Genomic DNA, 70,159 nt, shown 5'->3' on the forward strand with positions numbered 1-70,159 from the left:
AGATGTGGAGACATTATCTGGTTGGAAGGAGTTTGAGGTACATACGGATCAGCGAAGTTTGAAATTCTTGTTGGAACAGAAGGAGGTCAATATGGAGTATCAACGGTGGTTGGTTCATCTTTTGGGATTTAACTTTGAGATATTTTACAAGCCGGGGTGTGAGAATAAGGATGCGGATGGGCTTTCTCTGAGCATGTGTTGCTTGGACGTTTCTGCGAGTACTTTGTTGCTCTCTTTGACGACTCCTACAGCGTTACAGCTCCAGGATTTGTATAAAGAAATTGACGCTGATCCAGAGTTACAGAATATGATCAAAAGGGTCTTGGATCGTTCTTTGATCAACAATAAGTATCAAGTGATTGAGGGTCGTCTTTGGTACAAGAGGAGGCTGATGATACCTAAGACATCGACTTTCATTCCGTTACTATTGCATGAGGCGCATGATAGTTTGGGTGGTGGTCATTCTGGAGTTCTGAAGACTCTTAAACGAGTGCAACGTTCATTCTATTGGGAAGGCATAACACGGTCAGTGCAGTGTTATGTGCAAGAGTGTGTTGTTTGTCAGACACATAAGTCATCAACACTATCTCCTGCTGGTCTTCTTCAACCTCTTCCCTTACCAAGACGTGTGAGGGATGAGATTGCAATGGATTTTATCGAGGGCTTGCCTACTTCACAGGGGGTGAATGTGGTGCTCGTGGTGATTGATAGGCTAAGCAAATATGCTCATTTTCTTAGTCTTCGTCATCCTTTCACTACGGTGGAAGTGGCAAACTGCTTTGTGGAGGGTATTGTTCGACTGCACGGGTTCCCTAGTAGCATTGTGTCGGATAGGGATCACATTTTCCTGAGTTCGTTTTGGAAGGAGGCTTTCCGTTTGGCAGGTACGCAGCTCAAGTACAGCACGGCTTTCCATCCTCAAACTGATGGTCAGTCTGAAGTGTTGAACCGTTGTCTCGAAACTTATCTGCGTTGCTTCGCATCTGCGCATCCTCGAACGTGGCGTAAGTTTCTCCCTTGGGCGGAGTTCTGGTACAACACGTCATTTCACACTTCGTTAAAGACTACACCGTTTCAAGTGGTTTATGGTCGGGAACCTCCGGTAGTGGTCAAGTTTGAGGAGGGGTCTACGAGTAACTTTGATTTGGAAACGTCTTTGCGTGAACGTGACAGAGTGTTGGCTCTCATCACACAGAATTTGGTGCGCGCTCAAGATATGATGAAGAAGGCAGCTGATAAGCATAGAAGGGATGTTTCATTTGATGTGGGAACGCTGGTGTATTTGAAGCTCAGGCCGTATAGGCAGCAGTCTGTTTCTCACTGAGTGTGTCAAAAGCTGGCTGCTAAGTACTTCGGTCCTTACCGTGTGATTTCTCGTGTGGGGAAAGCAGCATACAAGTTTGATCTACCCCCAGCTTCTCGTATACATTCCGTTTTCCATTGTTCTCAGTTGAAAGCGGCGTTGGGAGTGGATCGTATAGTTCATCCCTTACCAGAGAATTGTATTGATGAGGTAGAAGCTGTTCCAGAGCCATTGGAAGTCTTGGCTAAGCGTTATGATGATGAGGGTTATTTGGAGCTGCTGGTTAGCTGGGTGGGTAAGCCATCTCATGAGAATTCGTGGGTTTCGTTTCGTTCGTTTGTCAAGGATTATCTAGCTTTCAAGCTTGAGGACAAGCATGGTTTCAAAGGGAGGAGTATTGATAAGTACCAACGCTCTTATGTGAGGCGGGAAAAGAAGATTATGAATAAGGAGTTGGATGACATGGCCGATCCGAGTGATGCATTCTTATTGGAGGAAATGGGTGAGCTGGCAAGAAAGGAGAAGACTCTGAAGGAAGCGGAGGGTTAGCGGTTAGAGTCTTCTCAGCTCGAGATGGAGTATTAATAAAGGAAGAGAGTCGTTGTAGTTTCTTTATGCTTTGTATGTTGAGAGAAGACGATATGAGTTTCTTCACGATCGCTATGAGATCGTAGGTGTTGATCTATATCGCTATGAGATAGAGTTCACATCTGAACTTTTACAAAGCTATTTCCATTTCAATAAACGAGTATTTTAGTTTACAAATCTTTCATCTACTTTAATCTATCATTAACCCGCGACACATTTTTCCAGAAACACCACAGCTCATAATAGGCCACAAGTTCCATACGGATATTATACAAAGTTTCATCTCATATTCACATCTTTTCCCAGTAGATGTCACACTAAATACAAAAATTGGATGTCACAAAATCATATATCAATCCCTTGCTCTTCAGTAACTTTGAGAAAATAAAAATTGGGCTTTCTTCTTTTCTTGGATTCCCTTGAGCTTTTATGAGCCGTAGATCGTTAGACATATATATCATCAAAATAATAGAGAAGACATAGGTTTTGTTAAGGAGACTTACTACACCAAGTGATGAAATGTTGCCAAGTTATATACTATTCAAGTTTTCATACTTAAATACAAAATTTCCAGGATAAATAGAAAATTTTTTAGAACGAAAGAAAAAAATCTAATTACAATATTGTTTTTGAAGTGATTCTAATGAATTTTGCACTTTTTTTTGTCACTAAGCTCAAGTCAAAGAAATTAACAAGAAAAAAAAGGGGAACCATAACGAATGATTAATAAACAATCAAAAAAAATATTTGTTTTGATTGTTCTTTTTTTTGCATAAAAAAAACAATCAAAACAAATATTTTTATAAAAAGTAGTTTAAAATTAAAGTTTAAAAGATATAAAAATGAAAAATTATTGAAAATACATAATATAATTGCAATAAGTCAACAAACAAAAATTTAGTGAAATGCATAATCCAAAATATATATAAACTTCCAAAATATCTAAAAATCGTAACAACAAAAAGGAAGAAAATACATTTGTGATATTATTTTTCACGTTTCATCAGATTCAGACCAAAGGAAAAAAATATATTCTCAAAAATATTTCAAACTTTACAAATTGATATGCAATTGATGGAAAAGTACAAGCAGTGAATATACATACTATAAACATTTTCTAATTTAAAAGTAAAATTAACTAATAAACAATAATAAAAATATCCATAAGACTATCACCAAGTATCAGTATCGACACAGTTTTAAAGAAGCAAAATGACATCGTATAAATCGTTTCTTGAACTTTTATATTTAAGCAAATAATTACAAAGTTCTGACTAACTTCGATACACAAAAGTCTACAAAGAAAACATATGATAGTGGATGATCTCAAATAAATCAAATAAAACAAAGGAAATAAATCATCTAAATAAAAATAATAACTATTTTAAAAAAAAATCACAACTATGTAATTATGTAATTTAGTCATCTACACCTACTTCAGCTCTCAATACTGTAACATGTCATATAAAAGGGATCACATATCAATAATTTCATAAAATAGATAACTAATCTCTTAAAACTTAAAACATATATACAGCGTTAGATCTGTGAATTGTCATTTGCATAATAAATATATGCGTTAAGCTTTAATAACTTAAGAAGAAAATAGTGCAAAATAAAAAAAATTAAAAGAAATAATGTGAATAATATCCATAATAAAGTACACATATGAATTCTTCTTTTATGATGATTAGTGATCCTATGCTAAAAGAATGTGAATAATAAATTATGGTAGCATCATAGATTAAACTTGATAATGCAAGTTAATTATCTATACTCAAAAGCTTATTTCTTAACCATTTGTTTGAGTTTAGTGTTCATTGTCTACAGTTTCTTTGTCCACATGCTTAATTTAGTGTCGTGTTAGCTATTTATTAGTGTTTATCTTGCTTTAGTAACTGTTTTAATCTATTCACTTTTAGATTGATAGTATAATCTGTTTAGCTTAGATTAAGATCTATATTTGTATTTTTGTGCTCTAATGATTCAACAATGACATAGCTGGAACTTGCAGGCGAGTAATGAGAGTTAATTAATGATTTTCAATTGTTAATGTCCAAGGTTTAATAACACATATCTAACAACCACCATAAGAACTCTAGAACCAAGAAGAATAACCATATTTCCCAAACAGCCAATGGCAATGGGAACAGAGAACATTTATAATTATTGTCCTTAGAAAAGAACAAACCACTACACTAAACCTCTAGGATGTTGGTGGTTACCCCAACCTTAGATTAAACCACCAAATCTCCTCAAAATTTTCTTGTCTTCAAATTCTTGATCCAGCAGTTCACTGTAGTCCAACTGTCTCCTCAGACTGCTATGGTGAGCCACTGGGGGGGGGGGGGGGGGGGGGGGGGGTCATCCCGTGAATTTGAGCGCCAAACTTCTTGGAACTCTTCTTTATTTGCTTTAGGAGACAGTGGTCATGTTTGTCCGCTGCACACAACCATTGGGATATATATGTTTAAGCTCCGAAAGATATGATGCTTAAATCTAAAATGAGCTCAAAATGTGATTAATTTCCTTAAAAAAATATAACAGAAAATAATTTTTGCTTAATTTTTGCTGGGGGGGGGGGGGGGGGTCATCCCGTGAATTTGAGCGCCAAACTTCTTGGAACTCTTCTTTATTTGCTTTAGGAGACAGTGGTCATGTTTGTCCGCTGCACACAACCATTAAGATATATATGTTTAAGCTCCGAAAGATATGATGCTTAAATTTAAAATGAGCTCAAAATGTGATTAATTTCCTTAAAAAAATATAACAGAAAATAATTTTTGCTTAATTTTTGCTGGGGGGGGGAGGGGGGGGGGGTCATCCCGTGAATTTGAGCGCCAAACTTCTTGGAACTCTTCTTTATTTGCTTTAGGAGACAGTGGTCATGTTTGTCCGCTGCACACAACCATTGGGATATATATGTTTAAGCTCCGAAAGATATGATGCTTAAATCTAAAATGAGCTCAAAATGTGATTAATTTCCTTAAAAAAATATAACAGAAAATAATTTTAGAAAATAATTTTTGATAAGGAATATAGATTTATTTAAACTACATCACACATTTCGTGTAAATAAAATAATAATGGGTGAATTAGCATACTAATAAGAAAAATTAAGGAAATAACCATTAGGTTTGGATTTGACGGTATGATTAGGCCTGGGCATTTCGGGTATCGGTTCGGTTCGGTTCGGGTATTTTGGGTTTTGGGTAGTTCGGATAGGGGCTAGAGGATCCATTTAGTACTTGACCTATTTTCGGTTTGGTTCGGTTCGAATAGTTTCGGGTTCGGTTCGGTTCGGATAGTAAATGTAGGAACCGGAAAATATCCGGAAAGAGTTCGGTTCTCATTTGGATCCAGTTCGGGTTCGGATAGTTCGGGTAGTTTGGATAATTTGGATAAAATATCGGTTATTTAGGGTAAAATATCAAATAATTAAGATGATTTACATAAAAATTTTGGATATTTTGGATTACTTTGGATATTTCGGATAAAACTATCCGGATACTTTCGGATACTTTCGGGTAGTTTGGATACTTTATAATAATTTAGTTATCCTCAACTATTTTCAGATACTTTTAATAGAGTTTTAAATTTAAAATATATATTTAATGATGTTATATGTATATATAATTAATATTTTTATATATTCGGGTACCCGTTCGGTTCTCGGTTCGGTTCCGGTTCGGTTCGGTTATTTCGGATATAAAAATATAGAAACCGTTCGGGTATTTGAGGGTATTGGTCCGGTTCCGGTTTCGGGTATTTCGGTTCGGTTCCGGTTCGGTTCTTCGGTTCCGGTTATTTTGCCCAGACATAGGTATGATATTAATAGACGTTCTTCTCCTTTACAACAAGTGGATGTGTAAACCACGCGCTGGTGAGTTTTGACAAATACAAATAGTAAAGTTTATTGACACAAGAGTACAACAAATGGAGAGAGAGAGAGGTTACATTTTTAATCTATGTTTACCAAATATAATACTCCAAGAAAATGTTGTTATATTTGAAGATGAAATTGAACTATACTATATGAAAGTGTAATATAGTATAGTTTTAACATTGAGTTTATGTAATATTGCTTAAAATTTGTAAAAAATATGTTTGTTTTAAAATTTTCAAAACATGTTATATTTAAAAAAAAAAATATTTGCTTTTAATATGCAAATTATAAAATGAATAACTGTTTTTAAAAACACTAAAAGCAATTGAAATTTAAAAGGTGATTATACAAGAAAAAAAAAAGACATTACACATACGTATCCATATGTAACGTATCCATATGTAGGGGTACTATAGAAATTAATATATATTGGATAGCCTATACTCTAACCATCACCTTCCTTATGTGCATTTGCTTAATTATATGAAAGTGTAATATGGTATAGATTTAACATTGAGTTTATGTAATATTGTTTAAAATTTGTAAAATATATGTTTGTTTCAAAATTTTCAATACATGTTATTTTTTTTTTTTAAATCGTTGTTTTTAATAATAACTGTTTTCAAAAACACTAAAAGCAATTGAAATTTAAAGGGGAAATACAAGAAAAAAAGATATTACACATACGTATCCATATGTAGGGGTACTATAGCAATCAATATATATTGGATAGCCTATACTATATTCATCACCTTCCTTATGTGCATTTGCTTAATTATATTTTTTTGTTATACAATTAAATTTCCCAATAATATATTCAAATATTTCAATACAAAACAATATTTAAAGCTTATGAAAAAAAGACACATTGTTTCAAACTACTTTCTAAATTTTCAAATATTTAGGACGGCTCTTCTCAAGAAGGAAAGGGTAAAATTCATACCTAAAGCTACAACTTTTACCTAAAACTCTCGCTCCTTGTCTATTAAAACAGCATTCTTGATAATGCTTGATATTATGTCTGAGACACTTCTCGCAATCCTTTGACGACAAGTAAAAAGAACACTGCACCATTGCATATATGTTATCCATTCCGAGCCTCGTCTCCCCCGCTGCGTAGTACATCCCTTTTGAATTGCCATGACGAATGGCTTTAGTTGTCAGATTGTGGATGAGATCCAGCCAATCCGAGTTGGAATAATAATGGGCCATCATTTTTTTTGCATTCGACACACATAAATTGTTGTAGTAGTCGATCTTATCTAAAGAATCAATCGTAGATATCTCGAGAATGCATTGGTCGTACCATATCATTCGTCCTTTGTATCCCGGACATCTTCTGTGAAGCTGTCATATACATTTTGCAATATGGATGCCATAATCAATAACAACACTGCATGCACGGATGTAACGAAATCTGATACATACATGTGTGCACAAGTTTATGCATGTAAATATGTGAATATAGACCCACAAAATTACTAAAAGTATTTATTAAATATTTTTACAAATTGTCTATGAAAGATCTCAGGACTGGCTATATATGTGACAACTAAATCAATAGTAATAGATAGTGAAGTGAGTTTACCGCGGAAAGGGCAGTAGCATAGCAAGAACGGCATCTAGGCCCACTGATATCGCCGCGGCACTGAAGGGTGAAGGATATTAAATCAGGACCTTCACCGATCATTTCCATTTTGGTACCTCTTTCAAAACTCTCACTCGTTACAGGGATTGGTTCGATGATAAAGTTTAGGTTTTCCTCATACTTACTTCCCGGCTCGTATTTCCCTTGATCGACAAAGCATTTGTGGTGTAGATATGTATTCGTCATGTTCACTGACGAAACAGTGCGTACAAAGAGAAATTGTATGGCCATCACGGCCAAGATAGGGACCAAAAAGAGGCGTTTTGATTCAGACGGTAAAATATACATTGTGTTGATAAACTCTTTGCACTTCTTTGATACTTGTTTCTCTGTGAAATAAGCCTTAAGATGTTTGTGTAGAAGACTCGGAGGGATATGGATATTGGATAAAAGGTGTGTGGTTGCCTGATTGGTAAAAAGAGAGCAGAGTGGAGCTAAGACTAAGTATTTGCGGCGAAAAAAAGGTGCGACATATTCTACCTCTTACGATCACACGATTTGTATTATCCCACTGCTAACCTCGAATGTAGGAATTGTAACATATTTCTATAATTACGAGATTGCTTATTTTTTCTTTAATCGAATATATGATAAGACTAGTGGTCTTCCGGCTACGCACAGGGGGTTCGTATATTTTATTCTTGAATTTACAATTTATTTTATTGTCTTAATAAATAAAATATGTTCAAAAATATGAAGGTGAATATATGTTAAAAAGAATGATATTATTTCAAGAACCATTTGATATGGTTAGCGACGTAATGTATTTACTTTGTTTTGAAGTTGCTTAAGTGAATATGAAATAACAAGTGGTTGTGACTGAATGATTCAATAAAAGTTGAATAAAAAAACTGATAATCATAATAAAGTAAATTCAGTTGTTGATTGCTTGTAAATGTGTGTTGGACTTTTGTCAGCTGAATAATGTGCTATGCCATTTCATGTGTAAAGATGTGATGTCTTTAGGTTTCTGGGATTTGACTATTTTGCAATATGAAGATAGGACATAGGAGAATTGTTGGGTGTGCAGGTGTGCTAACTTGGATAGTAACTTATTTTGTGTTTGATGCACTCTTAGCGATGATACATTCGTTAAGACATTATAGCTGTAGAGAGAAGGTCTTCGGTTTGCTTATTTAGCTATTTGATGTGACCTATGTGGATGATTCCTATCACGTGGAACCACAGTCTATAATACAATACAAATGTCTGACGTTAGACGTTTATTTTCTAAAACCTTCAGAAGAGACCCTTTTACCATTGCTATAATAGAGTGCAAGTTTGATCTCTTTAATTGATTCCCACAGTAAGTGAAGAAAACCTGAAAACTGAGCTTTTTTTTTATTTAATGTGACTAAGTAGACTTCCCATGAAATGAACTAAAACTTAAAATAGAGAAAACTCATTTGAAAAATGTTCAGAATGAAAAGTGTTACAAAAAAAAAAGAAAAGTCTTCACACAGACTCCTTCCCTTCGTAGGTGAGATTTCAATTTATGTGGGGTCTTCTTAGTGGAGTCTGCATCCTCCCGAGCTGGTTCTTCCTCTCCAGTATTTTTGGCATCAACAGGGATCACTTGGTGCATTTGTCTCAGTTGTTTCACCTACAACCATACCGTCAGCAGTACAATCTGTTGTGTTCACTGACACATTTCTGTTCACAACAGGAGAGGGACTTGTCTCCACATCTCCAATACCAAGCATGTCATCACTGGGGTAGTCATTACCTTCCTGCCCATGACAATAACAAATAATAGTCAGTGCTTTCAGTTGTTAGACAACGGTTTATAGATGGGTTTGGGCTCACACGATTGTCAAAATTAGGTATGGGTGGTCGCTGGTGGTGGTCATAAATTCTGGAGACAGTGAAACTTGAATGTTTCAAAGAGAAATTGAATTGAGTAAGCTTCATTTGGATGCTGTATCTTTTAAGCATTGGGGAATGGCTCAACCTTGAGGGTCTTGGATTCCTCTGTTCTGAGGAACAAAAATGGTCAAGATAGGTGAGTGTTGAATATTCAAATAATATAGACTGAAGTATGGCGAAACAATAATGGTTTGAGCTTATAAAATAAAATCATTTTCAGTCTTAACTAAAATGGTTGGGCAAAGGAAAAAAGTAGAAAATGAGTAAACTGGAATTTTTTGTCTCCAGTTATCTCCGGGTCTGCATACAAACCGAACCTCCTCTTACGGTCGCTTCGGCTGGAACTTCGTACCGGCGTAAGAAAAACTTCACTATAAGCTGTGTTCTAGTACATAACCTGCAATTTACCCAAACAGAACCAACATTGGTATAATGGTTTACTCTAAACTGTATTAACCATGCATCTATAATGTTACAGCGAGGTGTGTAAGACGTTTCACAAAAGCCTCCACATTCTCTCCTTTTGCTTGTTATTTAAGCGGGTTAAGAATTTACCTCATATCATTGACTAAGAAAACACACCTGCACATATGCTTGAACATCATGGAGATCATATCCTCTCGTTTGATGTACTTTGTAAACTCAAGAGATGAAGCTTTCGGGCTCTTACAATAGTAGTTGATGAGCACTTTACCAGCTGGTGTGTCTTAAAAGAAAGTTTTAAAGAAAGCTCTGTTTCAGAAAATAAACAGTTAGATTTTAAGGGCGGCTCTGTAAGATTGGCATAAGATATTAATAAGACATGGTGGTTGTTTGCCGGTGTTACCTTCTCGCCATAGGAGCATGTCCACACCCCGCTCGCTGCCTTTCTTGACAATGCGTGCCACCCAGAATTTCACCAGAAGGTGCGAGGTTGCCATGGACGGAGATGGTGCTTGACGGAGAAGGTATATTCGATTTTGTTGATGTGATCCTGTTCATCGCAGATTTATAGGTGGAGCTTTGAAACGTAACCCTGAAGGACGGTGAAGTGATTGACTGCGAGAGAGTGGGAGAAGTGTTGTAAATCACAACAAAACCATTACAATACTGTTTTCAAATTTTGAAATTTATGTTATTACCTCAGACAACAACAGAGCCGATGTTTTGTCCAAAATAATTCTCCACAAATTTCTCTGGGTTCTTGAATATTAATAGAGCTGAATTTTCTATGACACTCTTCACATTACCAGCTGGCTTGCTCGGGTTGGCTGCACCATGAAGAAAAACTGAGTAGAAAGGCAATGGCATCTGAATGTTTTAAACCTGATAAAATCAGTCATACCTGAAGCGACATGCTTAGATTTCTCTGCTGTCGCAATCTTTGGAGGGAGTTTGTTTTGTCAGGAAGCTCGAGAACAACAACTGAATTAGACAGAAAATAATCAGATAGCCTATAATAGTAAAAACAAAAGATTTAAATGTCAAAACCTCAAGAAAGGAACATGAGTTCTCTAAGTAAAATGCTTAGAACATTTGCCTCAAGATCAATGTATACAGAATCTCTTCCAATTGACTGAAGAAAGTTGTCTATACCTGATGTGTCAAGAGCTGGAAATGATACGGAACAACCAAATCAGTGTCTTGATTTATTGACATTAGTGTGTACCGTTACGAACATGTATGTAGATCAAGGCTCGCACTAACAGATCCTTGAATCAGCGTTGCCTTTTTGAAAGGAGTAAATTAAAAGATTAGACAATCAGAATGGCTGTTAGGGTAGTTAGGAGACGGACGTGATTACCTTCTTGTCAAGGAGTAGCATGTCAACAATCATTAGTTCACTGCTTTTCTTGCTTGTCAAACAGCCATTCGAGCTCTCCTCTACGTTTTCGTGTGAACCTTAAGAAAGCTAAGAAGGGTAACCCCAAAATCCAAGCTTCCAGTTCGATGCTTTAAGCAAAAGCGAAAATGGATTTTCATATACCTAATGGGTGAGATGTTGCCGCAAGAACTTAGCGTTTTCAAAGAGAGATAGCCTTAGCGTTTTGGTCTTGGTGTGTGCTTCTTTTAATTCTCATCCTTATCTGAGAAACCATAAAAGAAGTCGGATTAGATCAGAATCGAAACATAAAGCAATAGATCGAGCATCCACTTTCTCACCTATAACTCGGACTTGGAGTTGAAGGAAGGAAGTGTTAAGTTGAGGGAGTGAGTCGGTGAGACAACCCAATGAGGAAGCCATCCTCGTCGTCCCTGCTTTCCTTATCAGTCAACGTCCAGCTTTCGAATCAGCAAGAAGAAGGTGGGATGTCGCCATTGATGGAGTTCGTGCAAAACAGATACTAAAACCGATTGAATGCAAAGGAGTGGGATCATTGGTGTGAATCACGTTAATGATAGCTTTAATGTGGTGTGAATGATTGCAGCAAGCGTTACGCTTCGGAGCCGGTGTCATCAGGGGCGGACGTATGTGGTAGTCTATGGGGTCACGTGCCCCCGTCTACTTTTTCAAAAAAAAAAATTATGTATAGTTAGTTATGTATAATTATTAGTGAACACATAAGGTAATGTATTCCTACAGATTCTTCTCGTGAAATCATTACTCAAAAACACATAATTGTAGCCCAAAATTAAAATATAAAGCCCAATTTAAGAAACCCATAACCCATTCAAAATCAAAGAAAATTAATGAAAGAAGTGGATGGTGAAAAGTTGACCTAGTTCAATACGTCTTTTATCTTTCGTTTTGTTCTCTTCCTTTTATTTTTTTTCAATTAAAGTTTTCTGCTTCCAGTCACAAAAAACTCTAAATCAGACGAACAAAAAAGTAACGCAGGTAAAAAGCTTCTATATTAAATTATTGTTGCTTCTTAAATAAGAACTATTACTTTTTGTCTAATTTTAAATTACGAATTTGCAATAGTTACGAACTTGCGATTTAACTATTTGATTATATGCTAGGCTTTTTTTCTTCCAAATTGATAAAGACTTGATAACTATAGGATTATTGTTAGAACGTGAAGATTATTGTTAGAATGTGAGAATGGATGGGAAATAAAAAGTAAGAAACAAATTATATTTTTTGTGGAATTTTGTGTTAGCAAAACGTGAGTACTTGGTTAATAAAAAATCATGAAAATTTAGGAACTATAGAATTGTTGTTTGAGGAATGTTTTTTTTCTTTTGCAGTTAAGTTTTCAATGGAAAAATATTTCAAACCCAAAAGAAAGTTTGAGTCTTTAGCTATGTCTGAAGATGAATTGGAGAAATTACCTTATGATCCCGGAGAAAGGAAAAGAATATCAAAATATCCTCCAAATCAAAGAGATGAGGTAATACGCAAATATCTTATTAGAGGTCCTTGTCAACCACGTGGTCATGAATTTCCTAAAACATTGTTTACAAACAAATTGAGACGATTCAATCCATCTTGGTTTGATCTCTATGGTGATTGGTTGGAATATAGTGTGAAGAAAGACAAAGCATATTGTTTGTTCTGCTACTTGTTTAGAGATTACACTGAAAATAAAGGTGGAAGTGATGCATTTGTGATTACTGGCTTTGATGACTGGAACAAGACTGAGAGATTACAAGATCATGTTGGAGCAGTGAACAGTTTTCACAATAGTGCATTGAAAAGGGCTGATTATTTTATGAGACCAGGGCAGTCAATTGTTCATGCTTTTTATAAGCAAGATGATGCGGCTAAAAATGAATACAGGATCAGATTGAATGCTTCAATTGGTGCTTGTAGGTTTTTGTTACAACAAGGACTACCATTTCGAGGTCATGATGAGTCAGTAGATTCAGTCAACAAGGGAAACTTTTTGGCGCTTTTGAAATACACAGCAGAGCAAAATGAACTTGTGAGTAAAGTTGTTTTAGAGAATGCTCCAAAAAACAATCAGATGGTGTCCCACAAAATTCAGACAGATATAGTTCATTGTTTTGCAGAAGAAGTTATTGAATCTGTCATTCAAGAAGTTGGTCATGATATATTTTGCTTGTTGGTGGATGAGTCTGCAGATGTTTCTGATAAAGAACAAATGGCAGTGGTTTTTCGCTTTGTTGATAATCATGGGATAGTTAAAGAAAGGTTCATTGGTCTAGTTCATGTGAAAGAGACATCTTCTTTATCTCTAAAGTGTGCTGTTGATTCATTGTTTGCTAAACATGGACTGAGTATGAAAAAGCTAAGAGGACAAGGTTATGATGGAGCGAGTAATATGAAGGGTGAATTCAACGGTTTGAGATCTTTAATTATGAGAGAATGTAGTTCTGCGTATTATGTCCATTGTTTTGCTCATCAACTCCAGTTAGTTGTCGTGGTAGTTGCTCAAAAGCATTTTGGGGTTGTGGATTTCTTTGATAAGCTTGCTGTCTTGTTAAATGTTGTTGGGGCTTTTTGTAAGAGAAAAGATATGGTGCGAGAAGATCATCTGAAAAGAATAGAGGAAAGAACTAAGAAAGGTGAAATGAAGACAGGAAAGGGATTAAACCAAGAGGTTTCATTTCAAAGACCCGGTAAAACTCGTTGGGGTTCTCATTACAAAACATTACTGCGGTTGGTTGATTTGTTTCCTTCTATCATTACAGTACTTGAGTATGTCGAAAAAGATGGGAGTGATGCTATCAAAAGACGACAAGCTAATGGTCTTCTCAATTACTTCTACACCTTTGAATTTGTGTTCTACTTGCAGTTAATGTTGCTTATTCTTGGGATCACAAATAGTTTATCAAAAGCTCTTCAAAGGAAAGACTTGGATATTCTGAATGCTATGTCGCTTGTGAAATCCACCAAGCAACAATTGAATAAGCTCAGGGAAAATGGATGGGAATCTATGATCAACAAAGTTTTTTCCTTCTGTAAAACTTACAAGACTGAGTTGCTGGTTATGGATGATGAGTTTAACTCCAAGAGTTCAAGAAAAAGAAGCAATATAACCAACTTGCATCATTACAAGGTAGAATGCTTTTACACTGTATTGGATATGCAAATTCATGAGTTTAATGACCGCTTTGATGAGGTAAACACTGAATTACTTGGTTGCATTGCTTCTTTGAGCCCTAGTGATTCATTTCGTGAGTTTGATCACTTGAAAGTTATGAGGTTGTCTGAGTTTTATCCTGAGGATTTTAGTCATATGGAGCGGATGACTCTTGAACATCAACTTGGTCTCTATATTGATAACATTCGCGAAGATGAAAGATTTGCTAATTTGAAGAATCTTGGAGATCTTGCATGTATGATGGTAGAGACAAAGAAACACCTTTCACATCCTTTGGTTTATTGGATTTTAAAGCTAGTTTTGACTTTGCCTGTCGCCACTGCTACAGTTGAAAGATGTTTTTCTGCGATGAAGATTGTGAAGACTAGCTTGAGGAATCGGATAAGTGATCAGTTTTTAAATGATTGTTTTATTTGTTTTGTTGAGAAAGAACTATTTGAGAAAGTAACAAACGATGCTGTGATAAAAAGATTCCAGAAAATGGAATCGCGTAGGATTAATTTGTAAGGTGATTTTTTGAAGAATTTTATTTAAATGAATTTAGTTATAAATGATATTGTGCCCCCGGTAAAAAATCGTTCTGGATCCGCCCCTGGGTGTCATCTGAAAGGTTATGGTGGCTCAGGGGCTCTGTTTCGAATCTCTCTATCAGAATAGCGGAGAAAACTTAAAAATATGGGCCTGTCTGCATAATACTTTAAGAATCCAATAGGCCTAGAGAACATGAGAACTCAGACATACAAATACGTTCGATGACTAATGTTTAATAGACTGACACGTGGCGCAAAACTTCTCTCTCCAGAGTGACGTGGCAACAGGAGAAAACAGACAAGCCAACTTTATTATTATAGATAGATACCAACTTTTAGTTTCATCTAGAAATAGCAGTGTATATATTGATATATAATAAAACTTGTCTACTATCAAGGTCACATTTTTTCTCGACCTTTAGTGTAAAAAAAATTGTATATTGTAAGAAAAAACAATCTCGACCTTTAGTTTTAAAGCAAGATTCAGTCGATAATAAGATAATCCCATATATATTAATCATGGAGCATTACAACATGTTTTTTGTAGCCACGTGTCATCACGAGAATAATTTTTACAATTATTAGAAAAATAAGTTGGTCCATATAAACATATACTATATTTTTTATTAAATTAACTATCAAATTAATTAATAGTGTACAAAAGAATATTTTTTCTTTCTTTAAATAAAAGCTACGGAATTACCTAATATAGTTAACATATATATGACAATTAATGATTATGAATAATATATATTTGATAAAAAAAATTAACCTCTCTCTTTTGTTTAATTTTATACTATTAAAAGAAATTAAACAGTCACATTAATCATATAATAAAAATAATTAGATTTTTTCTTATATGTTATATTTTGAATTTTTAAAAACGACTATAAATTACTAAAAATGGTAAAAATCTCATATTAAAAATTTTGTGATCAATGGTTTAACTTTTTTTTTGTTAAAGCAAGATACAAATGATCATATATCATAGGGGTGGGCGTTCGGATACATGTTCGAGTTTGTATCAGATATTTCAGTATAAAGGTATAGAACCCGTTCGGTTTTAAATATTTCTACACTTCGAGTCGGGTTCGGGTATTTTATGTTTGGGTTCAGATATTTTGGGTCGGGTTCGGATATTTAAATTTTAAAGAAAAAATAAATAAATTATTCATTGTTTAAGTTTTTTTGTATTTAAAATATATTTTAACTTAACTGTTGTTTTTTAATTTTTAAAAGATTAAACTATTAATATGTTTGGAGATAAAACTTTAAAAATAGAAAGACACTACTTTAGTTGTTATTTTGAAATTTTAGAAGCAACTTTTGTTAATGCAAGAAACAAGAACTTGATATGTATTTTAAGTGAGTAGCAAATGATTTTGTCCATAATTATATGTATATTATCTAATTTTGAGCAATAAGAATCATTAATATAAATATTTTGAATAAAATGATATAAATAAACTAGAAATATAGAGTTAAGTGTACTTATGTTTGGTGATCTTCGGATATCCATTCGGGTTCGGATATTACCCGTTCGGATTCAGATATTACCTGAACTGGTGAAATAAGTAATTTGTTTTGTTGTTCTATTTAGATGATTTTTACACCGAGCTGGTTAATATATACTAGACAAACATTTATATTTCTAGTCTGCACTTATATTCTATAATAGCTTGGTATATTAGATTTGAACACTAATCTGTTAATATAGTTTGCCAGTGATTTTTTTTTCAAAATTTTGATTCTTAGATATGTATATGGAGTAAAACTAATTTTTACAGATGTCCATTTTTTTTAATTGACACTTATGTAATTCGCTGAATTCATAAATGAAGTTAAAAAAAAGAAACTTAACTCATAGCAATGAAACAAAGACGAGAACGAAAACACAGTTCTACAGAGGTAGAAAATGAAATCACTTATGAAGAGTCAATAGTAAACAAATCGAGAGCAGAAAACCTAATCCCCTTTCGTCATTATACAATCGATGTTGCCTGTTTTGGTGATTTGTGTCAGCTCCAAAACTTAATTTCCTTTTGTGCATATAAAGTCTTACAAATAATTAAAATGAGATGTAATATGTTAACTCTTCAACAACGATAATCGATAAAGATTGTAGTGTTGCAAAATATTAAAATTATTTCATAAATAAACATTATTATAGGAACTCACTCCGCGCATGCGCGCAAGTTATCATCTAAGTAGGATATTACTAGGCTGAGTTGGTGATTCATTGTTAGCCCCGCTGATTGAGCCAGATAATTCATTTTTGGTGGCTTTTTGATGATTGCCTAAAGGTGGGCTGCATTATTTAAAATGATATTCACATCATATTTAGATTTTGGGCTTACTTAGCCCTAATTAGTTATGGTTAGTTGGCTAATGAGCTCTCTTAGAAAATGCCGACCAACTTGAAACGGGTTAAACCATTCGGTTTAATTTGGAGTTGCGCACATTTCAAGCGGAACTATCCAATCATTTAAACTACGAAAATCCCATATATATTATAATTGAAGATCATTTTAAAAATTCTAATCTTAAATTTGTACTAATTAAAAAAAATCATGTTTAGGTGTCACTTAGGAAATCAATTTAGCTTACGTGACAGCTTAATAATCAACTAGGATAAGACATTCGTCTTGCGCATGAAGAGTTTATTTGTATATATTATCAATAATATTTTTATATATTTGATCATTTTATTTATACATATACAATGTTTTTTGTTGTTATTATATAATTTCTTTCCGATGGACCGCATCAATTTTTATTAAAAATTGTGGAACTAAACTATAATTAATATATCATGGATTGATCGGATTGAACATTAAGAAAATTTTGACACAAAAACCTTATTTTTTTCCACCAAACACATTCTTGAAAAAAATGAACAGTCATTTATCTTCCATATGGTTTTAAAAGGTTTTAGATCAACCATCGAATAGATACATGTCATTTTAATGTTTTTAGTCGTATTCTTAAAGAAAACTTACATTTTTGTAATTTAAAATCATTTTAAAAAATTCAAAATATAACATATAAGAAAAATATAACATATAAGGTTTCCTCATTTTTGTAATTTAAATTCGTTTAAAATTTTTTATAACTTATAAGGTTTCCTCATTTTTGTAATTTAAAATTATTTTAAAAAATTCAAAATATAACATATAAAAAAAAATCTAATATCTTTTTATTATATGGTTAATGTGATTGTTTAATTTTTTTAATAATATAAAATTAAACAAAAATGAAGAAAGATGCAAAAATTGTTATCAAATCTTTATTATTCATAGTCATTAATTGCCATATATATATGTTAATCATATTAGGTAATTCTGTAGCTTTTATTTAAGGAAAGAATACACGCTTCTTATATTTTGGGTTAATATAATGATCCCTAGTAATTGAATTTGGACTAACATTTTTTCAATTGATTTTTAAGCTGTCACATAAGCTAAATTGACATCCTAATTGAGTGACACCTAAGCAGAATCTCTTTTTAATTAGTACAAAATTAAGGTTACAATTTTTTAAGTAATCCTCAATTAATATATAGGGGATTGAAAAAATGTTGGTTCAAATTCAATTAATATGAAACATTATATTAACCCAAAATATAAGAAGCGTGTATTTTTTTTCTTAAATAAAAGCTACGAAATTAACTAATATGTGTTAATTAATGACTATGAATAATAAAGATTTGATAACAATTTTTGCATCATTCTTTATTTTTGTTTATTTTTATATTATTAACTAATAAACAATCACATTATTCATATGACATAAAAAAATTAGATTTTTTCTTATATGTTATATTTTAAATTTTTTAAAATGACTTTAAAATTACAAAAATGAGGAAATCTTATATGTTATATTTTAAATTTTTTTAAACGACTTTAAATTATAAAAATGAAGAAACTTTATATGTTAGATTTTTTGTATATGTTATATTTTGAATTTTTTAAAACGACATTAAGTTACAAAAATGTAAGTTTTTCTTAAGCATACGACTAAAGTCATTAAAATGACATATCAATTCAATGGTTGATCTGAAACTTTTCAAAATCATATAAAAGATAAATGTCAAAATAATTCAACTATGGAAATAGTACTGTTCAGTTTTTTCAAGAATGTGTTCGGTGAAAAAAATATGATTTTTGTGTCATAATTTGTTTAATATACAATTCGAACAACCCATGATATATTAATTATAGCTTAGTTCTATTTCTTTTAATAAAAATTGATCTGGTCCATCAGAAAGAAATTATATAATAACAACAAAAAATATTGTATATATATAAATAGAATTATCTAATATAAAAAAAGATAATCGATAATATATACAAATAAATTTAACTTGCACAATTATTATTTTGCTTATATTTTGTCTGATTGACTCGTATACAATGATCATTCAAGATTTAAACAATTAACTATTTTATATGGAATAGACTTGGATGGACGTTTGAGATGGCCTAGATATTTGACGAAACATCCCTGACACCTTCTTTTGAAAAATGATTTTTTTCTTTTTTGTGGCTGAGTTTTTATATGTTCCATGAATCCAACTAATGTAATTTGTTTCCTGTTTTTTTTTTCGCAAAGTTTTTTTATTATTAATAGAAAGGGACTGAGCCCAACAACAAATACCAAGCCAAAGCCCAAAAGACTACTACACTTAAAATCCATCACGTGAAGGCATAAACAGACCAACAATACGGGCCTACGGCCTAAACCGAAACTAACAAACTACGCGGGCCGGACGCCTCTTTGCTGGCCCACGCGTCAAGGAAGCTGGACACGCGTTGAGATCTCAACGTCAGTGCAACACGCGTCACCTACGCCTCGACTTGACCATCGCCGCATCGGAGCACCGCCGGAGCACCACCACCGTACACCTCGTTTCGTCGGAGCTCAAATACGGAGAGCCTCCACCGAAACCAAACTTTTCTTCAACTCTTAACCTTACTGCGGAGAGCTTCATCGAATTCTTCGAAATATCATCCGCCAGAAGGAAGCCACGAACCACTGAACCCGCACAACCATTGTGACGACAAGAGCCACACCGCAGCTTCACACAACACGAACTAGTAGCCACAACCCACAAGACAACGGGTTCCAATACCGACAGTGCAGAGCTTTGAGATCCTCCACCCTCCGGAGCCAAGAGCCGGCGAAGTCGGAGCTGAGTAAGTCTCCTCTTCCCGGAAACTCAAGCCGACGTCGGTGGATCTGAGAAAGCCTCTACCTCCCGGAGAAAAGGCCGGCGAAGTCGGAGCTGAGTAAGTCTCCTCTTCCCGGAAACTCAAGCCGGCGTCGGTGGAACTAGGGTAGCTTCCACCACCCGGAATCAAAAACACGAACAGCCGAACCAATTTACTCGCACCCGGACCTCACCCGAACGCGTCTTTCCTCCAAACGCTAAGCCACCGTTGAAGGATGGAAGCAGATCCACAACTCAGACAAGGCGATCATTGAGGGGCGGCGAAGAAGAGGCAAAATAAAATAGCTTGGTGGGAGAAGACGGGCTCCGGTGATGGCACGGTCGCTCACGCGCCGTCCGTACGCCGGACCCTAAACAAAATCTACTTTCTCTCTCTCTCTCTAAATATCTTTGTCTAGGCAGTACTATTTCTTTCCTTTTTTGGCATTAAAGTGACATATCAATTCCTTTTTTTGTTAAAATGTCTTTCCTTTTTTGGAACAAAACCGGCGTTTCTTTCAATATTGGAATCTCAAAACTTTTTACTCTATTGATTCTTCTGCCAAACTTGTGAATCTTTTTTTCTTTTTTTTTTGGTCATTCGAAGATTATATTAAACAAGTTGAAAACATTTCTTACACATCTAAACCATCAAAGAACACATTTCTTCCAGAGTCATAAACCGGCAAAGTTAACATCACCTCATAGAAACTAGAAAGAAAACAATATAAAACACATAAATTTAAGAACAAGGAAGGAAACAATACACTAACAACATCTGGGACAAATACAAAATTTTTAGAGAAGTGAAGTAAGTCGATACCGGATGCCAGAATGAGAATAAAAGCGTTAAAAGACACATTTATTTTAGATGAGAGCAAAGCTCTAGAACACAATCCAACATCACGAGCAACCGCCACTCAAGAAAAAACTCCTTCATAAGGAAACTACAAGAAAACGGATTTCCATCCGAGTAACCGATGAAGAAGAACTCATTTGACAATCTACTACTCAAGAACCCAGCGCAATTGAGCTAAAGCTCCACAGTTCCTTACTATAAAATCCGGAGAAATCCGTCTGGTAAACACCAAGAAATAGCACAACATCACAGCACCGAAGCTTTACTAAGAACAATCCTAGCAATAGAAATAAGGGACAAACGAGGGGAACTTACAGAGGATAAAACTCGATAAGAGGCAAGACACCTTCCAATTCAGATAAGGAAAACACAGAGCACGGTCCGGAGACCGAAACCGAAAACTCTAAGAGGCCACTCCCTCATTGCCTCAAAACCAGCAACCTCCATAAGTTCATTAGAATCTGAAGCACAACCCCAAGATAAAACACAAGCCACCGCTTATGTAGCCTTCGACCATGACACCAATGGACAAAGAAGAAAAGGTCAAACACTCAGAACCACCGCTGACCCGTCAGAGAAACCGCCTCACCAATTCCGATGGAAGAATTAAACACCCACATCAGAGCCGATTTAGTCATGTACTACGCACCAAAAAACAGATTCGAAGTTGGAGAAACAACTCAAACAAAGCCATATAGCAGATGAGAAACCCGACACCTTCTCTAGAGTACCATGTTGTCAGTCTAAGGACCAAACAAAAGACCTAGAACTACAAACTAAATCATCAGCAGCATCAAAACATCCTAAGAATGGCCGTAAACAGGAGATGAAAGGGAGTAATAGAGATAGCCGGACTTTTATACACATGAGCTTAAATCCAGTGGATTAATTCCGACCACCCATGGAATCCGACGGCCCTGCACCCAAAACATCTCCATCCGAGCAGAGGCTACCAAAATCTGACCCAAAGAATCACCAAATCTTCACTCTGAACCCAGATCTGGAGCCATCCTATCAAAGATGTTGTACTGCTTCGATTAACACCGTATATACAAGAAGAGAGTCGAGGCGGGGCCGCTCCCAACGGCGGTGAGGAGCACCGACCCCAGAGCAGCTGAAGCGTTGTTGGCGGCTACTTTATCGCTAGGGTAGCAAAGAGACGCATTTTGTGTCTTTTTTTTTAACTTTTTGTGAATCGTTTATTCATTTCGCTGTTTTAGGTTGAAAACAAAGATATTTTCAAGTTCACACTGCCTTCTCTCTTTTTAAAAAAAAAAAAGAGAAAAAAAAATTGTTGATTAAGCATTTAATGGTTGTTTTATGATTTATTAGCTCTTTAGAGTACCCTCACTCATGGGTCTTTTAAACGAAGTCTCTTGACAATATTAAATCAATAGTTAAAAGTTGTTTTATTATGCAATTAATTTTAAGAAAAAATTGTCAAAACGGAATAGAAAAACAAGTACATTGCCCCTTTGCCATAAATCTCTTTTTGGTCAGATTTGGACTTAGGTACCCCTGATGAACTTTGAAAAATCATATCAATTATTTTAAGAATCCTAAAAATATGGAAAAATATACAAAATGTATATAAACAAGAGACAAACATATGAAAAATACTTTGGTTGACTAAATAATTGTGGAACACAATTTCATATTTTGGTCTACCGATGGCAGAAAACATAATCTAGTGTCTACGAGGATGTAGATTGCATATTCGGTTAACTACATAAATATCTGCAAACACCAGAACTTTAAATCGACCATTTGTTATAATTCTAGCATGATAGAATTGAACGACTACTCTTTCTTTTATTTCTGAACTTCGGTAGACATGGTAGAAGTAAACGACTACCATAACTTTTATTTCTGAACTACGGTAGATTTGATTAACTATTATTTCCTAATATAACTACAGAGGCCAAATGACAAAATCTGCCATGTTTCACGAGTCTGCCATAATATTATTCCATAATCTACCACATTCCTTTATTCTTCGGACAACGTAATGTACGTTCTACGAATTTCGAATTGTATATTTTCCTTAAATATCTCCATAATCTGGTAAGAGAATATCTTCTAAATCTATTTTCCTTAAATTTCGTGTATTCCAAGTAAATTTTTTTTTAAAAAATCGTGGTCTTCTTCTTGGTGAGAGGATTTTGATATTTTTCATCCAAAAATTTTGAATTTCTTGTTGAAGAAGATGCATATCTATGCTTCTTGTGGGTTGTGGAAATTTGATCCCCTTAAAGGATGGGGATTTGCGGTTGATAAGAACAAACGAGGTAGAGTATTGTACATGGAATTGACAAGTTCCTTTGAAGACCTAAGGCGTATGGTTTTAGAAGATTTTGGAATTGACCAAAACCTTGTCGAGCTTCAGTTAAGCTACTTACCTATGGAGTTAATCGGTTCAATAGACTGTCCCCCAGTTATCATTGAGAGTGATCGGCAAGTCAAAAAATTTCTTACTTATGTACGTGGAAAAACTTCTACAAGCTTGTGTGTGTCTACTTCACCTATCAGTGGAAACAACAGCAACATTGGGGTTGATAATGAGAAATCTAGCTCGCCTATCAGAGAACAAGGTGAACCTTCCTCGTTTCCACCTCGAGATGACAGTGTTCGTTCATCTGAATCAAGCAAGGATGTTGAAGATAATTCCAACTCAAACGCCAATAAAGAAGATGATGTTCTCGCCATTAAAGCAAAAGAAGACGATAATGGAAAAAGTGTTCGGTTTTCTATGGTGGATGTTGTGAAGAGGGGTGAAACGTTTCAAAACAAAACCATGTTGAAAGCAACTATGGAAATGTCGGCAATGACGCATAATTTCGATTACAAAGTTGTGAAATCTGACAGAAACCTTTGGTACATCCGATGCAAATACAACCCTTGCAAATGGAGTGTTCGAGCTGAGGGGTTATCAGGTTCCACATATTTCATCATCAAAAAATATGTGGCGGATCATACATGCGCTGCGTCGAGTATGAATAATGGTGGTCGGACAGCTTCTGCAAAGACAATTGGCAGTCTAATAATGCATAGGTATGATGGTGTGAAAGAAGGTCCCAAAACAAATGATGTCATTCAGATTATGAGGATGGAACATGGATGTGAGATATCTAAGTCCTTAGCATGGGATGCTCGGGAGTTTGCAATTAGCATGGTTAGAGGTATTCCAGAGAAGAGTTTCGGAAAAATTCCAAAGTACTTGCACATGCTGAGAGAAGCTAATCCAGGAACGCATACGTTTTATGAAACCGATGTTGATGGTAGATTCAGATTTCTCTTCGTTTCGTTTGGCCAATCAGTACGAGGTTTTCAGACAGCCATGCGACAAGTTCTTGTGGTAGATGGGACATTTTTGAAGAGCAAATACAAAGGGGTCTTACTTGCTGCGACCGCTTTAGATGGAAACTCTAACTTGTATCCTGTTGCGTTTGCGGTTGTGGACTCAGAAAATGATCGTTCATGGGATTGGTTTATGAGACAGCTAAAGGTTGTTATTGCGGACGAGCATTCTCTAGCTTTTGTGTCAGACAGAAATGCCTCACTTTGTAAGGCAATAGAGAATGTGTATCCTCTTTCTCATCATGGAATTTGCATCCACCATTTGTTGAATAATGTGGTCACACATTACAGAGGAAAGGGACTGGCTGGATTGATTGCAAAAGCTTCTAAAGCTTATAGAGTCATTGATTTTCAGAAGCGATTCCAAGCTGTCTGCAATATTAGTCCAGCTATTGGAAAATATTTAACAGATGCAGATGTTACAAAGTGGGCTCGCTGTCAGTTTCCAGGATTCAGGTATGACATCAGAACGACTAACCCAGCTGAATCAATAAACTCTGCTTTGCGCACACCAAGAGAGTATCCAGTCATTCCTTTGTTGGATAGCATCAGAGAAATGCTGACCCGTTGGTTCTTCGAACGGCGCACACGAAGCAGGAAGCACACAAAACCATTAACTATTGCCATCGAGAAAAAGATAGACAGGCGGATTAATAAGGGTAAAACGTTTCTGGTTCAGCCAGTTGATGAGTGCCGTTTTTTGGTTCGCGGAGATACAATCGACTGCCTGGTTGATTTGGATAGAAGAACCTGCTCATGTGGGAAATACGACCTACTGAAAATCCCATGTAGACACGCAATCAAGGCTGGTTTAACAGTTGGTCGAGCCCCATCCTCACTAACGGATGAAATGTACACGACTTCCACTTGGAGAACAGCTTATGAAGAAACTATCAATCCAATAGGTGTTCCGGAGGATAGTTGGGTTGTTCCAGATGATTTCTGGAATGCTAATGTGGAACCTCCTGAATCAAGAAGAGGAGCAGGAAGGAGAAGAAAGCGCAGATACGAGACGGTCGAAGACAAACTTCGTTCATCGCAAGGAGCTGAAGAAAAGAAGAGGCGCAGATGCAGTCGATGTGGCGAAGAGAATCATAACAGAGCTACATGCGACAGAGTGATTTAGCCAGTTCGTTGTTTTGGATTTTTCTTGCTTTTGATTAGCTTGTTTTTCATTATGGTGTTGGTTACTTGATTTACTCGTTTTGCTTGGTTTTGGATTTTTTTGTTCTTGGTTATGGATATTAGACATCGTGTTATCTCTCTTGTATTTTTACTAGCTTCGTGAACAACATGAAGGAGAAGAAAATTGTGAACTGAAGCTACTAGCTTTGAAACAACATGAAGGAGAAGAAAAGTATTAGAATGTGAACTGAAGCTGATAATAGTCAGCAACCGAGAGTCAACAAGAAGCCATCAAGTGTATTATAGGCGATCATAATGAAAACAATAATGCAATCTTAAGCTATTTTGAACCCATCAAACTCAAACGACAAGCAACCAATCACTGAAACTTGCTCAGACAGTCAGAGAAGTCCATATTCCCACGATTGCTCCCACAACAACCATAGCAACCGTCGTAATCTTTAGCTTCTGTTTCATATCCTGTGCAACTCTAGCAATCTCCAAGTTCACCTTCTCTTTGAACTTTTCTGACATCTCAGCTTCAACTCTAACAATTTCGGACTTCACTTTTTCCATAACCCTTTCTTCAAACTTTGTAATCTCTTGAGCAACTCTCTCATGTTTCGCATCTACCATCCGTATCTCGTCAATCAAAGCTTCATCAATCCATTTAAATAGATGATTCTCAGTTTTTCTCTATAGCAAAAGAAACCAAAAAACAGTCAGTATGGTGTTATGTGGAACACGAAATTGAATCATGGACTTACATCTCTTGCGATTTGACATCTGTAGAATCGTCGATACCTATTCTCCGCCGTCGATGAACCAAAAGTGGTTATACCCTCGCCACACCAACATCTTGTGGGCACACCATGATTAGAGATGCGAGGAAAACGAGCAGAAGAAGTCGTCGAACTGGTCATTGTTAATTCGTTTCGAGACTCACAGGATTCGCAGACAAAGAACCCTAATCCCCTTTTCTCTCAAATTTATTTTCTTAGGTTTCGACAACTGAAAAGAAAATCACGTCTTTGGGGGTGTGTGGATCCGGGTTCAGGGTCGGGTTTTAATATACTTAATTTTTATTTTTTAACCAGAAACAGTATACTGGGCCTACTGGGTAACTCCAACTTAAAATCGTCTTTTGAATATACTTAATTTTTATTTTTTAAAACAAAAAATTATTTTTCTTTCTTTATGTGATTTAGGGTATTGTATTTGAAACCTATCTATACTAAAGTTTGTGATATAAATTCAAGCTAATTTAGGGTGTAGGGTATGAATCATAATTAATGTAGGATTTAGGGTATGAATCATAGCTAATAAACGGTTTAGGGTATGAATCATAGTTAATGTAGGATTTAGGGTATGAATCATAGCTAATAAACGGTTTAGGGTATGAATCATAGCTAATAAACGGTTTAGGGTATGAATCAAAGTTACTTTAGGTTCTAGAGTATGAATCGGAGCTAATTTAGGGTTTACGGTATTTTAGGGTTTAGAGTATATAATGACACCCTATGTGATTTATTTCCTTAAAGTAATTCATAAAACAGTAAAATAGTAGAAAAACCAATAATTCCATAACAATAAGAGTAATGTAAGAATCAATTAACCATGTCTTAAACCCAAAGAAGAAACAAACTTGAAATCTAAGAGGATCAAGCTAAAAATCATGAAGTTAACCGAGGTCAACAGGTTTCACCGGAGCACGTTTTGGAGGCTTAAATGTAGACATCCGAGATTGCAAGACCGCATCATTTGCTGCTTCCCAAAGATCAAAAGCTATCTTGTGTCGGGCTTCTTTGATGTTCTCGTCGTTCACCAATGAGAAATCTAATCCAAGTAGATGGCACTCTATGAACTTCAATGAATAAGCACCACAATCATTACCACTCATGTTTAGGCCGCGCATGGGGACATATGAAACAGTATACTGTTTCACATTGAAATCTTTCTTCCTCTCTGGCGACTGGACTGCCTTGACGATTCGTGGAATGAGGACGGCAAAAGCTTCGATGACCCTGTTGTTCTTCTTACCCCCACAATCGAAGACATCAATTGTCCGGTTCACAAGATTGACGCAAATAGAGATCCAGTGGATTTGGTTAACACATATAGGGATGTAGAGACGATCGACATCAACGCTCCATACTGAACCTGTGCTTCCATGATATGGAAGCTCGCCTCTTCCATACTCGAGAAAATTGTCGTCGATTTTGTACCCTCTCTTGTTTCCATCTAACTTCCCATAGGCCGTGATAATCTGATTACTGAACATACAGTTCAAAAATGCGACTCGGTCTGGACTCCACCGACGCAATGTGGTTTTTTCCCGAAACAAATACATCATGGCGTCCATGTCCTGAAAAAGACAATACAATTTTGTTTAGGAATGAGAACCAACAACAAAAAGCAATCTGCAAAATATATCAGAGCTAAACTCACAAAGTTCTTCAACCAAATATTAGGCCCAATAATCCGCGAGGCTAACTCTGCATCAAATGTAGATGGCCCAATCTGAAGTACTCTGTAAAAAGAAAGCATTGCTGAGATGTTAGTGAAGAGGTAGATTTGAGGAAAAATAAATAAAACAATTCAAATAACTTACGTGGAATTCAATGTCCATTCAGTTAGTTTGGCCCATTTCTCTTCTGGAAGGAAAACTAATTCGTAGTCTTTCGCTTTGCAACGAACTTCTATATCATCACTATCAATCAAGAAAGGTGTTTTGAAGATCTGTGGCCGAAAAGAAGTCACTGGCGTAGTGAAATCAGAAGGTCCTTCGGACTGCTTGTCTTGAGATGGATCAAAACCGTCAACATTTGACTCTTGTGTAAGGTTACCCATTGTCTTCTGTAAGTACTCTTGGGTCCCTATATTCACATCTAAGGTGCTAAATAAGCTGCCAAACACATCAGACAAATCTGCATCCTGGTTACGAAACACAAAACATGACATTAATATTTTTTAAAGAAAGATTCCATCCTTATAATGATATCACACAAATGATCCAAAACATCATCCTTACATAATTATTACACACAGCAAAGACAACATCATTCTTAAAATAATATTACAAACCGCAAACCGAGTACATGAAAAAGAAAAGCAACCAAAGACATGAAAATATAACAGCAACCGAAGACATGAAAAATGATCTACTTCTTGTTTACCTTTGTCTGAGACCTTGTCTTCGCAGCATTCGCAGGACCACCATTGTGAGCAGTCGCAGAAGCTCGAATGCGATAAGGAGCAGAAGCCGCACTGCGAGAAGGAGCAAGACCTGGAGTAGAAACCGAAGCAGGAGCTTCAGTAGAAGCCCGAGTAGGAGCAGGAGGACGACCAGAAACCGAAGCCGGAGCAGTGGCAGCAGCAGCAGCACCAGCAGCAGCAGCAGAAGGAGTCCAAAACGGATCAGTACCACGAGTCTGAGTATTAGCAGGTGCACCACCCTGAGTCTGAGATGAAAGGATCTTCTCCTCTAATTTGGTAAAGCGGTCTTCAATAATCTCGCGTACCTCGAGGCCTAAGGCAGTAAAAGAAGAGTTAAACATACTCTGGATATAGGACTTCATTTCCTCTTCAAGATCTCCATATTTCTCGGTTGATCTTTGGCAAAGTAACCTCTTCTTCCTCGACTCCGCACCAGTATCCCGAAACCTGTTCTTCCTCTTCTTAGTAGGAGACACACAGGTGCTTTCTATTTCTTCTTCAATTTCAGTTTCACTTGTCTCTACAGCCGCTTCCTCATCTGAACCATCTTCCTCAGAACTGTACTGAAATGGTTTCACTGTTTCCTTATAAGCCCAAACATGCTTACTCCAGTCATACTTGTTTCGCTGCATGTCAATGATTAGATTAACTCTTTCATCCTTCATCTCACAGACTCGAACAAACTCGGCATCAGTAATCACGTCTTTGAAATTTCCAGATGTAGAAATGGATGGAAACACATCTCCCTACAAAAAAAAAATTAAAACAGGTTAAAGACGCACCAATTTAAGAACTATGCACATCAATAACATCAATTAAAGGAAACAGAACTTACGGTGGAAGCAAAATTAGACTCTATGGTAATAATATCCTCATAGGAAATCTTAGCAGATCCTTTCCAATTTCTGCACCTCATGGTTTTCACGCCTTCTCTCAGTTTCTGACCCAAAAGAGACCCAATGTCCGGAACAGCTTCCATCAACCAAATCTGAAGTGCATACGAGAATCCATCTACGACATAACTGTTTTGCGTCTTCACTTTATCCCTAGCGTTGATAATGGAACTCACCAGCATATCAAAAGAGTGAAGACCCCACGGATATTTCCTCATCTTCTCGAAGTTCATCACGAGCTTGATGTACTTGTATGGGATCCACACCTTCTCATCCTTCGCCATAAGAATACCAGCAATCACACACAAATAGACCAACCGCAGCCTATCAACACGAGACCATGTATTACACAACTTCACATGAACCTTCCTGATTTGCTGAACCGAAATATTTTTCTGTCTCCTTAGCAACTTACTCCAAAACCCTCCATCATATTCCCAGTCATCAATCTCCAAGTCGGGCTCGTCATTGTATTTCAAACCTGTGATGGCATAGAATTCTTGCATTGAAAATCTGAAGGCCTCCTAGCATAATGGAACCACAACTCATAATGCTTTGCGGACAGAAGCTGCTTGCAAACGAAGGTGTGGATCGCTCTTGCCAAAAACTGAAGCTTGTGTACATGAATGGCCACAATCTGAGCAAATAGCGGATCCTCCGACACTTCTTTGTACTCGTCTGGACAGTACTTCGCCACCTTCGCAAGTATGGAAGTTCGACAACTGTTGTTGACCTTCTCAACTTGTGTTTCAGTTCCCTCTTTGAATAAGCATTTAGGCAACTGATCAATCGTCATACCTATAAACAATGCAAGAAACACAATCACTACAGTCAATATTTATAAACGCATGCATCATAATATAATTCACAAGATAAAACAAGAGTTACTAGAGATCGGTTGCTACAAAAACAAATTAACCAAAGCTCAAAAAAGTAGGAAATTTTGATAAGATTGAAGCCTATATAATAATTCACAGAAAAAAGAATCGAAACTTATGACATTCAAAATCGATCTTAAACAAGCTCAAGTAAGAGATACAAAGACATGCAAAAAATTCATAAACAAACCTGAGGAGAATCGATTGGTTTGCTTGAAACTATGGCTGAGAGAGTGAGAGCGGAGCGGTGAGGCACGAGTTCAGTTATTGGCGAGGTGCGAGCTTCAGCGGTCTTCGGCGACTTAATTGAGAACGAGTCGCCAAGTGAGACGAGGTCTCTGAGACTTCGATTAAGAAGAAGAAGAACACCGGCGGAGTATTACCGGCCAAAACGACACCGGCGACGGCGAGATCCCCTTCAAATCGTCCTTTCTCTCTATCGCCAAAGGAGGAGACAGCAATTAGGGTTCATCGAGCTTGGGGGAAATTTTAGTCGATTTTTTCCCTTTTGTATATATTTTTTTTTAATAATTAAATTAATTAAAAATAATAATAATATTTTATTAACATAATTAAATTAACAAAAACGTTTAAAAGATTAGATTAGGGGTTTAATTGGGTTTACAGAAAACATTATGGCATTAGGACAACTTATAATTCATATTATGGCAAAGGGACAATCTACTTGTCTTTTTATTCCATATTTCCAATTTTCCCTGTTTTTTTGTACCAGAAACGTTTCTTAACTTAAAAAATAAATTCTCACTTGTTTTTTTTATTTTTTATTGTTATTTTATGTAAGAAACCTTTTGAAAAACCATCAATTATTAATGGGTTTAGAATTTTGTGAGTTAGTTAGGTTATTAGTGAAGACTTGATTAAGAGGAGTTTGAAACAATATGCGTTTTGAACTTCTGATGTATATGGAATGTGAATTTAGTGATCTTAAGTTATAAAACTTAGTAAAAATAGGGAAAACTGTTAAAACTAATTACAATTTGGCAGAAATAAAGATAAATCAAAAGTTGATGAAAATTTGCTAAAGATAAAAAATGGTCAAGCTATAGAGTTTTGCTATATATGTTCCGAAGAGAACAGTCAAAAAATATAATTGTGTGAGGTTGAATAAGGTTTTGGTTTTTGGGAGTTGAACAAGTCGGGAATTTTGATTATTATATGATTAAGGTTCGATATATTAGAAATTAGTCAGTGTTGATTCACATGTCTAAAGTCGAATCAATCTAATTAAAAAAAATATATATATAAATCTTTTAAGAAATTTAATAAAAAAACAACAACCAATATTAAGAAAATTGTGCATTATTCTTATTTTTCAGCTAATTTTGTTGTTCTTAATTTCTACACACGTAATTTTTTTAAAATTTTAATATTTCTCTAAGGTAAAGTTACGTAAATTAGTTAGATAATTGTGAAAATTCATTTTAGTGTACACAATAAATATTTTTTACTTTATGCTCCTATAACAAGAAAACCATTACAAAGACGTACGGGTCAAACGTAGTATAACTTCTGGATTAGTCCCTGACTATAACTTACCATAACTCTATTACTTAGGGCATTTATATTGAGGATTTTCAAGTTTGAATCTTTTATAATTGAATATAAGTTATATTGAATTATATTAACATTTAACTATAAAAATTCTCAGAAACTTAATATCTTTATCACCAAAAAACTGTTATTTGAAATTGACATGAATTTTATATTTAAAATTTATATTAATAATTTTGAAAATCTTATGAAGTAGTTGATAATAATGATCCTGTACAGTTGTATTTGTTAAGAGGCAATACGTGCAATATGTTATACTTATTTTTTTCTAACGAAAATCACCTAGAATGCCAATAAATGTATGCTTCAGATTACGACATCATATCACCGACCGAGTTAACTTCGGACATTTCACTTCAACATCGATCGAAACTATTAAAAATATATTTTATGTACCATCTAGATTAGTGCTTACGAGTATAAATTGATTTTATGTCCTACGGACCAACTATATAAATAAATTTAATACAAATATCGTATTAATAAAACTCCAAAAAATAATGGTCACATACTTTTTGGAAAGATTGGACGGCCAAGGAGTCGTATCAACAGGCAACAATAAACAACAGACAGAAAAATCTGAGGACAAAATGAGAAAAGAAAAAAAGCTTTGAACTTTGAATTAATAGGATCCACACAAGTGGACTTAAGCATCAACACTGACTCAACTTGTGGACAACAACTTCTCTTTTCCTTCCACAACGTATCAAAAACTAAACTATAATAATATTCTTCGTGTCACTAGTGCAATCAGTCTAATTAGTGCGCGTATTTTCGATCAGTCGATACCACCAACTCTTTTCTTAAATTTCGTTTATGAACAAGTTAGATCTGACATCCATAATATTTTCTTGATCCGATGAACTCACGATCTTGAAAATTATCACATTTACCTTAAACAGACGAGAGATGACTATATTAAGATAAATGTCTTAAAAAGGATAGATGTCTTAGGTTAATTTTTTTTTTTAAAACAGCCTAATAAGTGTGTATATACTTTTTTAAAGACTTGTATTTTTTTTATAAGGGACGGTTTTGCCAGATTATAGTGAATCTTGTGCTGTATTTATCTTGCCTTTGTAACTGGGGATGTGGTTATCATGTGGGTTTTTTTTGTTAAAATTACGAGGGTTTGACAACAAAAAGGGAAAAAAAAAAGTAAAAAACGATATAAACAATTTTGTTTCATCGGCTAAGTAAAGATTATATTTTAAAACTAGGTAATAATCCGCGCCTTGCGCGGAATGTGATTATTAGTTTCGTTATTTTAAATAAAAAGACATTAAATCTGTTTAATCTGGATATTGGTTCGGTTTTAAGTTTTTTTTTTTGTTTTTAATCTTCTAAAATATAACTATTATTTTAAATTAATATTCATTTTAGTTTATTCGGTTAAAATGTTTGATTTTTTGGTTTTTTCCGGTAAAAACAAAAAATTAATATTATTTTTTTATTTTCATGTTATGAATTTTAGATAGTCTCCATGTCGAACCAATAGTTTCATATTATAGTTTCTAAACAGATAATAGTTTAAGAAAAAGAAAAAAAAATTATTAAGACAAATCATTTCACTACAATTTGGTCGGTAGTGAAAGAAGCATTAAGAAAAAATATTTCAACTTTCAAAAAAATTAGATACTTCATTTGTGGTGAATACTTAGTTACAAAGTGCTCACATCAAGGTGCACATGTATGTGTATGTAAAAAAATATATAGCTATAGTTGACAAATATATAAAGATATTATTAATTAATATTAAATAACATTTTTGTTCAAAGAATACATGAAAGATAAAATTAAAATTAATTTAAAATAAAAAAGGCCTTGACATTAGTCATATTTTTCATAAAAAAGAAAATAAAATTGTATCCGTAAATAGGTGTGGGCACAGATCGAATATCTGGGTATTTGGAAGCATCGTGTCGATTCGATCTTTAGCCACCTAGATATTCGGTGACTCGGATATCAGAAATATTTTAGAATTTTAAAGAATATCCGATTTGATCCGTAAATAAAATAAAATTTTAAAAATAATTGAAAATTTTAATAATAACATTTTATTACAAAAATAAAACATTATTTAACTTTTTAAATTCTAGCACCTAACATAATAAATTTAATTCGTAAAAATATTGTAAAACTGATATAAAGTATAATATATATAACATATATATATAATTCTTTACATATATGTATATATATGCATATAACAAATCGAATTAGATATTTGTTCTTAAAAATATTAGTATTCTCAAGTAGAGATGTCAAACAGGTTTACCCATCATGTCCCGTCCCGAACCGCGGCGGGTTAGTCATCGAGCTTGTCACAGCAGGCCTGTCCCGCGCGGGCTGCGGTCCTCAAAATGCCGGCCCAAACCCGTATCGCAAAACATATAGGCCTTCGCGGGCCGTCCCGCGGGATGCCTCCTTATCAAACCGCCTACGATAGCTTCCTTCATGAATGTTCAAGTTGAAGAGTTGTGTGAGAAAGTTGAAGAGAGCTCATTAAGATTCACTAAAGCTTTAACAAAATCAATGCCATAAACCTATGTTTGTGCTTGCGTTCTTGAGTTAGAAGCTTTTGTTTTGTTATCAGCCTAAGATTTTATTAAGTTTGAATCTGATTGAGTTGTTGTCTTTGTAATAACTTGGCTCAAGTGTTGTATGTTTTCATCAAACCATCTCTCTTTGTAATTCTTTGGATTTAAAAAAAAATCGTGAATCACTTCGTCAAATTATACAAGTGACATGATATACAACTAACTTTTCCCCTAAACAATATTATTGTAACCAAATTTAATTTAAGAAAAACACCATTTCACAGTACTGAAAACAAAATCAATCAACTTAAACAAGAAATCCATATTGTAATAAAGCAATTCATAGTTGTGTGTAATAAAAAGAGAAAACCAAATAAAAACACCACCAGAGCTCGAATCGTCATCGCTGGAGCTGGAGTCGTCATCGCCAGATCTCGAATCATCATCACCGGAGCTTGAATCATCATCGCCGGAACTCCTTATGTTTTATGGGGAAAAGTCACAAGAATCACTTTCTTCTCACTCTCTCTTTCTCTTACGTTTTTTTTCAGGTAAAATAAGAAATGAAAAAAAAAATGCGGATCCATGTAATCCCACATGATTCGTTTCGGCCCATTCCGCAAAAGACCCAATCCCGCAAAGACCCGTCCCGCGAGGCCCGCCTCGTCTCAATACCGTCCCGCTATAATCTTTTACGGGACATGTCCGCGGTCCAAGTCCATGATTGCTATCTGTAGTCTCAAGGGTTTGTTTTGGCCCAAATATTCTTCAAAACTACCCTTACGTTCTGGAAGAATCAAATAAGATTAAATATTCAAGATATTTGTGATTTTTATATACATTTAATTATCTTTATATTCACGGGTATTGTACTATTTGATTAAAATTCAAGTTAACAAAATGTATGACTCGTTCTTTCCAATTTCCATGTAATATATGATGGCGACCGATATGATATTTAATTATTTACTTATGTTTTTAACCGCCTCAAACATATGTTATATTAGCAAGAATGTATTTTTTTTTATATAACAAAGCAAGAATGCATGTTGCTAATGATGAAAACAGTATCAAAGTCTAACAACTTTACCATAAATTTATAGGGATTTAAACGAGTAATCTTCAAAATAAATAATTTATTTCGTCCAATTAATTGGATTAGATATTATCATGTCTTAATAACTGTAGTAAGTATTTGGTTTTTAGAATGTAGAATAATCAGTTGTAATCTTTGTTACATAACTGATAAGAAGTAACATAGGTACTTCACTTGTATGGTTCACATTCAAAGCTTCTTTTATGGTTGCAACTTTTCTAGCCTGTTTTTACACCAAAAAAAAAACTTTTCTAGCCTGCTTTTCAAGTTTTTTTTCTCTTGTCATCTATCTATAACTCATATTCAGATACACACGCGTCTACATTTGACTCCATGTTACAACACAACAACAATACTAATATAAATTACCAAGTTATAAACTTACAAACTCCATTCATGAATAATGCAGTGCTAGCTAAAATCGAATATTGTGAGGTTATAATGCATTATCCGATTAATAAGCAATCACACGCAATGTATCGCACTTCTAAATTTTAAAAGTCAAACCTTATAAAATAACTGATATACTATTCGTAACTCGTGGGGTAGCTTTCATTGAAAACAAAACTTATAAATGCTAAAAAATAAACCAAAAACCCTTTAAATGTGAGCCATATGCTCTTTGCTTGTTGTGATAGTAAGCTTCTATAATTAAATAAAAGTTGACTGATTAACCACCACACGATGGGCCAAAGACAACTATTAATAAGATGTTGATCTCACCCTAAATTATATGCTTACCCCTACTTCCCTCCACTAGTTACTTGTTAGTCTGATTAATTTTTACCTCCTATTTTTTTTATATAATTCAGTCAGCAATTTCATTAGAAAAAAAAATAGTAAATCATTCTCTGGAGAGAGAATGTGAAAACCCTAATTGTTACGCGCTGTAGAAATCTGGTGTGGTGCGGATACGAATTCGGATCCCTTATGGATCCACAGAACGCCTTGACCACCCGACCACAGACGCGTAGTTAAACTGTTTTGGGTAAACTTTTTATAGTGACTAGACTCTACCACAAACGGTGCCCGAGTCATAGTACCACCGCGTCGACAGAGAATCGAATCTGCGACCTCTGGCAGTCGTCTGTGAGAAGGAAGACCACTGGGATACAAGTCATTCTCAAAACGGTTTTGGGTAAACTTTTTATAGTGACTAGACCCCACTGCAAATGGTGCCCGAGTCATAGTACAACCGCACCGATAGAGAATCGAACCTGTGACCTCTGGCAGTCGTTTGTGAGAAGAGAGACCACTCGGATACAAGCCCTTGTCAAAATTTCATTAGAAAATAAATCTTTAAATATAAGGAGTGGCAAGAAATGGATATATGTAATATATCGAATTTTTGTTCGGTGATATGATTTTTATTTTTTTTTTGAACTGATCGATGATATGATTTTGATAAATGATAATGCTCGCTAGTCTCTATACAATGAAACTTAAAATCTTTCATGATTCCAATTAGTAACTTTCGGTGTTTCTATTAAATAAGATTCTGAAATCTTGATTGATTTGGTTTCATCGTACATCGTAATCATGTTACAGATTACTGACACAATATTCAATTAGCATCATACCTCACCCCTTAAAAAATGGTGATATGGTGGGCGATGTAAACCAAAGAGTCAGAGTACTATATGAAGTTTTTTTTATTTTTTAATGAAAGGTGGTGCACCCATGAAAGATCGCTTGGAGGAAGATTTTCAACAAAATAGACGATTGTACCCTCATAGGGGCATTTACGTCAAAATAACAGGGCGAGATTCATCCACGTGTATAACACAACACACACATTATTATTAATTAAAAAAATATTTTCATTTGCTTTTAACAAACAATAATATTCCTATATAAAATGTGTAACGTTTGTCCAACTTACAAATCTTCTTAATTTCCTCAAAACATAACCACAACAGAGAGAAATAGATAGAGAAAATGTGTAGAGGCGTGAATGAAGAAGAGAACAGAAGCGTCCACGGAGGTTGTCGGAGTCTCTGCACGAGACCAAGTGTTCCGGTTAGGTGTGAGCTCTGTGGTGGTGACGCCTCCGTGTTTTGTGAGGCGGACACGGCTTTCCTCTGTAGGAAATGCGACCGGTGGGTTCATGGAGCTAATTTTTTAGCTTGGAGACATGTGAGGCGTGTGCTATGCACCGCATGTCAGAAGCTCACACGCCAGTGCCTCGTCGGAGACAACTACCACGTTGTATTACCCTCAGCGACGGCAGGAGAAGCCGCCGTGGAGGATATAACGATACGGAGTGAACAAGTCTAATGATGATGAGGTTCCGTTTGTGTTTCTCTGATGTAGTTTTGTTTTTTGGTGTAAGATATTAATTAATTCCTAGGGTTTTATGCATTTTTCTATTAAGAAAAAAAACTGGGAATTTCATTTATGAAGCTCGTAATTAGAATATTATGAAACGGGTATTGTCTAAAAATAGAAAAACGAAAAAATCTGCAACTAAAAAGGAAAGGAAGAATTGAAGGTTTTTTCTTCGGATCAGAAACCATATTCTACTCTTCAATATGTTTGAAACTGGAAAAATATTCTGAAAACAAAACTAATAAATAAAATCACCTAACTCAAAGTTCTAGCAAAGAAACAATCGAACTGTGAAGCAAAGAAACAATCGAACTGTGGAGCAAAGAAACAAGGGGAATCAAGAGTTTGTTTTGGTTGTTTGTTGGTTTATTTGCTCCTTTTTCGTCTTTCATACTTTTAATACTTATTATTTTCCTTAATGATATATAAGAAATACTAGTAAACTTTTCACAAATGAAACATCCTCGTTTTTTTTTTTTTCAAGAAGTTATGGCCCAAACTTGTAATTTTCTTGGGTCAAGGACAATAATTGGTTGCTAAATTCATTCTTCTTAGCTGTTGAGACGATCAAATCTAGCACCTGCGGGTAAAACATCTTCTTCCTAATTGTTAGTGTATGGCCAGGGGCGAAGCCACATGATAGGAAAGAGGTGCACAGGCACCCATATTTTTAAAAAAATATGGCGTAAATGCTAAGTAATTTTATATGTGCACCTATTAGAATTTATAATTGTGCACCCATTAGAATTTAGATTAAGGGCAAATGAAAAACAAAACAAACTAAATTCCAAAAAAAAAAATAGCTCAGCCCACAAAAAATAAAAGAAACTTTTAAAGCCCAATATAGTTTTTAATTTCTTTTGCTAACACTACAAGAAAACAGCAAGGATACTGAGGGAAAAAATCGTCGGAATTTCGTCGGAATAACGTTATTCCGACGACATACCGACGAAACAAGTCCTCGGAAATAATTCCTCGGAATTTCTTCTTTCCTCGGAAATCCCTCGGAATTTTCCGACGGAATTCCGAGGAAACAAATTTCCGAGGAAATTCGGAGGATCACTAGTTTGTCGGAAATCTCCTCGGAATATACCGAGGGAGAACTTCGTCGGGATATTTCCTCGGAAGTTCATCGATCGATGCGTTTTTGGACATATATCCATCGATCGATCCGTTTATAAAAAAACGTTCGGAATATACCGAGGAAAGGTGTCCCTCGGTATATTCCGAGGAAGATGTCCCTCGGTATATTCCAAACTTTTTTTATAAACAAATCGATCGATGGATATATGTCCAAAAACGCATCGATCGATCGAGTAAAAAATATAATTAATTTCCTCGGAATGTAAAAAATATTAATTTTTTTAAAAAAATAAAATTTTTGAAATTTAAATTCGAAAATATAAAATTAAAATTAAAATTGAAATCATATTAATTAATATTCAAAGTTTCACAAATAAAAATAAAACATTCCGAGTTTTAGGAAAAAAAAAAAAACTACGGGTCTGGCACGTCCGGGAACACCTCGTTCGGGTACATCCTCTGCATCATCTCCATCATTTGCTGGTTCAGCCTCCTCTGTGCCTCATAGCCCACCTGTTGAGCCGCCATCTGGGTCTACAACAAAGATATGCGATCATCCTTGTCCTTCAACTGAGCCGTAAGTACTTCTGGATCAACAAAGGGCGGTGGTGCAGAAGAAGGAGGAACCGACCGGGTGCGACGACCCAAACCGACCAAACGTCCCTTCTTCTTTGGAACCGACTGAATAGAAAATAGCCAAATTTACAAATTTAAACCAAGAAATAAATGAATTTAACTTTAAAAAAAAAAGAACTTACAGATTCAACGATTTCGTTGATTCGAAACCGGGACAAGTTGGTCGAAGCCGTCGAAGCGTCATCCTCGGTTTGAAGCTGAGACACTTCGTCTACCACCTGAGTTTGGACCAGGTCGACCACGTCCCTCACAAGCCCGTCATCAATCTGGCCGGTCTTCTTGTTGGTATACGCCCTTCTCATTAGGACAAAATCATCAACCGGCTCGCCATCATTTTCTTCCGGCTTGAAAAAAAACATAAATTAAAGAAACATTAGAAATTAGAAGAAATGCACAATAAATTAAAATTCTGAAACTCAAATAATTGAAGAAAAAGCGGTTGAACTTACCATGCGATCTCCCAGAGTGGCAATAGATTGAGCACCTAAGTTATGCTTGTAGATGCCCTTCCCTTTACGGTCGCTCCTGCGGTTGGTGGAGTTGGTGGAAGAAGTTTCTTTCGTCTCTTCCTTATCCCAATGTGCACACAACTCCTTCCAGACCGTGTCGTTCATCGACTTGGGGACCTTTTAATAAAAAAAAAAGAAAATAGTTTAATAAATAAAAAAATAGTTTAATAAATTAAAAAATTGTTTAATAAATTAAATCGAACCTTATTGATTTCTCACTTCTTCTTCCACTCGTGGATCTGCTTCCCATAGTTGTCCATAACTTTATGGACGAAGTGGTGATAGATAAAGAGCGTCTCATCGGAATTCCAGTTGAACTCTTGCTGAAAAAAAAACACAATTAGTAGAAAATTTATATTAAAGATTAAAAATATAAGTAAAAAATTAAAATACTTACCGCAAACTGACGAAACCACATAACCTGCTTGTCGGTAGGGAAGTGAGTGAAAGTCGGATGTCCCCTGTCGAGGGCCGAGTACATCATACGGTTGATCCATGCGCTGATCCCGTTCCCGAATCGGTTGAACCTAATAAAAAGAACAAACGGTTAATAATGAATCCAAATTTAAAGAAAAAAAATGTTTAATTACCATGTTTGACCCCGTCCATGTGGATACGGAGTGAGATACGGAAGATGGTCACGACCGGGCTGTTGAACCAACTCCGCAACACTCATCACTCCCGGAGCACCCGGAGGAGCAGGAGCGAGAGGAGCAGGAGCGGGTGCAGCAGAGGGAGATGTATGGTTGGAGCTGTGGAGCGAAGGAGAATCCTGAAAATGGCTGGAATCCCGAGATTGGCTCCCCGTACCACCACGACCACGACGCTGTCGAGGCCGGGTCTGATCATCACGAGACCTGTAAATTAAAAAAATATATTTAATAAATACAGAAATATATAAATTAATTTAAAAAAAAAAAATCCCAAATAATAGTTTTTAATCACAAATTTTTTTTTATAGATATTAAAAATATTTAATAAATATATAAAAATAGTTCTAATAAACAAAAAATAGTTTTAATAAATTAAAAAATAGTTTAATAATTACAAAAAATAGTTTTAATAATATATATATATTTAAAAATATTTTTAAATCCCAAATAATAGTTTTTAATCACAAAAAAAGTTTTATAGATATTAAAAATGTTTTGTAAAATCCAAAAAATCGAATTTATATACAAAAAAGATTTTGTAAAATCCAAAAAATTGAATTTATATAGAAAAATCGTTTTGTAAAATACAAAAATCGATTTTTATACAAAAACCGATTTTATAAATACAAAAAAATAAAAAAAATTATAAAAAAATTCTAAATCAATTCAACAAAACAAATTATTCAACCAAATCACAATTCTAAACCTATTATACAACCAAATCACAATCCTAACCAATCACCCTAACAAAAATCTATCAAAACTACACAAAAACCTAACAAATAGAACCTAAGAGAGTGGGATAGGGTCCTTACATGATTTGTGTGAGAGAAGGGGGAGATCGCCGGAGATATCGTCGGATTTCAGGGGGAAATCGCCGGAGAGAAGAGAGGAGTCGCGCAGAGGAAGAAGAGAGAAATGGGGAAGAAGAAGGGGCTCGTGGTTATAAAACCTAGGGTCCGACGGATATTATCCGCCGGAATTCCGTCGGAATTCTAATTTCAATTTTCGCGAAATATTTGCCCGGTAAAATGAAAATATTCCGAGGAAATTCTGACAGATAGTAAAATATCCGTCGGAATTTCCTCGGAATATTCCGTGGAAATACCGAGGAACTAGTGTTTGGGGTTTCAAAACATCAATTTTTTTTGCCGTATTTCATTTCTTATACAATTGTAATGCATACCATTGAGGATTCTTTGTATAGATGAGCATAAACCATGAAATAACAAATTTCAAAACTAATTGAAAGTATTCCCTTTACCGTTCATTAAAAGGTATAAGTGTTTCTCTTTTGTTGTGGGATTTCGTTCATACAATCGGAAAAGTGTTAATTATACGGTAATGAACAAATTTTGACTTCATAATGAACGTAAGACACTTAATAAGGGTTATATAGGTGTTATTCAAACCGCAAAACGTTGTTTTCGGTTTAAAAACCCTATTTCCTCGGAATTTCCTCGGATTATTCCGAGGGAATTTCGAGGAAACCCTTTTCTTCCTCGGAATTCCGTCGGAATATTCCGAGGAAATTCCGAGGAACTAGTGTTTGGGGTTTCAAAACGTCAATTTTTTTTTAAACGGATCGATCGATGGATATATGTACAAAAACCCATTGATCGATAGAGTATATCAGGTGTTCCTCGGAATTTCCTCGGAATATTCCGAGGCTTTTCCGAGGAAACAGGGTTTGGGGTAACAATATGATCGATCGAGAACAAAATCTCGTACGTTTTTTTATAAACGGATCGATCGATGTATATATATCCAAAAACGCATCGATCGATCACTAAGATGGACCAAAGCGTAACAATGTGATCGATCGATTAGATTATCCCATCGATCGATCGAGAATCTCAAGCGTTCCTCGGAATGTCCTCGGAAAATCTTGTAAGTTTTTTTATAAACGGATCGATCGATGGATATATGTCCGAAAACGCATCGATCGATCACTAAGATGGACCAAAGCGTAACAATGTGATCGATCGATTAGATTATCCCATCGATCGATCGAGAATATCAAGCGTTCCTCGGAATGTCCTCGGAAAATCTTGTAAGTTTTTTTATAAACGGATCGATCGATGGATATATGTCCGAAAACGCATCGATCGATCACTAAGATGGACCAAAGCGTAACATTGTGATCGATCGATTAGATTATCCCATCGATCGATCGAGAATCTCAAGCGTTCCTCGGAATGTCCTCGGAAAATCTTGTAAGTTTTTTTATAAACGGATCGATCGATGGATATATGTCCGAAAACGCATCGATCGATCACTAAGATGGACCAAAGCGTAACAATGTGATCGATCGATTAGATTATCCCATCGATCGATCAAGAATATCAAGTGTTCCTCGGAATTCCGTCGGAATATTCCGAGGCTTTTCCGAGGAAAGAGGGTATATCAAGTGTTCCTCGGAATTTCGTCGGTATTTCTTTAAGAAAAAAAAAAAATCAATGGTAGTCTGTTTCCGAGTCATCATCACCAGATGAATCTGAATCTGGATCTTGGTGAAACTCTTCAATCACTGGTTCATCCTCTACGTGAACGACGGCTTCCTCTCCGAAGTCGGTTAAATCGACTACAAGGCCAACTCCAGCTAAATCTTCTGCTGTACTTAAGTTGCCGGATGTGCTTGGTTGTAGTGGGTCTTCCAGCTCAGAACTTCCCTGAACACGGCCTCTCGGGTTGAGTCTTGTAACAGTAACCCATGGATCATCTCTGTTCCTTACCCGGGGATACTTGATATAACAAACCTGTAACATTTAGAAAATTATTAGTAAAATTATAAATTAATAAACATGATGATGAATCATTCTGAATAATTAACATTTAATTACCTGATCGGCCTGAGAAGCAAGAATGAAAGGATCATAATATTGCAGCTTTCACCTCGAATTTACTGATGTAACACCAAATGCGCAATCCAACCATGCCCAAATACTTGATTTCCAAAATCTCATGTATGTGTCCGTAGTATACATCATCTCCTGATGCAGAACAAACGCCAGCATCATAAGTCGTACTCGAACGTCTCCTCTTCTAAGTTGTGAATGCATATCCTCGAGTACAAAATCTCGGATATGACTTCACAACAAAGTTTGGTCCAACGACCATCTCACGTATCCAATCGTCAAATGTTTCACCTCTGGCCAAACCAGCAGACACCTATTAATAGCACATATATATATGTTATATCAATAAATGTGAATTAGTATAAATATGTGATAAAATATATTTTGATTTGTTTAAAGCACTCACATAAGTAAACATCCATCCAGTAAATTCTCTCTGCTTCATTTCTTCTAGTTCGTCCTCTGTGGCATATCTATACTCGAACCATTTTTCTGCCATGAAAATCCTGTATATGATGACAATAATGTAATTGATTAAGATTTAAATTTCAACTTGTTAAAATAAAAATTTGTAAGCTAATTTATTTACCTCTCATATTGAAGAACGTCTTCGCAGTTGGTGAGCAAATATATTTGCAAATGACTGCGCTCATGCTCAGTAAGTCGACGGTCCTTTGGTTTTCCGCTAAGTCGTCCAACGTCTGTGAAAATGTCTGGAACCGTAACATGATATATTGCCCGTTCGCCTCTATCATCATGCCGAGCAGGTCTTCTGTTTTTGGTCTGAACTTCTGCTGGAAAGTAGTACTCGGCAAAGTTTGAAGTTTCTTGATTGATCATCTGTGCGACTATAGAACCTTCCACCCTACTTAAATTTTTCACCATCTTCTTCAAATGGAACATACACCGCTCATACAGATACAACCATCTATACTGCACAGGACCACCAAGTTCTAATTCTCTTGCCAGGTGAATAACAAGATGCTCCATAACATCAAGTCGGTATATGGGAAAAGGAGCCCTACCATTCTCATCAACATGAAGTTCTGAACGAGCACATATATCGACTAAATCCAGTCTTGACTTCAAATTATTCTTTGTTTTACCTTGAACATTAAGGATCGTGTTCATGAGATTGTCAAAAAAGTTCTTCTCAATATGCATGACATCTAAATTATGCCTTAGTAGATGATCCTCCCAGTATGGCAGATCCCAGAAAATACTTTTTTTGTGCCAGTTATGTAGTTCTCCAACAACATCTACCGGACAACGCTCATGTCCACCGACGTCTGGCGTCCTTTCTGCACCAAAATCTCTTATTTGTATCTTCAAATCTTTCCCACAAATTTCCGGAGGTGGACTGTCAAACACCCTCTTGTTCTTCGTAAACAAATTCCTACTCCTACGATATGGATGATCAGGTGGTAGGAATCTCCTATGACAGTCAAACCAACACGTTTTCCTTCCGTTTTTTAGTTGGAAAGCATCAGTGTTATCTCGACAATATGGACATGATAGTCTTCCATGTGTTGTCCATCCAGACAACATACCATATGCTAGAAAATCACTTATTGTCCACATTAGTACTGCCCGCATTTGAAAGTTTTCTTTACACGAAACATCGTATGTTTCAGCACCTTGAGCCCATAGTTGTTGCAACTAATATATTAGTGGCTGAAGAAACACATCAAGTGATCTCTTAGGATGCTCTGGTCCGGGAACGAGAATCGAGAGAAACAAAAACTCTCGTCGCAAGCACAAGTTTGGGGGTAGGTTGTATGGTGTAAGAATGACGGACCATAGAGAATATTGTCTTCCACTCTTGCCAAACGGACTGAAACCATCAGTACATAATCCAAGGTAGACATTTCTTCTCTCATACGCAAAGTCGGGATACTTTGATTGGAAATGCTTCCACGCTTTTGCAACTGAAGGATGTCTGATCTCACCATCTGTTGAGTGCTCCGCATGCCATCTCATTGGTTGCGTTGTGCGTTCAGAAAGATACAACCTCTGCAACCTTTCCGTCAAAGGTAAATCCACATCCTTTTATATGGCACTGGAACTCTTCCACTCGTATCTTTATAACGAGGCTTTCCACAAAATTTGCATGTAACCCGCTGTTCATCCGCCCTCCAATAAATCATGCAGTTGTCGATGCATACATCTATTACCTGATACGATAAACCAAGACCAGCTACGAGTTTCTAAACCTCGTAGTATGAACCAGGAGCGACATTATCCTCGGGTATAATACCTTTTACAAAATCAGCAATCGCATCCACACAGTCTTCAGCCAAATTATAATCTGTTTTAATGCCCATCAATCTTGTAGCAGATGATAAAGCTGAATGACCATCTCTGCAACCTTCGTACAATGGTTGCTTTCCAGCATCCAACATATCATAAAATCTCCTAGCTTGTGCATTGGGTAAATCTTCCCCTCTAAAATGATCATTTACCATCTGCTTAGTACCTACACCATAATCTACATCCGTTCTAATTGGTTCTTCTAATCTAACCGCTGGCTGAGGTTTGCTAGTACTACCATATTCATAATCAGTTTCCCCATGATGATACCAAATTTTGTAACTTCGTGTAAACCCACTCAAATATAGATGAGTCCAAACATCCCACTCTTTAATAACCTTTCTATTTTTACAATTAGAGCAAGGACATCTTAACATACCTGTTTTTGCTTCCGGTTGTCGGTGAACTAACCCCATGAATTCAGTTATACCTCGTTGGTATTCTTCCGTAAGCAATCTCGTGTTCGGATCTAAATGAGGTCGATCGATCCAAGAACGAAAATAATTTGAAGAAGACATATTTTTTATGAATCAAATTCGTGTGTAAATAGAGTAAGAGGGAGGATGAAGATATGAAGTGAATGAAGAGGAAGAGGACTGCTTGTATTTATAGTTTAAATCCTACCGACAGACCGAGGAAATTCCGACGGAATTCCGACGCCAACGGCTAGTTCGTCAGAATTTCCTCGGAATTTTGTAAAATCCCCCAACGGCTCTCCAACGGCTATAATATTTCCTCGGAATTCATCGGTTTTTTCCGAGGAACACATTTTTCCTCGGAATTTCCTCGGAATGTTCCAACGGATTGATATTTCCTCGGAATTCTGTCGGTATATTCCGAGGAAATTCCGAGGAAACCAAATTTTGTGTTTCCTCGGAATTTCCTCGGAAATTCCTCGGGATATTCCGAGGATTTCATTTTCCGTCGGAATGTCCGTCAGAATACCACTGTTTTCTTGTAGTGTAAAATCATAAATCTCTAACTAGTAGTAACTAGTAACTATTAACATGACATGCAAAAGAGTTTAAAAATATATTTTTATTTCCAAAATTTCTTTTACAAAATATTTTGATTTGTTTCCACTAGGATCTGTAATTATTCGAATAGTATTTGAATTTTACACAAAAGTCCTAAAGTTTTAAACAATGACTAATTTGACTTTAGATCAATTTTTTTTTTTATCGACGATGAAAAAGTAATTTAGTTATTTAATTACATATCTTTTAATTTGTAAACTTTTGAAATTGGTTTTGAATTTACCAGTTACTGGTGCAAGTCATGAAAAATGTTTTTATGCAATGAAATTAGTGGAAACCACCCTATCCAAACGAATGTGAGATCATTTTAAGTGTATCTCATTTTGATTTACCAAAAAATTGCTTCAAAATATCACAAACTTAGAAGTGATACCTTACTTCAAGCAATGATTAATTTATAATGTATTAATATCAATATTTTATTACATTTATTTTCATATTATATCTTATTTTAATTTTAAATAATATTTTTCAAAATTATTTAATATTTTAATTTTAATATTAGTAGTGCACCCACCAGAAAAATTTCCTGGCTTCGCCCCTGTGTATGGCTCGTTCAAGCTAACAAAATAAAGTAAATCTAGGAAACGTAATTACTCTATAAGACAAAGATGATGCAATCAAAAACTAGTTTCTATCCGAGAGTTAAATAGTTTTGTCAAGAAGTCTCAACAGTATAAAGGATACTTCTTATTCATCAAGTAACGCAGACTAACTGCTTATATAGAACATATGTTCTTTTGCCCTAATCCCGTTATATGAACCAGGCTATTTACAATAGATACATCGGCCCAATACTCCCTCTCAAGGTGGAGTATGGAGGTTACAAACACCCAACTTGCCGAGGAATTCTTCAAACTCTCGACGTCCCAGTCCCTTTGTCATAATGTCCGCGAGCTGCGACTTCGTCGAGACATGTTTAGTTGCAATTGTGCCTCGAATGATCTCATCTCGAATGAAGTGACAATCATTCCCAACATGCTTGGTGCGAGCGTGATACACAGGGTTCTTGGCCAAATGAATTGTAGACATACTATCTGAATGGAGAACAATAGGTGCATCACACGTTATCCCCATTTCTGGAAGCCATTGCACGGTACTATGCCTCGGCAGACGATCGCGAGACAACATCATGCTTATGTGTTTTCCAAGACACCGGAGAACCTCCTAGTTGGATGAACCATCCCGTGAGCGAACGATGAGTGGTCGGACAAGTGCCCCAGTCCGCATCACACCATGCTGTAATCTTCAGCTCAGTGTTTGCACGAAGAAGTATTCCCTGTCCTGGACTATTCTTTAGGTATCGTACAACACGAAGAGCAGCATTCCAATGTTCTTCTTCCGGATCATTCATAAACTGCGACAATAAATGTATCACATACGAAAGCTCTGGTCTCGTGACTCCAAGATATATGAGACGACCAATCAGTCTACGGTATCTGGACGGTGCAGAGAATGGAGTATCTTTGGCATGAGCAAGCTTGTGATTTTGTTCCAAAGGAAATGAGACAGGCTTGACCCCAAGAAGACCAGTTTCTGTAATAATACCCAGAGCATACTTCCGTTGACACAAGTAAATTCCTGCGGGACTGCGAGCAACTTCAATCCCCAAAAAATATCGCAAGACTCCCAAATCCTTCATATGAAATTTCGTACTCAAATACTGTTTGAACTCAGTGATAATCGCAGCAGAACTTCCAGTGATGATCAAATCATCGACGTACACAAGTACATGTAACCGAACTCCAGCTGCAGCATAAATGAAGAGAGAGTAATCAGAATGATTTTGTTCGAAACCATACTCTTTTAAAAGCAGCCGCAAGTTTTGAGAACCAACATCGAGGCGCTTGCTTTAAGCCATAAAGCGATTTTCGCAAACGACATACTTTTGTTTTGTCATTGGTACGAAAACCAGGAGGAAACTGCATATACACTTCCTCTTCGAAGTCTCCATGAAAGAAATGCATTATGAACATCCATTTGATGCACTTCCCAGTCTAAAGATACTGCTTGCTGAAGAAAAGTACGGACCGTAACCATCTTTGCGACAGGTGCGAACGTGTCAGTATAATCAATGCCTTCAGTTTGATGATTCCCAAGAACCACTAACTGAGCCTTGTATCTCTCAATCGTGCCGTCTAGCCTTGTATCTCTCAATCGTGCCGTCTGCTTGAATTTAATTTTAAACACCCATTTGCAACCAAGTGCTTTCTTTCCAGGAGGTAAGGCTTCGACTGTCCATGTACCTCGATCTTCAAGAGAATCAATTTCATGAGTTACTGCAAATCTCCATTTTTCATCTTTGATTGCCTCTGCGTAAGTCTGTGGTTCAACAGCAGAAGTTATCACAGCAAGGAACGCTTGATAATTCATTGAGAAGTGCTCGCTGGAAAGATAATTTTCAAGAGGATATGGAGTAGCCGAAAGTGTCGGTTCATGTAACAATGTTGCTACATAGTCAGCAAGTCGTGTAGGTGGCTTCTTCTGTCTAAAATCTCGGCCAAGAGGTTCAGGTTCCTGTTCAGAAGTAGCTTCTTCAGTAGTATGAACAGGAGGCGCAACTACCACCGGTTCAGGAGTAAGAACAAGCGAAGGTAGAGACACAGTTCCCACTTCGTCTCTATCGTCAATGATGACAGAAGAAGATCCAGCATCTGCAAGAATAGGTTGAGCTACATCAGCTGCAACAGCAAGAGGAGCATCGTTGCCAGTAGTAGGAATATGCGATGCACTCTCTCTCTAACTAGAGAGTCGAGATCATTCCGATCAGCTGCAGTAGGCTGATCAGGTTCATCATCAGTCGGAGAAGAGATCGATGTTGGTGGATACGCGAACTCTGTTTCGAGAAATACCACATCCCGTGAGACTGATACAACACCGGTCTCTAAATTGTAGACACGCCATCCTTTCTTTGCAAAAGGATACCCAATAAGTATTGATCGATTGCTTCTACTTTCAAATTTATCACCTCTATGCTTCTGGTTATGAACGTAACAAACACAACCAAATACTCGGAGATGATCCATTGGTGGTGATATGTGATAAATCATCTCAAATGGCGTTTTTCCTTGAAGAAGCTTTGTCGGTGTTCTATTTATAAGGTATGCAGCAGTAAGAGCACAGAAACCCCAGAACTCAACGGGAAGGTTCGCTTGAAACCTCAGCGCACATGCAGTATTAAGTATATGCATGTGTTTCCGTTCAACCCGTCTGTTTTGTTGTGGAGTACCCATACAGATTGTCTCATGGATGATGCCATGTTCCGCAAAGAAACGTGAGAGACAAACAAATTTGGATCCATTGTCACTACGAATTGTTTTCACTTGAATTGAGAATTGTCTCTGAACCAAAGCGATGAAGTTTTTGAGATGCGTGGGTGCCTCTTGTTTTGAAGGTAAGAGATATATCCACACAGCCCGAGAGTAATCATCTAGAACAGTGAGAAAATATCTCGATCTCCACAGATTGCAGTAGTCCTATACGGACCCCAAAGATCACAGTGAACCAGTTCAAATGCAAAACTCGTCTTATTGATGCTTAAAGGAAAAGACTCTCTTGTTTGTTTTGCTCGAATACAAATCTCACACAGCTTTGAATCAAAAGACTAGTACTGAAATCAGAAAGCTGCACCATCTTTAAGGCTTTAGAGGAGGGGTGTCCAAGGCGACTGTGCCACACATCGATCGAGTTCGAACTTGACCGCTGTACTGCTGCTGCCGTTTCCAATCCTCTAAAAAATAAAGCTCATTCTCCTGCTCACCCACACCAATCAGCATTCTCGTGATGCGATCCTGAAGAATACAAAGCTTGTCAGTAACTTGAGCAACACAGCCATTGTCTCGAGTCAACTAAGAAACAGATATTAGATGACAATGAAGTCCATATACAAAGAATACTTCCTGCAGGCTCAAAGAAGAACCCAAACGAACGTATCCGTGTTTAGTCGAAGTAGTAAAACGACCATCCGGAAGTTTGATTAAAACAGGAGCCATATCACCAACTTCAGACAAATACTCATAACATCCAGTCATATGATTAGTCGCACCAGAATCAAATATCCATGATTCAAGAAATTGCTTACCAGAGCGATGCTCCATAGGTGTGGTTTTTCTTTCCTCGAGCATGTGAACAAGTGTCTTCCACTGAGAATCACTCAATCCACTTATGCCCATTCGATCAGCTGAAGTAAGAGAAGGAGATGATGAAGCACCACCCGCAAAAACATGACTCGCCTGAGAAGAGCTCCGACTAGCACCATTACCTCTTCCTTGTGAAACACCACCTTGCATATTCGAGCCACGCCCAGCACCAGAATTCAAATTGCCGCGAGAGGAACCCAGCTTGTTCTTGTGTTTCTCTTCATACCACTCTGGATATCCTATCAGGCGAAAACAGTTCTCCGACGTGTGTCCCTTGCAACCACAATTTGAACATACTTTGTTTTCAGAAAATCCCATGTTCTCATTAGAAGGGCGCGATCGTGAGCCAGCTTGGACTACAAAATTCACAGTGTCAGTGCGTTCTTCATTCATGCGTCCCAATAGTTTTGATTCTTCATCTTGAATCAAAGTGTTGTACGCTTCCTCAAGCGTTGACAAAGGCACACGAGACAGCAACGATGATTTAACTGCTCCATATAGTGTTTCATCGAGCCCCATGAGAAATTGATGCAACTTATCTTCCTCACGTTCTTTTCTTACTTCTTCCATAGTTTTACCTTTTGGTAGTCAGCTAAACTCCTCCATAACTGAGACAGTTTCCCCATAATAAGTCTCAATAGCAGTTTAGATCAGTCTTAAGACGTTGAACGCGTTTGTCCATTCTTAACACCAAAACGCTTCTGTATATGAGTCCAGAGTTCATGAGAGTCATCGATATGAGACATGGTAGTTGAGATGTTCTCATCAATCGTCAACTTCATCCAAGAGACCACAAGTGCATTGTTTGCGATCCAATCTTCATAATCCTCTGAATCTTCACCGGGTTGCGGTATTGTCCCATCCGCAAAACCAAATTTCTTCCTTGCCTTTAGCGCCAACTTAAGGTTTGTGGACCACTCGTCGTAGTTAGATCCATGCAAAGGCGGTTTGGCAATGACAGTCCCTGGCTTATCTCCAGAAGTAAGGTCATAGGGCAAAATTGTACGTCGCCCCTTCGTCGTTGTAGTACCAGCCATAGATACTTTGCTTCAAAGAGAAGTTGTTAACTTATCAGACCTCGCAGCGGATAAAGAGATCTCAGAATCAGTGAGGCAAGAAACTTGTAGTACTTAGGCTTCTTGCTCTGATACCATGTCAAGAAGTCTCAGCAGTATAAAGGATACTTCTTATTCATCAAGTAACGCAGACTAACTACTTATATACAGTTCTTTTGCCCTAATCCCATTATATGAACCGAGCTACTTACAATAGATACATCGGCCCAATATGGCCCAATAAGTTTATCAGCTGGTGTACTACCTGACCACTTAGGGGAAGTAATCCCGAGTCACGAAGGCTAATAAATTTGACTTGTTCTGATCTTTGGTTCGAAAAATTCATGGGCAAAAAAAAAAGAAAGTGAAAAGACTCGACAGTTCTTATTACAACTTGCAAACAAAAGAACTAGTCTTTTTAACAAAATCCTAATTAAGGCACGTTAACCGCGTCCTCTGAAACAACTAACTTATGGAGAAAGACATAGTACTTTATTTATCATAAAAGCTAGAAAATTATTGGTAAACATAAAAGAAAAACAAAAGAATTTCAGTAAAAAAAACGAAGCAAAATTACTATATTTTTCACCCATTTTGGCTTTCCACCCAATTCGTCATTTTCACTACGTCTAAGCATTCTTCGTGCAGTACTCCAACGTTCCCATACCGAAACATGTTGATTTCCTCGATTCAAAAAAAAAAAACTGTAGGCAAAAAGATAAAGAGTTTGGCTTACTTTTCCGACAAGAAACTAATTTACCACGTCTAAGAGTACTCATATATCATCATCGTCATGAGAAGAAGACATACATTGTTTTAGGGAAAAGAAAACTCATTGATTTGTGGTTGGTGATGATGGGTCATAGTCATAATTGTCGCCAGCTTTCACGAATCTTCCTTTCACTCTTTTTCTCGTGTCAGCTCTCGCTTTGCGAGATGCATATCGAATCTGTTTCCCAAAACTACAATTCATACAATTAATCTTGAATCAAAATTTTTGGTAAAACTCTGTTCAGTAACGATTTTAATAAGAAAAAAAGAAGAAAAACTCACGTGCGCTTGAGTTTCTTCTCTTTGTATCTCAACTTAGCTTCATTCCTTGTTTGTGGAGAACCAACTTCAAGATTTGATTCCCATGGCGAATCACTCATTATAAACCCTGTAGACATACCACAATCCTGGTAATCCACTGCAGTGCTTTCATGACCTTTGATGTTCGGATTGATCTGTCCGAACAAGATAGGGGATGTCGGAAGAGGAAGTCCAATGTTGATGTTCATTTGCAACGGACCTGACTGATGATAACTTCTACATTCTTGCTGTCCTGTTGACGTTGCCTGAAAATAGATTACGCTGAGTTTATTGTAGTTATATTTAGATTTACACAAAAGAAACAAAAAGAAGCAAAAAAGTGACCTCTAAAGGGTTGTCAGTAGTACAGTTTGAGTCGGTAACAGATATGATGTTCTTGTAAGCCAAGAGACCATTTGGTAATGTTTGATCAGATTCTATGTGTTCTTGTGGCGAGCAGCAGATGATATCATCTCCAACATCAAAGTTTAAAGGCGCATTGTCCAAGTTAAGTCCCTCACACAGATCTTCTTCGCCTTCTTCAAGTTTTAGAATCAAATGAGGACATCCCTGACAAACACACGCAAATGAGAATGACATAGTTCATCAAAAACTTAAAGAAACATGTTTGGTTAGGTCCTCAATTTATTAATAGTACCTTAGAATCCCCAGAAAAGAAAGATGATTGATCACTGAGATTCTGAATGTAAGTGATGTTTTGTGACATCATTGAATAAGAGGAACCAATCAAATCGTCTAGCTCGTTGATTTTTGACATCTCGAACATGTCATTGTTGGGATCAACCGAGGGCAAAGAACCAATGGATGGATTAACCAAACTGGAAACAGAAGGTTCAAGAATTGAAGACCACATTCTGGAAAATTCTGTTGGAGAAGGACAACCGGAAAATGGCTCTAGACTTTGAAGTCTGTGTCCTAAAGCAGAGCAGCTGCGTACATGCCATTGGCATCCTTGGCAATATGAAACCTTCTGGTCGAGACAGCGAATAACGGCAGGCTGTGAGAAGCATTTCTCGCAGATCAGAGAACGCATGTGTCTGCGAGACAGAGGATTCGGAGAGTGTACATGGACGTCACATTTTAGGCATAGTTTAGCCAAATCGTATTTGCAGTAAATTATTGCTTGTGTGGTTGCGCAATAATCACATTTCGGCTCCATATTTTGAGAGATGATAGAACAAAAATATACTTTATAAAAATTTGATCCTGTGAGATTTCTAATAAAATTTAGTGTCACGCTTTTTGTTATTACTCGATCAAGAAACTCATGTAAGATCCTGCAAAACAGAGATTCATGAAACATTTTAGAGCTATTTTAGAATTGAAAATTATGATTTTGCGTACCAAAAAAAAAAAAGAAAAGAAAATGATGATTTTGGAATTTCAGATCGTAGCAATTTGGATACATGATGGGGTTTGATGAAATATATTAAATTGGGACAAAAATGTGGTAATTTGTACGTTTCAGATAAGAAAAGATATATCAAACTGGCTTTGAAAGCTTATATAGAGGAAGAAACACTTACGTATTAGTCCGATTCACAACCTTCACGTGAAGTAGAGAAACTCAAAACTTTTTGATTGAGGATTTACAAAGTATCGATAAAACATATCACAAGCTGAAACAAAATATTTTCTTTTGAATCGAGTGAAAGCTAAGAACGAAAGAGAGAGTTTTTACAGTGGTGTAAATCACGTAGAAAGGGGAAAAGAAAAGAGTGATAGAGGTAGGATTGCTATGGTTTTATACCGTGTGAAAACGTTCGCCCACGTGGTTAAAAGTCCAAGTTAAATTCCACGTGGCGTAATCAAGTAGAAGAAGAAGTGAAAAAAAACTTAAGAGAGGTTAAAGGTTGCTTGCTATGTTTTATAACTAGTGAAAACGCGGTCCCACAAAAATCTGACGTGAAAATCCCCATGGCATGCATCCGAAATATGTAAAGAGTTAACGTGTACGTTGTTTTCTCACATTGGAAAGAATCTAACATTACTAAATTTAGTATTTGCATCGAGATATTATAGGAATATGCAGCAAAGTACGTGGAAAAAGTTGTTTGATAACTGATTTATTTGCTGAAAACCTTTAGCAAAAAAAAAATTATTTGCTGAAAATACAAAAAAAAAATTAAAAAAAATCTGAACCCTCTCTTACAAAGTGACACATGTTATATCCACAGTCCACTTCACCAGCTGCTCAAAAGTCAGACGAAACATGATAACATCTCCGCGTCAGGGTAAGACTCATCGTATCTCCACCACCCACCTACAAGCTAATTAAGACATATAACCAAAACGAACGACAAAACATGGCCCATTTACGAGAGAAAGAGAACCCACCAATCACCATGCTAGCCTCAGCCGGAAACGATGAACCGGACTCGGTCGTGGAACAAGATTCGGAAGCCGCCACTCCAAGATGCTGACTATAATATCCCAAATGATGGAGAAGCTCGTCGCACAAAACGAGTGGTTAGCTAAGAGTTTGGAGCCGTTTTACGGCTTGAGAGCACCGATCTCATAAGTATAGCGAAGTACCTTGAGAGGATATATAAATACACAAAACGTAGCCCAGCGTGTTTCGTGGTCGGGTTTGCGTACATAGGCCGGTTGGCTCATAAGCATACTCATTATTTGGTTGTCTCAATGAATGTTCATAGGGTCCTTGTCACTTCTGCGTCTAATATATACTAGACGACGTGAGCCTTTCTTGAACTTCTCATATACATATATCATGCATTATAAGACTATAATTGTCTTTGTTAATCAATTTAGAAAATGAAATAAACTTTCTATATGTAACCAATTTAAAATGAGGATTAGTTTTATAACTAATGTCATCAAGTTCTTGATTTCGATGCCACAAGTGTTTTTAATAAAACTGATTTCAAATTTACAAGCACTACACCAACGAGTTCTACGCTCGGGTTGCAGGTGTGAGCAACAGAGACTTGAACAAAATGGAGTTGGAGCTTCTCTTCCTACTTGATTTTAGGGTTACAGCTTTTGAGAGTTATTCTTTTCACGATCGAGAAAGAGATGCTATAAAACGGTGACACTCCATCCCTCCATCAAGAGAGTCTCTGGCTGAACAGTTTTTGTTGTATTTACACGTACCACATACGAGTTTTTCTGCCAATTAACTGTGTACACGTTTGATTGGCTGGAAAAGTTTATCAACTGATAATTAAATTTTAAAATTTTAAAATTTTACAAAATTTACTTTAAAGTTATGTTATAAAAATTAATCAATATCGCTCATGTATATATACTACACCAGGATTATGATTTTATAATTTGAATAACTGTAATTTTCTAATTTTTGACTACATGATTTCGCCCCCCCCCCCCAACATTTTCCTCATGTGGTTTTCGTTCCACAAATTCATCCATCTGTTTCCTTCTTTTCACATGTAAAATCATACTCCATGATAGTTTAAGTAACAAAGAATGCCAAAATGAAAATAAAACTCGCCTCCTAATCTTTCTTACGCTTGGGATTGTATTGCGTTTATCATGTAAGAAAACATCGAAAATTCAGATGACAAAATACTAAAAAAGAAAACGCACCGTTTTAATAGCCTACATCGCTGCAGATCACATCCATCGCACCCCACGGAATAAACCGTGGTCTGACACGCTTATCTATTGCCAACGCAATAAAAAAGACACGTGTCAGTATCAAAGGGTTGGACATTCCACAGATTTGCTCTGGGAAAAGTACAGTTGTCTCCATCTCTCTCTGTAAAGTCTCTGGCTTGAGACCAGTTGCCGAAAGCTTGAAGCGAAGAATCTGATTGTTGTTCGTATTAAACGACGACGCTTTTGAATTATGGCGGAGTCGTCTTCATCACCTAGTGAAGAGATCGTTCGATTAATCAAACGGTTAAGCGGTTACGTTGCTTTCAAGTTGTCTAGCCTCTTCTCTACACCTATTCGCAATCTGGTTCTCTCTCTCTCTCTCTCTCTCTCTCCCTCCATTTCTCGTTTGCCCTTTACACGATTCTCTGTAATCGGATCTGGAAAGTCGTAAGCTTTAGATTAGTACCAGAGATTTCAGAATTGAGCTTGAAAGATTGTAATTTGATTAATGCCCAACTCTAGGGAACTCATTCTTCAGTTGAATTTGATTCGGTTCAGAGCTAGCTATTGTTTCAAGCTTCTTCTAGCTAAGAAAGAGCAGAAAGATCCAAACTTTATTGAGAGTTTGATTCGTTTATTGCTGGCTTTGTAATTAGGATTCGAGATCTATTGGTGCTATTGCGGGGCTTGCAATTGCTGTGATATTCACATGGAGGGCCATAAGAACACAACCAGGGGAGCCTCAAAGAAGGCGACCTAAACGCAGGTTGCAATCAGCTGAATCCTCTAGTGCTGCTGCTGCTTCCATCCCTCCTGATGTTTCTTCGCCTCATGAGGATAATGGAATGCAAGATGTTGTTGATCAGTTTTTTCACCCTGGAAAAGTAATATTCTGTTTCTCTTGTACTGTGTAGTTATTATAGACTTGATTCTGTTATGAATGAAGTTTCTTTTTTTGTTTTTTTTTTTTTTTTGCAGCCTACATTGGGGCAGATAGTTAGGCAGAGACTTAGTGAAGGAAGGAAGGTAACTGCTTGCCTGCATTGACTGAGAATGTTGTGAATCTATCTTATCATTTGAAATTGCACTATGGTTCTTGATGTTCCATGGTTGATACATTTGATGTTCATAGACATCTTCTTCTCTTGTATTTTCTCAGAGCTATTGATAACTCTGAGATTAAATCGTCTGACAGCTTTGTTTTAATCTGAGACTTAAAGTCCTATTATTGTCTTGAGTTTCACTCTGTTTGGATGTGCATTTGTAGGTAACATGCCGTCTTCTTGGAGTCATTCTTGAGGAATCAAGTCCTGAAGAGCTCCAAGTAGTAAACATTTCTTTTTTGATAATTCATGTAAATATTTGCATTTTATGCGTCTGTAACCTGACTCAAGCATAATTTGTATGCAGAAACAAGCAACAGTGAGGTCATCCGTTATGGAAGTTCTCCTAGAGATTACAAAGTGTTGTGATTTGTATCTCATGGAAAGAGTTGTTGACGATGAAAGCGAAGTGAGTAACAACTTCTTTCCCATTAGTTAATTCCCTCTCATTCATGTTCTTTTCTTGGCCTACCTGTTGGTACTTGGCCCTAGCGTGGGACAGCAAATAATTAGCTTAAAAGCTCGGGCAATGGGTCATAACATGGATATTTTTCGAGATTAGAGTTGATCAGTGGATAGTGTTTGATAAGAAGGTTTTTTAAGCACATGTATCTACATTATTAGATGAAGAGGATGTGTGTTCATTGGTGCAACTAAATGCTTGAGACATGTATGCATTCTTGTAATATTCGTTCTTTTTTCTTTTTTTTTTGCTGAGCATGTTTATGATCAGTGGTTCTGAAACTCACATTTTGAGCACTGACATGCAGGTCAAAGTTCTACAGGCTCTAGAGACTGCAGGCATTTTCACATCTGGTGGTTTGGTCAAAGATAAGGTACAGATTTCTCGGACGCTCTTTGTACTTGCTAAGAGTTTTCCAGCAATCTTATCAAAGCAAACAAGACGAATTGGTCATTTATTTTGACAAAACTTGGAAACTTGCAGGTACTGTTTTGTAGTACAGAGATCGGAAGAACATCCTTTGTAAGGCAACTAGAACCTGACTGGCATATTGATACAAATCCAGAAATCAGCACACAATTAGCTGTAAAAGTCCTTTTCTTTGTTTCATTTACATTCTGATCCACAATCTAGTTAAAACTGATTTTTCTCTTCTTTTGTGTTTTCCTACTGCCAGAGGTTCATAAAATTTCAGCTTCACGTCTCTGCAGCGAAACCAGAGCGAACGGTTCCCAATGTGTTCACCTCACAGTCAATAGAACAGTTCTTTGGATGTGTTTGATACCCACAAACTCAATAATATTCAATTTGATCCTGGTCTTGTTCTGACGGAAGCAAGCAGCGCAGATGCGTATTGATATTGATGGAGTAAGGGAGTAGTGCGTGAGTTCCTATATGGAAGTATCCAAGTGTGTAATATATATATATTAGCAACTTAGCAGAGTCTTCAGGGAAGAAACGAAGGACCTTTGTCTTGTCTACATTGATATCTTGACTTTGACGCATCAGAGGGATCTTGTAATGTGAAGTTGTAAACTTATTGATTCACTGAATTTCATTTATAAGAGAATAAGTTTAAGAAGATCATTGCTCTATAACCAACACCCACAAGAACCCAGAGTCCAACTAACAATCCAACTTACCAACACCAGGATGTAAAATCACATTTTTTTTTACAGACTAAGACAAAAAAAATTGATTCTTGTTGGTATCCAACATTCATCCAACAAGGTGATCTGAGATGTCCTTTTCTAAAGTTGGCTTCTCTATTGCGTTACGACCTATCAGCAAGAACGAAGAGGTACCCTCACCTTGTCCTCTCTCTTACCATTTGTAGTTGAATGCTATTATACAAACACTAGCTTAAGTTTTTTTATCCACATATGAAAACAGGTAACTATTTCGTGTATAAACGAGGATCTTCCTTGCAAAGAACGACAAGCATTACTTGCAGATTATGGTTACACCTGCAAGTGCCCTAAATGCCAGGAAGATTCAACCGTCGCCTAACTTTATGTTTCTGAAGCCACAAGAACATAAAATATTCAACTTTGCCTACTTAATATACTAGTTCCCCAGCTTGTAATGGTTGTTTTCGTTTAAATATCTAGCCTTAATTAGTTCTCCTGGATCACAAAAACAAAAATTCTTATTTATGTAATAATCCTTCTCCATTAACGAAGGTTAAATATATTTAAAGACAATCATGTATCGATTTAAAGATATTTAAATATATTTAAAGATAATCATGTACCGATTTAAATATATTTAAAGATAATCATGTACCGATTTAAATATAATCATGTACCGATTTAAATATATTCAAAGATAATCATGTACCGATTCTAAACTTTGTTTTGAAGTATTGCACAGAACAAAATGTAAAGCTTCCCTAGCATATAGTATTACTTAAAGAACATACTTTCTGTCTAGATAGTTTAGCGGTTATGGATTCACATTAAGATCAGACGGAGTCAACGTCATCAGCTTTCCTCTGTTCATTCACATCGACTTCCTCCTCCTCGTCTCCCTGGACACACAACACAACACTTTTCAGAACACAAGTGAGGATCCAATATTAGTTCACCGACAAGTTTCTGATGATGCTTACATGAAAATGGGCATCTCTGAAAGGTGGGGGTGGAGGAAGAGATATGAGGGGAGAGCCTTTGGCTGCTCGAGTATTTTCTTCATCAAACTCTGCCACTTCATCAGATACCCGAGCTGCCATGCTCGTAGACGACATTACCTGCAGGAGGACCGTAAAAAAGTATATTATCTCTGTGCTTTAAACCAAGTAATTCCCAGAAAGGTAGAAACACATCTTTATCGTGAAAGATTAAACGTTTAAGAATCACTCGACTTGATCCCCCAATATCCTTCTCCCCACAGCTAAAATTGAAAGCCATTCTTCAATAGAAGAAGAAAGTGAAAAAAAAAAAAAAAAGAGTATTACCTTATTGCTAGATGAGGTGCCAGAAGAAAGCCTTCTTCTTTTCCAAGTGTCTTCCTTCGATGAGGACTTGTTCATTGCGTCTTCCTCGTTCCGCACTCTACTTTCCTCTTCAGAAAATGATTTCGAAGAAACCCTATTCCAACGAGAAGGAGGACTCTTCCCATTCTCCAACTTATCTTCTTCACCTCTTCCTCTCAAGGCTGAAACAGATGGATAAACTTAACAACTGATTTTCCTAAAACTAGTTTAAGCAAAGACGTATAAGTACCATCTTGAACAGATTCTTTGGTAGTATACTGTTGTTCCACATAATGCCTTTTCCTGGACACTGATGAAGAAGTATTGTGCAGCTCATTTTGCAAATCAGAAGTACTTCTCAGATTCCGACCATTTTTCTCTTCATCGCTCACAATCTCGATGTCTGTTTCCCTGTCATTGCCTTCATTTCCAAGAAGATACGTACTAAGTTGGGTTCCCAACTTCTGAAGACGAGCTTCTGACCTACAGATTTTTCAAAGCATCGTTTATTGAATGAAATCTTTGCATTGCATAGCAATCAGAAAAAGGGATATATAGTGCCCTGCCTCTTTACGTCATCTTGTGCCCGCAAGAAACGATTATACTCTTTCACAAATTTCTTCGTGCTTGAAGTAATCCTGTGACATACAAATAGATTGATTGAACAACACTCGTCTAGAATTTGCTAAATTACATTACTATGAGTATATCGAATCTGAATTAACTTCAAGCAGACATCATGAAGGAAATACCCATTACCTCTTACATTCCTCTTTCTCTCTATCCAACTGGTTCCTAAGCTCGTGGATCTTAGAAGTAAGACTGTCTGCTTCCCGTGCCTTCCTTTCAACAGCAGCCTTTATACAAAAGTAGTGTGCCAATCATATATGTCAAGTTAACTCGTAAATAAAATGCAGACTATGGAATGGAGAAGTTTACCTCCAATCGTAATTTGTTATCAGTTAGCATCTTAACATCCAGCTCTACATCTTTTAACTGCATATTGTCCCAGAGGAAAGGTTAGATTAATGACAGTAACTTACTCAAAAGAGAACCATGTCCTTAAATAACAAAAGATCAAAGTTTCAAACCTGCTCTTCCAGAACATTATTGTAACCCAGAAACTTATTTCGTTCATCTCTTTCCCTGGCTTCAATCCTACTTCCAGCTTTCAAACCACCAGCATAATCACTTCGTTCATCAAATCTGCGGTTCTCCCTGTAGTCTACATCTCTGTCATAATAGAAGATATAAAGACACAGTTTAAAGCATGGAGAAACCATCAAATTACCACAGGAGAACCGAGGGAAGGAGAATGCATACCTTCGCTTCTCAAAGGACCTGGGATTTTCATGTCCTGCAAATTTGAATCTCATCGGTAATAATCAGAAGAATAAATCCCGAACGAGAAGTTGATAAGAGTGTTGTGATTGTGCCTAACTAACAATCAAGAGAACTCCAAAAACCCAAAGCTGCAGATCTTACCATTAAATCTTTGTACTCTCCTTCCACTTCTCTCCAAAGAAGGTCTCCGCTCTGGAGAAAAGTGTCTACCAAGTTTATCTCTTAAGTCACCATCAAGATTGTGACGTCTGCCTGCAGTAAACGAAACAGACTTGTACTAAAGCATAACTTGTATTACAGATGTGAACTCCGAATCAGAATCATGCCAGTCAACAACGCCTGGATAAGACTACCAACAAATAAAGCTATGATGCTTACTTGCCAGCTCAAAGAGACCACAAAAAAAGTCCTCTTCTTACCAGGAGTGGAAGAAAGCCACAAATGGGCACTAAATAAGTGAAAGTCACTGTATCTCATCCACAAATAACAACCCATCTTGAATATGCATTCAATTACACAGAAAAGGATAATGCTTCAGCATCATGTTGGACGAGAGATCTTGAAGATCCATCCATTCAATAAGAAACCCACAATCCACCAAAACTAGAAACTGCTTGTGAGGCGATTGAATATATAAGAATCAATGGGAATATCAAGCTCTGTAGACTGTGTACACCTCAGAATCAAAGAAGCCAAGAACAAGGAATACCCAAACACACAACTGGCAGCATGAAAAATGGCAGAAGTATCCTAATAACAGGCACTGATTGGCCACCAAATCTTGGAGCCAGAGAACCATGATTGTGGAAGAATAAATACCCCCAAAAAATCCATAACTGATGGTTATCTTCAAAAAGAATGTGCTTTCAAGATCAATAAAGAAAACCAATATAAATTTGAGCAAGAAAGACCAGAAGAAGAATCCACTCCTATAAACAATACTACTGCTATCTTTCTGCAAATGGAACAGCCATATTCCAGAATGATTCCGCGGGAAAAGAAAACTAGTCAGTACAAAATATTGGTAAATTATAACAAAAGAAAAGTCTAATACTGATACCACAGAGCTCATAAATAACGTGCACTGAACCACAAAAGCTTGCAGGAGAAAGTTACTCATAAACTTCATGATTACGGAATCAAATAGCCAGCCTTATGGAGAAAAGGCAGAAACGAGATTCCTTACCTCTGAATGAAGAAGATTCACCAGGAAGACGGAGGTCATCAACTCCATGAGCAAAAGTGCAATTAGGCTTCGAACAGTGACCATTCTTCTCGTACAGAATACAAAGCTTAGTCTTATACAAAGACATAATCAACCAATACAACGAACCAAACTCTTTCTTCAGATCAAAAACTCTCAAAAGTCCACAAAAAGCATCACCGTCTCGTTCCTAAACAAGATAACATAAAAAAAAAAGAACCATATAAATTCCACTGGATCCATATAGGGAGAGCATGAAAACGAATGTAAAACAATTCTCGAAAGAGCCTGGGAGAAATCGAAAACCTACCACACGACGGAGAGACAAGTCGGACGAACGGAGAAGACTCTGGGAAACCAAAAGTCTTCAGAGATATATGTATATGTATATATTGTTAGAGCAGCTCCAGTTTACTATTTTGCCCCTCTAACAGAAATGTAAATAATCTACACATTTGATTAAGAAAGAAATCACGGCAAAATTCACAAACAAAACTTACCGTTATTAGTTTTTACTTTTTACTAAATATAGTAGTTTTTAATTGTTTGATTTTTTTTAATCATTAGAGAGATTTTGTTCATATTCTACAAATTATTATTTAGTAATTTTGCCAACATGCATATTATGTATGTGTATCTAAATATATACATACTGAATCTGATAACTTTAATTGACAAGCTATTTCTTTCTCAGAAATATAATATAGCACTAGTTATACATGAATATATATATATAGTCACATCTAAATTTCCATTAGCTAATAGTTATAATATAAATTTCTATAAAACATTATATTTCCACTAATTTACAAAAAAAAAAAATTGGTTTCATTTACAAACTAGTCATTTAGAAACATAATTTTAAACAAGATTAGATCATCTCTATACTATTTATATATTTTCTCAAAAATAAAAGAATTTTAAAATTGAAATGAAATTTCCTTTAATGTATTCATCTATAATAGAAAAAAATATTTCTTATTACATTTATAAAGAACGTTATATTCTATAAAAAGTAGAAAATAGATAAAATATAAAACATAGCGTTTGGATTTGAAAAGAAGAAACCTTGTTAATAAGGACTTTTAATTTATGTAAGAAAATTGCATTTGATTCTAAGAACATTGAGTCTGATTTTTTTATTTTTTTATTTATTTTAGAAGAAATGAGGGATTGAGGGCAATGTTAATCGAGAAATTTCAAAATTAGATATTATTTAATAATTTATAGGTCGGTTTTAGTGGTGTTGTAGTTAATTTTATTTATTAAGTTTATTTGTACTCTTAGATATTGATCTGCTGTTTTCATATTTAGAAAAAAATATTATGTTATATTCAACATTTAATGATTAAATTGTAAATTTTTTGGTATGATGTATTTTCTAACTCAATAATATTTATGTTTATGTGATTTATTAAAAAATATTACTACAAAATGTCTTTGATACATAAAATATTATAGATGTTACTCCAAGTCATTTGGTACAAAAAAAAACTCTAAATATTATGATCACATGTGAGTGTGAGAATATGGTGTTTTGTAGCTATAGTTTTCATTTTAGGTTTTATGAATATATGATGAATTTAGATAAATTTTAATTTATTAGATTTTCTTTTATGATTTCAGTTAATAGGAAAAAATATTATTATGTTATATGATTAGAATATCTAGATAGCAACCATTTTTCTAGAGATTAAACTGATAAGTTGTAAATGTTTTTCTTTAAAACTATAAAACAATTCTGTATTAAATATTTCGTGATTTTAGGCTTTCTAAATGTATTTTGTTTTTAAAAATTATTATTCGGTTCATTTGTATTGTTTAGAAAAAATATAATAATTATAGATGATTTAATGGTTATTTTTGCCTCAAATATAGAAATAAACCGATCTTAGGATTATTTTGATATATAGTGCATAAAATATTTGTTTTTATATTTTGATTGCCCATCATATATACTAACCGATAAATTTGGTTCAAATATTTAATGAACAGGTCATTTTAATCTAGGATTATATAACATATGAAGGATTGATCCTAAGAAAAAGATTTAGAGGTTGTACCGATTTTATTATTAACATTAATGAGACAAAGGATTGACATGGAAGCTTATCTGATTCATCATCTTCTGAATGTTATTCATGTGAATTTAAATTTTCTATGCTTTTTATTTGAAAATGTAATGGCCAGTTGGATTACTAATTTTTATATCTTATGTTATGTATGATAGATGAATGTTTGAGAAGATACAATAGTTGGTTTAGAATTCAGTTATACAAATTAAATGAGGCAGTCAACTTAAATGTCATAAACGGAGCATATGTTAATGAATAAAGGTTTTAAAGCATATACATAATATCTAGGTTTTGTTGTGTGAAAACTATAGTGAATGATATAATGAATAAATCTTTAAATTAATATTGTAATTTTCAAGTTTAAGTTTTTTTATTTAAGTTTTGTGTAATATCCTCATTTATATTTGATAGGATATTATTAGATATATAAAACATATATATAATAAATTTTCTACGGGATGGTTGAAAAAAAACAATTACACATAAATTAAATCACGACTTATGTTTTAATAGATTAAATAATAATTAAGAGGATGATATTATATGAAATTATGCCAACATTGTCACTGGTACACTTTTTCCTTTCTTCTTTTTTAATTCATCTTCTCTTGTTTTCTCTTGTTTTCATCAACCCTCAATTGTTTTTCTCGACATTCTTCGATACAGAAAGGTGTGTCACTGTTTTTTGTATGATACAACAACACAATTTTTAATTCAACTACTATAAAATCACAAATATAAATAAATAAAATAATATACGTACTTGTACATGTAAATATTACTCTTTTCATATATTTTTTTTTTGCAAAAGCCACATTGATTTGTGAAATAGCTTATATAGTATGAATCTCTTGCAGGAGCCATAAGAATGTTTTATAAATGACTTGACTGAAGATAGATTGGGACAAAGATGTTTCAATCATTAGATTGTATCTTATATACTAGAACAAATCTTCTGAACTATTTCATTTTCAAACTTATCCAATAATAAATGCTAAGTTATATTTTTAGATTTATTTCTTAAATAAGTATATTAGTGAAAGTCATATTAAATATTTATTTATAATGAAAATTAAAAGCAAAGAATAAGATATTCCTATATGTACTAAAAAAGTTTATGACTCATACATGATGCATATTTATCCAATTAATAATATCATATCTATATATAAAGTAATATTTAATTTTTTTCATGTTGCCAACTCATTAAAAGGTTGTCTAAGATATTGACACCTAAACATAAATTTTGTAACCTTAATAAATTATCTCAAATTCTCATATTTTATTGAAAACATGTAACAACCTACAAAAAAGATTCAAATTTTACGAGACAGCCAATCTTCTCAACACTTGATGAGCCTTATCATATATATTTTAGTCCATACAAGTATGGCCATGAAAGGAGAATTAGGATTAGGAGAATCCTCTTGCACTCCAACTTTCCTTTTGGAGCCAACCGACATTATTACCAAACGGCTCATTCCTAATCAGTTCATGGACATATGGTGCTATCTAGATAAATTTTAGTTTTGATAAATTTTATTTTGTGATTTCAGTTAATAGGATGTATATTAGTGTGGTCTATGCTAAAAAATAGATAGTAGAGATTAAAATGATTGGTTGTACATATTTTCCTTTAGAAATATAAAACTTTGTATTAGATATTTCGTGAATTTAGACGTTCTAAAATATTTTTTGTTTCCCATAATTATTATTTTATTCGTTTGTATTGTTAAGAAGCAGTATAATAATTATGATGGTTATTTCCACCTCCAATATAAAAAGCGATCGATCTTACAATAATTTGATATAAATTTAATAAAGTATTTGATTTTTAAATTTTGATTGCCCCACATAATAACCAATAAATTTGGTTCAAAATATTTAATTAACTGGTCCTTTTAATCTAGAATTATATAGACCATATGAAGGGTTGATTCTAAGAAAAGATTGAGGTTGTACCAATTTTGTCATTAACATCCATGAGAGACGAAGGATTGACATGGAAGCTTATCTGATTCATCATCTTATAAATGGTAACATTCATGTGAATTATCATTTTCTCAGATTTTTATTAGAAAATGTAATGGCCGGTTGGATTACTAATTTTTATATCTTATGTTATGTATGCTTAGATGAATATTAGAGAATACACAATAACTGGTTTACAATTCGGTTTCAACAAATTAAATGAAGCAGTCGATTTAAATGTCATTAACAAAGCATCTGCTAAGTAATAAAAGCTTTAAAGCACATAAAATAATATTTAAGTTTTGTTGTGTCAAAAATATAGTGGATAATATAATGACTAAATATTCAAATTAATATTGTAATATTTCAAGTTTAAATTTTGTGCAATATCCTCATTTATATTTAAGTTTAGTTAAATAATATTAGAATATTATTATTAGGTAACTAAAAAATGCATTAACAAATTTTCTAGGGATGGTCCTAATAAAAAATCACTCATGAAATAAAACATGACTTATATTTTAATATATAAGATTAGATGATTTATTTTTAGTTAATAAATAATAAATCAGTAAAATTGAAATCTCTAAGTAAATAAGTTTTGAATTATAATATAACTAGTATTACTACCCGGCTTCGCACGGCCCAATTTACTGTTTTAAAAATTATTTGACCAGTCTCATAATTTTCAATGAGAATAAATATTTTTTAAATGTTATATCAACAGTGGCACATAATATTAGAGGTGTCTGAGTCGAAATAAAGCGGTTGTATAAAATAAAAAAAATATCTGATATTATTATAAAAGTGAAACATGTTTGTTGTATTTTCAAAAATAAATAGATATATACAAAATATAAAATTATCGTTCAAATACTTTATTTGATCCTTAAATTGATTAAATGATTCATACAATATAACAAATACTTCATTTATCTTAAAAATAAATTTTGAATGTGATGAATTAAATAAATTTACTGTTTTGATATTTTTTTTACAGTTTTAACAAATTCATTGACATTTTTATGTTATTTTACATAACATATTTTTCTAACACATTCAAAACAAATTAACTTAGATTACTTATAGTTTGTAGTTTGTTGTGCTGAAAAAAATACTTATAGTTTGTTGAATTTATAAGGTTAAAATTTACAACTTTAGTTTGCTTTTTTTAATTACATTATAATGAAATGGTATGTCTTTATTTAAAATTGCATAGTCAACCTGGCTTGAATAAAGTAAAATTCGCTTTTGGATTCAGATATGCAAACTCCCTTATACGTTCAGTCAGAGCCGGCCCTTGGGCCAAGCAGATGAAGCCTATGCTTCCGGCCGCATTTAAATAAGTAAAATATCGGCCGAAAATTCAGTAAAAGTATCGCTAGCCTAGTGGTTCATTTCCCTGAAACAATTCTCCTCCCGCTTAAGCTAGGTTCGAATCCTAATAGTTACATGTTATAATTTTAATTTTTTTCTTTAACAATAAAGTGGCCAATTTTTTTTTATTTTGCTTCTAGCCTGTATAATGTCAGGACCGGCTCTGCGTTCAGTAAAAGTATTATGGTCGAATTCGTTTGCAATTGTGAATACTTAGAAATAATTGTTTCAACAAAGAAAAAATTAATCAAACAAATCAAAATTTGGGGAAAACATAGTAAAAAAGGAAAACGTACAAACCTTTTTGTCAAAGCCAAAACCTGACACTTGTCCCTTTAGCCTCTTCTTACTCAAGTGGAATAACACTGTGTGTGAATGTAGTTATGGAATTTCCACGAGAATAATTTTGCAGAAATATTGTAAAAACCAAAAACAGAACTGAAAATATAGGAGAGAAGAAATGATACGATGCTTTGCCTAATTGAGAAGATAGGAAACATCAAGTAATTTAGTAGATCTAAAATAAGTATGAGCAACAACAGTTAAAAACATGGTAAATTGCTTTATACGTGGTGGTATTAAGAGAAAATTTAGGGTTGAGTTGCCAGAAACTAGGGACTGAATATAAACTTTTTTATAAAATCAATTGTTTTTTATTTTGTAAAGCATTTTTCATATGTCAAATTTTAATTTGTTAGGTGACTTGTGCTTTAGTGTATAAATGATGGATACATGTTTTCTTTGGATTTAAATTTCTAATTTTGACATATATTTTCTCTTGAATTCATTTAAATTCATTGCTTAATTAAATGTATTAATAAATTTGTATATTTTAATAGCACGTAACTTGAATTAATATTTATGAATTATATAAACAGTAACACATATTAACATAAATTTTAAAATATAGAACTGATAACACTGAATTTAGTTAAATATTATAAACTTATTACTATTTAGAATGAGACTCGAACTTTATGTAGAATTGATACTTTATGATAATTCTTAAAAGAAAAATTAAATTGTAATCTCTAATTCATTCATTTGTCATATAACATATAAAGTTATAAACAAAGAATCTTCTACTCTTTAATATATAAATGCCAATGTTAAGAGATGGAAGGAAAGACTACTACAATTTTCCTTGTTATTTCAAAGTGAAAATAAAGAAATAAAATATAATAGTAAGGAAATGAGATTTGAACAATTGAAAAGCATGAAAAGCATGTTATATATATATATATATAATTATGAGGAAAAACTTTGTTCATTCATTTTATAACTTCCCAAAATGCTTTCACAGAAAAAAACTT

The 70,159-nt window shown here is 35.3% G+C and overlaps 9 protein-coding genes across 18 annotated transcripts; 4 read left to right on the plus strand and 5 right to left on the minus strand.

Moving 5' to 3' along the window:
* Window positions 1-6,540: 6,540 nt before the first annotated feature.
* On the minus strand, window positions 6,541-11,744 carry LOC125580219 (cysteine-rich repeat secretory protein 18-like). Of its 7 annotated transcripts, none has more exons than XM_048744428.1 (11): window positions 11,434-11,744; window positions 11,075-11,357; window positions 10,867-10,998; window positions 10,616-10,695; window positions 10,413-10,541; window positions 10,118-10,329; window positions 9,874-10,023; window positions 9,609-9,688; window positions 9,232-9,401; window positions 7,366-9,155; window positions 6,541-7,124 (listed from the first exon to the last, which is right to left on the minus strand). In XM_048744428.1, exons 10-11 carry the CDS (start codon window positions 7,711-7,713, stop codon window positions 6,663-6,665), a joined length of 810 nt encoding a protein of 269 aa, XP_048600385.1. In that variant the 5' UTR covers window positions 7,714-9,155; window positions 9,232-9,401; window positions 9,609-9,688; window positions 9,874-10,023; window positions 10,118-10,329; window positions 10,413-10,541; window positions 10,616-10,695; window positions 10,867-10,998; window positions 11,075-11,357; window positions 11,434-11,744; the 3' UTR covers window positions 6,541-6,662. The 7 variants fall into 7 exon arrangements, with proteins under 7 accessions (XP_048600385.1, XP_048600384.1, XP_048600388.1 ...); XM_048744427.1 differs by having other exon boundaries at window positions 9,519-9,688; XM_048744431.1 differs by having other exon boundaries at window positions 9,847-10,023.
* Window positions 11,745-12,053: 309 nt separating this feature from the next.
* On the plus strand, window positions 12,054-14,798 carry LOC125580218 (zinc finger MYM-type protein 1-like). Its single transcript, XM_048744424.1, has 3 exons — window positions 12,054-12,914; window positions 13,023-13,545; window positions 13,606-14,798. Exons 1-3 carry the CDS (start codon window positions 12,474-12,476, stop codon window positions 14,787-14,789), a joined length of 2,148 nt encoding a protein of 715 aa, XP_048600381.1. The 5' UTR covers window positions 12,054-12,473; the 3' UTR covers window positions 14,790-14,798.
* An 8,288-nt stretch (window positions 14,799-23,086) lies between these two features.
* On the plus strand, window positions 23,087-25,363 carry LOC125579987. Its single transcript, XM_048743916.1, has one exon. It carries the CDS (start codon window positions 23,087-23,089, stop codon window positions 25,361-25,363), a length of 2,277 nt encoding a protein of 758 aa, XP_048599873.1.
* Window positions 25,364-25,755: 392 nt separating this feature from the next.
* LOC125579988 (uncharacterized protein At4g04775-like) lies at window positions 25,756-26,285 on the minus strand. Its single transcript, XM_048743917.1, has 2 exons — window positions 26,130-26,285; window positions 25,756-26,058 (listed from the first exon to the last, which is right to left on the minus strand). Exons 1-2 carry the CDS (start codon window positions 26,283-26,285, stop codon window positions 25,756-25,758), a joined length of 459 nt encoding a protein of 152 aa, XP_048599874.1.
* A 2,041-nt stretch (window positions 26,286-28,326) lies between these two features.
* Window positions 28,327-32,059, minus strand: LOC125580220. Of its 2 annotated transcripts, XM_048744433.1 has the most exons (3): window positions 30,540-32,059; window positions 29,414-30,269; window positions 28,327-29,324 (listed from the first exon to the last, which is right to left on the minus strand). In XM_048744433.1, the coding sequence occupies exons 2-3, from the start codon at window positions 29,975-29,977 to the stop codon at window positions 28,524-28,526; spliced, it is 1,365 nt and encodes a 454-aa protein (XP_048600390.1). In that variant the 5' UTR covers window positions 29,978-30,269; window positions 30,540-32,059; the 3' UTR covers window positions 28,327-28,523. The 2 variants fall into 2 exon arrangements, with proteins under 2 accessions (XP_048600390.1, XP_048600389.1); XM_048744432.1 differs by lacking the exon at window positions 30,540-32,059 and having other exon boundaries at window positions 29,414-30,519.
* Window positions 32,060-37,333: 5,274 nt separating this feature from the next.
* LOC106374860 (B-box domain protein 31) lies at window positions 37,334-37,975 on the plus strand. Its single transcript, XM_013814795.3, has one exon. It carries the CDS (start codon window positions 37,496-37,498, stop codon window positions 37,832-37,834), a length of 339 nt encoding a protein of 112 aa, XP_013670249.1. The 5' UTR covers window positions 37,334-37,495; the 3' UTR covers window positions 37,835-37,975.
* A 14,551-nt stretch (window positions 37,976-52,526) lies between these two features.
* LOC106374859 (zinc finger protein CONSTANS-LIKE 12) lies at window positions 52,527-56,579 on the minus strand. The gene is made up of 6 exons (XM_022694315.2): window positions 54,784-56,579; window positions 53,895-54,534; window positions 53,582-53,806; window positions 53,219-53,502; window positions 52,976-53,127; window positions 52,527-52,869 (listed from the first exon to the last, which is right to left on the minus strand). The coding sequence occupies exons 2-5, from the start codon at window positions 54,414-54,416 to the stop codon at window positions 52,998-53,000; spliced, it is 1,161 nt and encodes a 386-aa protein (XP_022550036.2). The 5' UTR covers window positions 54,417-54,534; window positions 54,784-56,579; the 3' UTR covers window positions 52,527-52,869; window positions 52,976-52,997.
* Window positions 56,580-56,954: 375 nt separating this feature from the next.
* Window positions 56,955-59,483, plus strand: LOC106376906 (peroxisome biogenesis protein 22). Of its 3 annotated transcripts, none has more exons than XM_013817034.3 (8): window positions 56,955-57,200; window positions 57,493-57,720; window positions 57,815-57,862; window positions 58,104-58,160; window positions 58,247-58,348; window positions 58,710-58,775; window positions 58,886-58,987; window positions 59,079-59,483. In XM_013817034.3, the coding sequence occupies exons 1-8, from the start codon at window positions 57,087-57,089 to the stop codon at window positions 59,181-59,183; spliced, it is 822 nt and encodes a 273-aa protein (XP_013672488.2). In that variant the 5' UTR covers window positions 56,955-57,086; the 3' UTR covers window positions 59,184-59,483. The 3 variants fall into 3 exon arrangements, with proteins under 3 accessions (XP_013672488.2, XP_013672487.2, XP_013672489.2); XM_013817033.3 differs by having other exon boundaries at window positions 56,961-57,200; window positions 58,104-58,163; XM_013817035.3 differs by lacking the exon at window positions 58,104-58,160 and having other exon boundaries at window positions 56,961-57,200.
* Window positions 59,484-60,184: 701 nt separating this feature from the next.
* Window positions 60,185-63,808, minus strand: LOC106376905 (zinc finger CCCH domain-containing protein 40). The gene is made up of 12 exons (XM_048744434.1): window positions 63,734-63,808; window positions 63,406-63,613; window positions 62,361-62,471; window positions 62,199-62,232; window positions 61,967-62,108; window positions 61,815-61,871; window positions 61,635-61,732; window positions 61,442-61,513; window positions 61,126-61,358; window positions 60,858-61,057; window positions 60,513-60,650; window positions 60,185-60,431 (listed from the first exon to the last, which is right to left on the minus strand). Exons 2-12 carry the CDS (start codon window positions 63,530-63,532, stop codon window positions 60,366-60,368), a joined length of 1,278 nt encoding a protein of 425 aa, XP_048600391.1. The 5' UTR covers window positions 63,533-63,613; window positions 63,734-63,808; the 3' UTR covers window positions 60,185-60,365.
* Window positions 63,809-70,159: the final 6,351 nt, after the last annotated feature.

This window comes from Brassica napus, chromosome C1, assembly GCF_020379485.1.
Source record: "Brassica napus cultivar Da-Ae chromosome C1, Da-Ae, whole genome shotgun sequence".
Taxonomy (NCBI): Eukaryota; Viridiplantae; Streptophyta; class Magnoliopsida; order Brassicales; family Brassicaceae; genus Brassica; species Brassica napus.

Bases quoted from the DNA above. Each gene is read 5' to 3' on its own strand.
- LOC125580219 (XM_048744428.1), bottom strand. From the start codon at position 7,713: ATGTATATTTTACCGTCTGAATCAAAACGCCTCTTTTTGGTCCCTATC. The intron at 7,125-7,365 runs GTAAACTCACTT...TGTATATGACAG, and splicing joins ATGCTACTGCCCTTTCCGCG to CTTCACAGAAGATGTCCGGG.
- LOC125580218 (XM_048744424.1), top strand. From the start codon at position 12,474: ATGGAAAAATATTTCAAACCCAAAAGAAAGTTTGAGTCTTTAGCTATG. The intron at 12,915-13,022 runs GCTGATTATTTT...TCAATTGGTGCT, and splicing joins ACAATAGTGCATTGAAAAGG to TGTAGGTTTTTGTTACAACA. The intron at 13,546-13,605 runs GTAGTTCTGCGT...TTGTCGTGGTAG, and splicing joins ATCTTTAATTATGAGAGAAT to TTGCTCAAAAGCATTTTGGG.
- LOC125579987 (XM_048743916.1), top strand. From the start codon at position 23,087: ATGCATATCTATGCTTCTTGTGGGTTGTGGAAATTTGATCCCCTTAAA.
- LOC125579988 (XM_048743917.1), bottom strand. From the start codon at position 26,285: ATGACCAGTTCGACGACTTCTTCTGCTCGTTTTCCTCGCATCTCTAAT. The intron at 26,059-26,129 runs GTAAGTCCATGA...CTTTTGCTATAG, and splicing joins GATGTCAAATCGCAAGAGAT to AGAAAAACTGAGAATCATCT.
- LOC125580220 (XM_048744433.1), bottom strand. From the start codon at position 29,977: ATGCAAGAATTCTATGCCATCACAGGTTTGAAATACAATGACGAGCCC. The intron at 29,325-29,413 runs GTAAGTTCTGTT...TTTTTTTTGTAG, and splicing joins AGTCTAATTTTGCTTCCACC to GGAGATGTGTTTCCATCCAT.
- LOC106374860 (XM_013814795.3), top strand. From the start codon at position 37,496: ATGTGTAGAGGCGTGAATGAAGAAGAGAACAGAAGCGTCCACGGAGGT.
- LOC106374859 (XM_022694315.2), bottom strand. From the start codon at position 54,416: ATGGAGCCGAAATGTGATTATTGCGCAACCACACAAGCAATAATTTAC. The intron at 53,807-53,894 runs GTACTATTAATA...TGTGTTTGTCAG, and splicing joins TCTTTTCTGGGGATTCTAAG to GGATGTCCTCATTTGATTCT. The intron at 53,128-53,218 runs GTGAGTTTTTCT...TATGAATTGTAG, and splicing joins GAGAAGAAACTCAAGCGCAC to TTTTGGGAAACAGATTCGAT.
- LOC106376906 (XM_013817033.3), top strand. From the start codon at position 57,087: ATGGCGGAGTCGTCTTCATCACCTAGTGAAGAGATCGTTCGATTAATC. The intron at 57,201-57,492 runs GTTCTCTCTCTC...CTTTGTAATTAG, and splicing joins CTACACCTATTCGCAATCTG to GATTCGAGATCTATTGGTGC. The intron at 58,988-59,078 runs GTAAAAGTCCTT...TCCTACTGCCAG, and splicing joins AAATCAGCACACAATTAGCT to AGGTTCATAAAATTTCAGCT.
- LOC106376905 (XM_048744434.1), bottom strand. From the start codon at position 63,532: ATGTCTTTGTATAAGACTAAGCTTTGTATTCTGTACGAGAAGAATGGT. The intron at 61,733-61,814 runs GTAAACTTCTCC...TTTTGTATAAAG, and splicing joins ATAACAAATTACGATTGGAG to GCTGCTGTTGAAAGGAAGGC. The intron at 61,514-61,634 runs GTAATGGGTATT...TGTATGTCACAG, and splicing joins GAGAAAGAGGAATGTAAGAG to GATTACTTCAAGCACGAAGA.